The sequence below is a fragment of the Remersonia thermophila genome, chromosome 6 (assembly GCF_042764415.1).
Source record: "Remersonia thermophila strain ATCC 22073 chromosome 6, whole genome shotgun sequence".
Taxonomy (NCBI): domain Eukaryota; kingdom Fungi; phylum Ascomycota; class Sordariomycetes; order Sordariales; family Chaetomiaceae; genus Remersonia; species Remersonia thermophila.
Genome location: NC_092222.1, coordinates 503,756 through 564,703, shown reverse-complemented (window position 1 = coordinate 564,703; position 60,948 = coordinate 503,756). Strand labels below are relative to the sequence as shown.

General features: G+C 60.0%; 13 protein-coding genes across 13 annotated transcripts; 6 read left to right on the top strand and 7 right to left on the bottom strand.

Annotated features, from left to right (window-relative positions):
• Positions 1–373: 373 nt before the first annotated feature.
• On the top strand, positions 374–2,064 carry VTJ83DRAFT_6328 (uncharacterized protein; the record flags this gene model as incomplete). The annotated part of the gene is made up of 3 exons (XM_071013027.1): positions 374–838; positions 946–1,834; positions 1,925–2,064. The coding sequence occupies 3 exons, from the start codon at positions 374–376 to the stop codon at positions 2,062–2,064; spliced, it is 1,494 nt and encodes a 497-aa protein (XP_070863955.1).
• Positions 2,065–7,911: 5,847 nt separating this feature from the next.
• VTJ83DRAFT_6327 (uncharacterized protein) lies at positions 7,912–8,628 on the top strand (the record flags this gene model as incomplete). The annotated part of the gene is made up of 1 exon (XM_071013026.1): positions 7,912–8,628. The coding sequence occupies one exon, from the start codon at positions 7,912–7,914 to the stop codon at positions 8,626–8,628; it is 717 nt and encodes a 238-aa protein (XP_070863954.1).
• Positions 8,629–14,423: 5,795 nt separating this feature from the next.
• Positions 14,424–15,485, top strand: VTJ83DRAFT_6326 (uncharacterized protein; the record flags this gene model as incomplete). Its single annotated transcript, XM_071013025.1, has 1 exon — positions 14,424–15,485. One exon carries the CDS (start codon positions 14,424–14,426, stop codon positions 15,483–15,485), a length of 1,062 nt encoding a protein of 353 aa, XP_070863953.1.
• A 3,361-nt stretch (positions 15,486–18,846) lies between these two features.
• VTJ83DRAFT_6325 (uncharacterized protein) lies at positions 18,847–21,122 on the bottom strand (the record flags this gene model as incomplete). Its single annotated transcript, XM_071013024.1, has 2 exons — positions 18,847–20,833; positions 20,890–21,122. The coding sequence occupies 2 exons, from the start codon at positions 21,120–21,122 to the stop codon at positions 18,847–18,849; spliced, it is 2,220 nt and encodes a 739-aa protein (XP_070863952.1).
• An 855-nt stretch (positions 21,123–21,977) lies between these two features.
• Positions 21,978–23,320, top strand: VTJ83DRAFT_6324 (uncharacterized protein; the record flags this gene model as incomplete). The annotated part of the gene is made up of 3 exons (XM_071013023.1): positions 21,978–22,537; positions 22,613–23,042; positions 23,111–23,320. The coding sequence occupies 3 exons, from the start codon at positions 21,978–21,980 to the stop codon at positions 23,318–23,320; spliced, it is 1,200 nt and encodes a 399-aa protein (XP_070863951.1).
• Positions 23,321–25,165: 1,845 nt separating this feature from the next.
• Positions 25,166–26,878, bottom strand: VTJ83DRAFT_6323 (uncharacterized protein; the record flags this gene model as incomplete). The annotated part of the gene is made up of 2 exons (XM_071013022.1): positions 25,166–26,692; positions 26,780–26,878. 2 exons carry the CDS (start codon positions 26,876–26,878, stop codon positions 25,166–25,168), a joined length of 1,626 nt encoding a protein of 541 aa, XP_070863950.1.
• Positions 26,879–29,381: 2,503 nt separating this feature from the next.
• On the top strand, positions 29,382–31,734 carry VTJ83DRAFT_6322 (uncharacterized protein; the record flags this gene model as incomplete). The annotated part of the gene is made up of 2 exons (XM_071013021.1): positions 29,382–31,272; positions 31,391–31,734. The coding sequence occupies 2 exons, from the start codon at positions 29,382–29,384 to the stop codon at positions 31,732–31,734; spliced, it is 2,235 nt and encodes a 744-aa protein (XP_070863949.1).
• A 2,172-nt stretch (positions 31,735–33,906) lies between these two features.
• On the bottom strand, positions 33,907–35,456 carry VTJ83DRAFT_6321 (uncharacterized protein; the record flags this gene model as incomplete). Its single annotated transcript, XM_071013020.1, has 3 exons — positions 33,907–33,955; positions 34,026–35,164; positions 35,241–35,456. The coding sequence occupies 3 exons, from the start codon at positions 35,454–35,456 to the stop codon at positions 33,907–33,909; spliced, it is 1,404 nt and encodes a 467-aa protein (XP_070863948.1).
• A 1,721-nt stretch (positions 35,457–37,177) lies between these two features.
• VTJ83DRAFT_6320 (uncharacterized protein) lies at positions 37,178–40,483 on the bottom strand (the record flags this gene model as incomplete). The annotated part of the gene is made up of 5 exons (XM_071013019.1): positions 37,178–37,354; positions 37,455–39,756; positions 39,833–40,122; positions 40,197–40,254; positions 40,332–40,483. The coding sequence occupies 5 exons, from the start codon at positions 40,481–40,483 to the stop codon at positions 37,178–37,180; spliced, it is 2,979 nt and encodes a 992-aa protein (XP_070863947.1).
• Positions 40,484–41,566: 1,083 nt separating this feature from the next.
• Positions 41,567–42,766, top strand: VTJ83DRAFT_6319 (uncharacterized protein; the record flags this gene model as incomplete). Its single annotated transcript, XM_071013017.1, has 2 exons — positions 41,567–41,824; positions 41,900–42,766. 2 exons carry the CDS (start codon positions 41,567–41,569, stop codon positions 42,764–42,766), a joined length of 1,125 nt encoding a protein of 374 aa, XP_070863946.1.
• A 232-nt stretch (positions 42,767–42,998) lies between these two features.
• On the bottom strand, positions 42,999–43,730 carry VTJ83DRAFT_6318 (uncharacterized protein; the record flags this gene model as incomplete). The annotated part of the gene is made up of 2 exons (XM_071013016.1): positions 42,999–43,233; positions 43,336–43,730. The coding sequence occupies 2 exons, from the start codon at positions 43,728–43,730 to the stop codon at positions 42,999–43,001; spliced, it is 630 nt and encodes a 209-aa protein (XP_070863945.1).
• Positions 43,731–44,709: 979 nt separating this feature from the next.
• Positions 44,710–45,816, bottom strand: VTJ83DRAFT_6317 (uncharacterized protein; the record flags this gene model as incomplete). The annotated part of the gene is made up of 1 exon (XM_071013015.1): positions 44,710–45,816. One exon carries the CDS (start codon positions 45,814–45,816, stop codon positions 44,710–44,712), a length of 1,107 nt encoding a protein of 368 aa, XP_070863944.1.
• Positions 45,817–53,159: 7,343 nt separating this feature from the next.
• VTJ83DRAFT_6316 (uncharacterized protein) lies at positions 53,160–54,973 on the bottom strand (the record flags this gene model as incomplete). Its single annotated transcript, XM_071013014.1, has 5 exons — positions 53,160–53,649; positions 53,708–53,917; positions 54,016–54,338; positions 54,477–54,757; positions 54,970–54,973. The coding sequence occupies 5 exons, from the start codon at positions 54,971–54,973 to the stop codon at positions 53,160–53,162; spliced, it is 1,308 nt and encodes a 435-aa protein (XP_070863943.1).
• Between the last annotated feature and the right edge of the window lie 5,975 nt (positions 54,974–60,948).

The following is a 60,948-nucleotide window of genomic DNA, read 5'->3' as shown; positions in this document are numbered from 1 at the left end:
GCCTGCCGGTTCACGTCCCCGGACCCCGCTTCGGCATGCCACCCCTCGTCCGATGGACGAATGGACGAATGGAAGAGGGGAAGTTGGAGTATCTCGTCTCCATGCAGTTCGCATTGGGCGGGAAACGTGGTCAAGACGGGCTCCCCCGGCCCAGGACGCAGCTCCTGGCATTGACGTATCTACATGACAAATAAACAAAGCCCGGACGATCTCCCGGCGATTCGTTTAAAAGGAGAGGATCGTCCAATCGTCCTGTTTCCCCCTATCATCGCTTCACCCTACGCCTCATCCTCAACGGCAAGGCACCTCTTTCCCCTCGCTCATATCCCCCCTCCCTTCCCCTCCCCTCCAACCCCGCCAGCAAACAACAACCATGGCCGGCGTCTTTGTCGAGCTGTCCACCCCCATCACGGGCCCCTACCAGCAGCCCACCGGCCTCTTCATCAACAACGAGTTCGTCCCCGGAGTCGACGGCAGCTCCTTTGAGGTCATCAACCCGTCCACCGAGGAGGTGATCTGCAAGGTCCACGAGGCCACCGCCAAGGATGTCGACATTGCCGTCGCCGCCGCCCGCAAGGCCTTTGAGGGCCCCTGGCGCAGGGTGACGCCCTCCCAGCGCGCCGTCCTGCTCAACAAGCTGGCCGACCTGGCCGAGCAAAAGACGGACCTTTTGGCGGCGGTCGAGTCGCTCGACAATGGCAAGTCCATCACCATGGCCCGCGGCGATGTCAGCGCCGTCGTCGCCACCCTCAGGTACTACGCCGGCTGGGCCGATAAGATTGAGGGCCGTACCATCGACATCAAGCCTGACATGTTCCACTACACGCGCCGGGAGCCGGTATGCCCACACCCCCGAATCCTCCCCCCCGCCCGTGCTCGCTAGGTGTCCGGCCTCATCCTCGCTGACCTGCCCGACCCCTCCTCCTCCTTCTCCTCCACTACCAGATCGGCGTCTGCGGCCAAATCATCCCCTGGAACTTCCCCCTCCTGATGCTCGCCTGGAAGATCGGCCCGGCCCTGGCCACCGGCAACACCATCGTCCTCAAGACCGCCGAGCAGACCCCTCTCTCCGCCCTCGTCTTCGCCTCCCTCGTCAAAGAAGCCGGCTTCCTCCCCGGCGTCCTCAACATCATCTCGGGCTTCGGCAAAACCGCCGGCGCCGCCCTCTCCGCCCACCCGGACGTCGACAAGATCGCCTTCACCGGCTCCACCATCGTGGGGCGCGCCATCATGAAGGCCGCCGCCGAGTCCAACCTGAAGAAGGTCACCCTTGAGCTCGGCGGCAAGTCCCCCAACATCGTCTTTGACGACGCCGACATCGAGGACGCCATCTCCTGGGTCAACTTTGGCATCTACTACAACCACGGCCAGTGCTGCTGCGCCGGCTCCCGCATCTACGTCCAGGAGGGCATCTACGACAAGTTCGTCGAGGCCTTCAAGCGCCGGGCCGAGCAGAACAAGGTCGGCGACCCGTTCCACCCGGAGACCTTCCAGGGCCCCCAGGTCAGCCAGCTCCAGTACGAGCGCATCATGGGCTACATCCAGTCCGGCAAGGAGGAGGGCGCGAGGCTCGTGACGGGCGGCGACCGGCACGGCGACAAGGGCTACTTTATCCAGCCCACCATCTTCGCCGACGTGAAGCAGGACATGAAGATCATGCAGGAGGAGATCTTCGGGCCCGTTTGCGCGATCGCCAAGTTCAAGGACATCGACGACGCGATCCGGCTGGGCAACGACACGAGCTACGGGCTGGCGGCGTCGGTGCACACCAAGGATTTGAACACGGCGATTCGCGTGAGCAACGCCCTGAAGGCGGGCACCGTTTGGGTGAACTGTGAGTTTCTTCCCTTCTTTTTTATCTCTAATCCTTCTCCTTTCATCCTCCAACGGAATCTGGCCTTGCTGACCGTTGGCCTGCTTCCAGGCCACAACCTCCTCTTCCCCCAGGCCAGCTTCGGTGGCTTCAAGGCCAGCGGCATCGGACGCGAGCTGGGCGAGGCGGCCCTCGACAACTACACCGAGCTCAAGACGGTCGCCATCAACATGGGCGGCAACCTGTTCTAAGCCGAGACGCTCAGCAAGGACGGAAGGAAAGGACTCTGGATACCCGTGCGTTCAGGAGAAAAGGATGGGTGGATGGTCATAGGAGCCGCAGGGGGTGCTTTGGTGTCATGGCATATTTACCGAGCTACGCGTCAAGTGCATTTCAAGAAGGTTGGTCGTTGCCGCGAGGCTCCTGAACGGGAGGGTCGCAGGGCACAGCCACGGAACTTTTGTTTGCTAGGCGTAGGGGGTTGGACGGCTCACGGTTTGGCTGCAGGTATCATTTTCTAAGGGCAGCATGAAATCATGAACTCTTGATCTTGGCGCGGTGTCTATGGAGGTGAACATGACGATCACTGGCCAGTGATAGAAAAAGCATGACTGCGCCAATTCGATGCATTGTTGTTTGCTGGTTCTTCTTCCTTTTTTTCTCCGGGGTGATCATGTATATTTCGAGTGATACATATTCTTGACGTTCGTACACATCGGGCTCGGAGTCCGCACAACCTGGCGAGGCTTAAGTCCTTTTTTTCTCTTTTTTTTTTTTTTTTTTTTTTTTTTTTTTTTTTTTTTTTTTTTTTTTTTTTCAGGAAGGCTGGTCGAGAGAATAGAGTGTATCAGAGACACGAATTAGCAGCCAGATCACACTGCAGAGCTCATGAAACCGGCTTTCTCCTTCTGGGCGATGAACTCAATGGGCTCGTCCGAGTGAGAGAATGCCATTCACACCGCCTCGAATGAGCCCACACATAGCCCTCCGCTTGAGTCACACATGTTGGCCAGACGGCCTCCCAGAAGCAGTGATGCGATGCGAACGACACGGCATAGGGCCGTGATTGTGATCCCCGACTCCGTCATGTCCCCGACCAACCCGGTCAAACAGGGACGTGATTAGGACGAAGCACGGCGAGGCTGCCTTGCAACAGATACCGGGATATCACACTCAACCCCCTCGGCCATCCCACAAGAACTCCAGCGGGGCATGGATGGCGCCGGAAGAGAAGGTATTCTAGACATACACCTGGGAGAAGACAATAGAGGCGGCGTGTCAAGATGCCCTGGCGATCTTGTCTTCGACGTGTATCCCAGTTGTCCAACGGCTTCTGCAGGCAAGCCACACCCCTAATCCTTCTCTTCCTCCTCCTCTTCCTCCTCCGGCCTTCCTCTGGCACGGACGGGCATGTGAATATCCGGTTCTAGGACCTGCGCAAGAAACTCGTTACAAACCAGCACCACGCGGGATGCAGATGTTTGCGGATAGGCAGAAACGTGCTCAACCCAAGGCGGTTTCTGATCCCTTCCGGTGATACCCCTCACTTCCCCGTCCGTACGATGGCAGGGAAAGGTAGGCAGGTAGTCAATCCCCCACGCGGCACGGCTAGACGCCGGACTTTCCGCGACATTATCCTCTCGCAAGATGTTCCGCGGTCACGGCAGGATTGTCCCATCCTGCATATCGGTCCAAGACAGGCACTGATTCCGCCGCCAGAATCGCCTCACTCAAGCATCCCGCCCGGACGTGTTCTAGCCTGCAGCTCCAGGACCCTGGATAGGAAGGTCAGGAGATGCGCAGATCGGCCGGTTGGTTGAGACGACCACGCACGAGACAACGACTACCTCTGCCCAACACGGAGAAACTGAGGTACGCGGCGAGCAGGCAAGGCAAGGGAAGGCAAGGCTTCTTCATCCGCCATGGACACAAAACACGCAGCACAGCAGCAGCACCACCACCACCACTTTCACCATCCGAGGAAACGTCACATGCCTTACTAACGGGGAGAAAAACAAAACAAAGCAATCCGACCTGGCACAGGCAACCCTGTGTACAGTTACGCAAGTGACGACAAACAGTGCGGCCACGGCGCCCTTCTTGGAAGACATGATCCCCGCTCTGCTGGCTCGAAGAGCTGGAGGTTATAGCCCCGTGTCAGAGAACCGAAGGGTCTTGGTCTTGTGATGCCTATTCAGGTGGAGATACGCAGGAAACGCCGTGTCTCATCCCACACACGCGAGCGCCAACAGATCACCAACACGCATCAGGCCGCGGACGGTGGGGCGGAACCGGCGTTTCCAAGGCTGCCACTCGGAATTCAGCCAGTCTTTTCTGGCGACGGAGAGCGAAGGGGGTGCGGCCGCGAGAAGGGAGGTACGAGCGTCGGTTCGCAAAAGCAAAGTCCTCCAAGGCCATGGCTTTGTCACCCTTCCGTCAGGCAGCGAGGGGTGCGAGGATGCTAGAAGCCCTGCGGGCAAGGCAACGGGATCATTCGCTCTTGTGGGACTCGGGAGATGGAAGGAAGTCGTTGGGAGATGGCGGTGGCGGTTCGAGAGATCAGGCTCGAACTCGGATCGCGAATCTTTTCCCCCGATCCACGTACGCTCTCCCTCGCTGCCCTAGGACTTTTCCTAGGGTAAGACAGACCGCATCGCGTACAGTAGGTCCAGCTCACGCTCGGCAACCAGGAGAACACCCCCCCTCTCCGCCTCGTGATGATATGTCTCTCTTGGGGGAACCCCTCTCGGGTGTGCCCCGAGGAGTGACGCGTTCCCCCCCCACGCCAACGACGACCAACAGCTCTAGCCAAAACATGTTATGGCTCCCTCAAGCGGGGTAAGCGCGGTGGCGCACGCTCGAGAAACCGTAACGGCTCCGGCTCCGGCTCCCGAGAAGTGGACGAAGGGAGTCGAGCGAAGCGAACCTGAAGGATCGGGCAGGCTTTCGCTCCTCGCACACCTGGGGTGGGCCGCCTTGCCCACCTACACAGTAGGTGTGTGAGCTAGGTGACGAGACAGAAAGAGAGAGATGGGGGACCCCATCCGGAAAGCATGGTGTCATCAAGGCCGTTGGCCGGGGTCGCGTCCTAGGAGAACCGAGCTGTGGGGCAAAATGGACGTTGTGACGGTGAGGCTCTAGCTGGCCCGAAGGGCGTCAGCACGCACCAGCTAGGCTCGGCGGCTCCGTGCTCTGCGAAATGGCGCCGGCTGGGACGGATGTCGGGCACTCCTGGCGGTGTGTGCTTTGATCCCGGTCAGACAAGTTGGGAATTAGCAGGCAGAGAGGCAGGTATGATGATGAAAGTTCCCTCCTAGGTACTCGAAGGTACGTTGTCGGTGTTGAGCAACAGATCCGCCTTGTTCCTCGGGTGTGATCTGGGCCAGTCCGCCTTACCGAAACGAGAAGAAGGACCTCGAACAAGACCCAACACCGAACCAACGGCAAGGACAAGATGATCTGTGTGTGCCATATCTAGCGGGCTGGGGCAACGGAGGCATGGAGAAGGGGAGGGGGGGGGGGGGGTCAGAGCGCCAAGAAAAGGAGCACCGGTTGGGGAACCGGTCGGTCGATTGGTCTTTCGTCATGCTTTGGACCTCCGGCATCACGGGTGTGCCCGAGCAAGGGTATGTACATACTCAGTAGAGGAGAAATTGCAGCACGGTCCACGGCAGCCCAGAATTATGGCTGTGCATCCGCGGAGGGGCCGAGGGGGTATCGTACCCCTTGTGATGAGTGGCCAAAAGCCATCCGCCCCCTCCGTCCTGGTATCAACGTTATCTCACAAGAAGTAGAGAAACTAAGAGGCAGGGTGATGGTTGCAAAATCAAGGTTGATCACAAGGAGGCCTCTGCGGCTGGGTGTCTATCCATGCGGTTGCAGTGCAATAAGAGCTCCTGATCGATGTCACCTGGGGTCGGGAAGAAACAGGAGGTGTCTGCGCCGCTCGTAGCCTTGCATACCTGCTCGTGGTGTTGAGGGAGATCAGTTGTGGCTCCCAGCTGCGGCTGAAGGCTAAGCCACCAAGGCGCGTCGGCTAGACGGAGTCATCAAGTCAAGGGTGCGACGACGCTGCATTCCCATTGTTTCGGGTCTCAATTGACTCGCCAGGACCTACACAGCAATAACTACACAGTAGCTTTCCAAAATAAATGTGGATTGAGGAGGTATCCATCAGCATCGCAATCCTTCTACCTTATCTCGGCCTTGTGATGAGCCCTGACGGGCCGGAGAAGGGACACCGCCTTCGGTAGGTTGAGTTGTCGCACCCTCACGACCTCGCCTACACATATAGTACTACGTAGGTACACAGTGGCCCCTCATAGTACATGCTGTGCTGGCAGGCCTCGGTGCAACAGGGGCAAACTGCAGAAGGTTTGTTGAAACTTCACAGAAACAAAAAGAACATGCTGGCAAGATGAATGCATGGATGCATACGCAGTACCTAGTAATAGGTGCTGTGGTAGAAGGGGTGGATGTTGGATCGAACGGGAAACCTCCTCATTCCCGTTTGGGGGAGTAAGGCATGACATAGGTGATGAGGTTGGGGTGTTTGCCCCGGGACGCTCCGGACCCTCACCTTCAGTCGGGTGTCTGCCTGGATTTGTCCATTCCGTCCCCCCCGCGTCTTGCCTGCCCTCCCCGAGGTGACTGTCCTGCCCGAGGTGACTCCCCCTGTCTGCCCCGCTGAAAGCCAGCCCTGAGGCCTGCCTGCCGCGCACAGGGGCAGGCCTCCGCCGTGAACGGAACGGCTCCCTCGCCCACACTTCATCCCTCCGGCCCCGTCTCATACGCCAGTTTGAACTTCTCACGCTTTGGCCTCCATCGGGCTGCAGTCATACACACACACACACACACACACAGATACGCGCACACACATTGGACATCCATGAATGCAATGGCATAGTCTCTCAACAAAACATCAAACAGCTATCTCAATCCTTCTTCAAGTTTGCGCTATTGCTGACGAATAGGACTCCCATCGGCTACGCTTACCACGGGAGCATCCGACCCATCCATCCTCAAGTCCTGACTGGCGAGATTCGCCCTTGGAGGCGCTCAGCCGCGATGCATCCTCCCCGTCCAGACGTCCCGGTTACACAAGCCATTCCACCCTCAGGGCATTGCATGTCCGACCCGGCCGGCATTTCACCCTCCCCTTTGGTCTCGTTACCTCTTTTCAATATGACCAGCCAGCTTGGGCCAGTTTTGTGCCCCCCCCCCCCCCCCAAGATATCACAAGCCGAACCTAGGACGGGCTGTGTCGCCATGAGGGCTTGCTCAGTTTGCCTCCCCATCTTCCTCCGCGGCCGCCACGGCCTCCGTTTCTGTCTGACTCCGACCGACCCTGCTTAGGTCTTACGGTGGCTCTCTTTCACCCCATCCTGTATTACCCCAGCTGCCGTTGCCTCGAGCAAACCAAAAAAAAAAAAAAAAAAAAAAAAAAAGAGGCACAGGTGGTTACCCTTGGCGCTCAGGTACCAGTGTCGTGATCCGCAAAGGCCTTGTCCCATCGGCCGCCCGAGGGGGGGCTCCCATCTCGAGTTCAGGACCCAGGCCATGCCGGCTATGACTGGCTCGGTCTGGTCCGTTGGGACGACCCCCCCCCCCCCCCCCTCTCCTTCTCCTTCATAGAAGTCCTAGCCGATCGACCAAGCCAACATCCTGGGGTCGCCTGCACGTGGCGGGAACGGACTGTCTCCGTCCTTGTCATACACCACACCATCTTCTGTGTCCGTTTCTAAGCCCTCCCCCACCCTCATCCAGGGGTTTCTTTCTTGGGAAGCCCCAATGGCTCATACCTGCGCCCCCTGGCTTGACATGACCTCCGGCCGGCCCAACGTGTCTCTCAAGGGTTGCGGTGGAAGTGTCACCTGCATGTCCAAGCGCATGTAGATATTTCGTGCGTATATCTTCGATAGCTCCACGGGCCGATCCATCCTCACACGGCGTGCCACCACGTCTTCCCCATACCTACCTTCCTCTGTGTACTTAAACCCACCGGTTCCTCTCTCGCACTATCCCTCTCTCGTCCCATCCAATCTTACATCCCGCTCAGGACCACCGTCGCTACACGTTGGTCACCTCATACCCTTCTCATGACGCGACACAGCCGTCGGGTCTACTTCGAGGACGACGTACCCCAAAACACCATCCATCCCCGCCATACCCGGGGCGGTAGCCAGGCGCGGAGCCGCAGCGTGGACCGCGTCCACTCCATCTGGGACGACCACTTCACAGCAGCATCGGCCACCTCGGCGGCCACTTCGGCAGCCACCACCGGCGACATGCCCAGACGCGACCGATCCCTCGGCTACGACGCCTACGACCAGCTCGTCCGCGAGAACGAGCTCATGCGCCTCCAGCTACGGGAGCTCCAAAGCGCCCGCGACCGGGCGGCACAGCTGGAGCGCGAGCACCAGGCGTTGCAGCACGAGGTCGTGAGGCTCCGCCACCGGTCGGCTCCCTTGTCGCCCGTCTCGGACGAGGACTCTTGCCGCCGCGAGGCCAAGCTGAAGCGCAAGAACACGCGCCTCGAGGAGGAGGTCAAGGACCTCCGCGCCGAGGTGGACCGGCTCAAGGCCGAGGCGGCCGAGTGGCGCCGCAAGTACGAAAAGCTGTCTGACAAGCACGAAGGGGTCAAGGAGAAGCTCCGCAGGACCGAGAACGACACCGCCGCCGCCGCGAGGCTCGCCGCGGTCTACCGGCAGAACCTCGGGGTCTTTGAGCAGCGCAAGAACGAGCTCGAGGAGGAGAACGCCGCGCTCAAGCGGGAGCGTACCCTTGACGACATGTCCAGGCGGAGGCCGTACTAGTCGTGCGGGCTCCGCCATCAAGAGCACGACCGCGATGTCGAGGTGGAGATCTACCTATCGTAGCCCTGCATCATGACACGCATGGTACGCCGTCTGCTGCTGCGGGAGAAGCCCCGGCAACCTCTCCGCCCCCCCTCAAAAGTTTTTTTTCGACTCGCGACCGGATCACATTTACCAGCATCTCGACTCCCGACGCCGGCGGTCGTTGGCAATCTGGCCATCTGGGTCGGCCGTTTTCGCCATCCAACAAGCCGATCTTCGACGTGCCGTCGTCGCATCGCCCTGGCGCAGGTTCGGGTCAAAAGAGCATTTCCGCGATCGTTTTCAGCAGGCGCATGACCTGTGTCGATCCATCATCCATCACTCGTTTTGTTTTCTTTTCTACCGTCACTCATTTCGTCATCGGCAGGTTTGGATCACGGGCTGGATGGGAGAGACGGCGTTGTACAGATAGGAGCCAGCGGAAAAGCTGCTCCTGGATCGGCTTCTTTTGTTCTTTACGCTGGATTACGAGAATGCTTCTAGGTGGGTGGGTATGATCTGGGACCCGCAAAAGGTGATCTCAAAGATTTAAGTGGCATGTTTTTTTTTTTTTGTTTTTTTGTTTTTTTCCTTTTCTTGACTCTTCTCCTATACGTCGGCCGTTTTTCCTTGCATCCAAGGTGCTACCGAGTTATTACGTTGTTGTTGTTGTTGTTGTTGTTGTTGTTGTTGTTGTTGTTGTTGCTCACCAATCGCGGGAAGTAACGGCACCGCTTATGGATAAGCAAACACCCCCTTAGATAGGTAGTCAGTCATACACCCTGTTTGAGATCATTCAGCCCGGTGCTCCCGCATGGAGGTAACCAGAGACCAAAAGACCCTCCTCCTCGGGTCGTTTCTAAGCTCTCATTCCCAATGTCTGCTCCAGCGCTGCAGTAGGTCATGCGGTGGCGACGGTGGGACGCGTCCGTTGTGTCGTGCCGCACCCTGTCGGGACATGTCATGGAGGCAAGGAGGTAGGATAGATAAGGTAGGTCCCGTGAGAGAGGAGGGGGGAGGGGGGTTGTGTGGGGTGGAGGCACACAAGAGCCTCTTCACATTTTCGGTCAAGCGACCCCTTCTGACTGGCTCGGGGACGTCTTGTCAAACCTGCCTCGCAGGTTGCGCAACCTCCGGCCGTGCCACCTACCTTGGCTTGGCTGCACCACACCACGGGTACGGTGCGGTGCCAGCAGCCGTGGTGGCACACATCGCTTTGTGAGCTAGCTGTCTCTTCGAGCCGCCTACCTCTTGTATGCCTCCGGGCCTGCCGACGTAGCCTTGTGCCACCCCCGGCCAATGCCATGATCAAACAAAAAAGATTTTTGGTCGGAACGGTCGGATGTTTGGAACAGGAAAACGTACGCTCCGGCGCGCATAGCTCCCCCAAAGATGGCAATGCTGGATCGAGGTGAGGAATGAAAAGTCGGTGGATGATCATGCAGGACGGCCCAAAAGTGGCTCGTCGAGTTTGAGACGGGCCTGGGGTGGCTGCCTCCGGCAGCTCAATGAAGCGCCCGTCCCAGATCTCCTCCTCCTCTTGCTCTTCCTCCTCCCCCCACACTCTCTGCCTGACTCAAGTTCCCGGCATATTCTCCGACGCCGAGGGGGGCAATTATTCTCCAAGGCTCGTATAGCGCACGAGCGTTTCTGGCCAGTTCGTAGCCCGGCCGCCCATCCTCGCTCCGATCCGGGCTTGGTGACGACACCAGGCTGCCGGTTCCCTCCCTCCCTGGCTCAGGCTTTGTTTTCTGCTTTGCTTTTGGTCCACGGCAGTCCCGCGACGGCTCGGACGCCAACGCCGAAGCGTAAAAGGAAACGCTGGACCCGGTCCGTGTGTATAAGACGTATAGACGGTCTGTCTCCCCCAGTCTATCCAAACCGGGGATAAAGCAACGCCCACCATCTCGGCCCTGGTCTGCGGGGAAGATGGCTGGATGAACGCCTGCTTCCAGCTTGGGCCCGCGTTTCTGCCTGCTCGGGGTCGCCACCATGCACCCTTTCTACATGCCTACTCTATGTGTAGGGTTAGGGTTATTTTCCCCATGTCTGCCTGGGAGACGCGTTGCTGCTGGAAGGAGGGCGTGCCTGCGCTCCGTGTTCTTGGATTTTGATGGGAGTGGTTGTGAGCTATGATCCGCCCTTTTCCGTCGGCTAGTCGCCTAACGTTGGGTCCAGCGCGTTGTACAAACGTGTAAGTCGTCGCAAAAGCGAGTTGCCTGTTTTGGTCGACTTTTTACACAACAGGGTAACTACTTCGGGAGCAACCGAAGTGGGGTTCTGCGGCGACGGCGGCAGCGGGGTCGCTGATGGAGGAGCGGCCCCACCGGCGGTGCGAATGTCGTCATGCCCGGCTTCAGTTGGGTGTGAAAGCTTCATTTGCCCAGTCTCGCCTGGATTTCTTATCTCGGGCCGCGCATCAAAAGGCATTGAATGTTGATAGCGTGCGATGTTCCTCGATGGGAGCTGGACCGGCTCGTGTTGGCTGGTTGGGTCAAAGGCCGGAAGTGCACGGTTCGTTGGTTCCGATGGTCCGGTTCTCTGCTGCTGCGCATTCCGTGGATGACGTGAAGCGGCTGCAGAATATGGATCCCAGAAACAGTACAAATTGACCTTGATCAAGTCAAACAGAGTCAGCAGAAGAAACCAGCATTGTTGGATTAACTAGCTGCAAGGTTCCGAAACGGAACGTGGGCTCGTACCCCACTGGTTAGCTAAAATGACTAAGCAAGACCCCAGCCAGCCGCCATCGACGAAAGGCAACACTTGCCGGATGGTGGTATCCTGCGTTTTCACCTAGGTGAGCCAATGGCCAAGAGCGTCCACCCGCCCGACCATCGGACCAAAACCGATGCCCCTCCCCCGCATTGCACCCGCGTCGTCTCGACCGTCGAGGCCCCATCGAAGCACTGGAATCCAGCCGACATGCCGCAATGCCTTTTGTGTCTGCCCGTCAACCAAAATCGCCACCGTCAGGCTATGGCGTTCCCAGGCTGCGAGCAGCCTCGCCCCTCCAACAACGCTGGTTTCTGCACACCCTCTCTGCCCACCCCATATCCCCGGCTTCTTATCCTGCCGGCGTGTGTGTTGGGTTGTGCCGGCCGGGTTGGGACGCGGGAGGCATCTCATCTCCCTCCATCGTGATCACGCCGTGTCCTTGGCATCATCTACGCAGTACCAGACAGGCGAGAGGTATCGGAGATGGCCAGTCATGGGAACCAGGCAGCTGATGCTGCCTCCCATCCTTCACCCAGGGTGGATGCCTGGGAAATGGCGGATTTCTCTAATGCGGGCCTCAGTGCAGGTGGCAGAGTTTCGTGATTCAAGCCGGCCGTGCAGCAGTTGGTGCGGCACCTCGGCCGGACCTACACGGTATTATTGCACCAACCGTGGTCACCCCCCACCGACCGATTTTCTGGCTTGGGCAGTGTGACTCGGATTCGTCAGGAAGTGGAACCGCCGGGAGCGGACGGGTGGACGGGAGTGGAGAAGCGGGAAGACGGAAGAGGACGGGGATGATGGGTTTTTCGCGGTAGGGCTGGAGCTGGACCCGCACCGCTTCCGCAGGGCAGCGTCCCATCGCCCATCCGCACCCGTTGACGATGGATGGCTTCTCGTTGCCTGTTCCTGTTCGACCCAGCTCCACACGACCGGGAGTCGATCATGGAACTTCCCAAGGTCCACATGAACGCCATCCGGGCCAGCACCTGCAACAAGCAGCACCGACCGCGCTTCACCCACAACGGGATGCGCATCCTGCGTCGTGCACTTCCAGCTGATTGATCCATCACGACGATCGCCCGGCAGGTTTCTCTTCGCAAACCCGCGAGAAGGTGCCAGAACGATGCCCCTCACCCTCCACGGTTTTGCATGGTTTGCAGCAGCCTGCGTCGACTCCGCACCCTATCCCACATTCTTGTGCGACCCCAAAACTCTGGGCGCCCAGCAGCTCTCGAGATGATACACGGACGGCCAAGGACGTCACCAAGGTGGCTCATGGCCGCGCGGCCCGCCGACAAACAGACGGAGGCCCAAGGCTCAGGACCGCTTTCCGCAGCGCCTTGGCCGCAAGTCTGATGAAACGTCGGGCTGGGTTTGGCCGGGCTTTGCGTGGTTTGACTGGCTGTTCTCGAGCACGAGCACGATAGGCAGTCCGCACCCCTCGGGGTGTGCGCTCGAGGGTGCAGGGTGCCGGAATGACTCACCGTCCAGTGGTCGCCACAAAAGCGCTAGGTGAGCAAACAGCCGTCTTCATTCGTCTGATGCAGCCCTTCCATCACCCCTTTTTCGCGCGACTGCGGCACACGAGACACCACCCACCACCCACGGCGATGCCAGAAGGCGCGGGCAAACAACAGCAGACAGGATCCGATGGCGATGGTCAAGCCACGCCAACATGTCGCGCCTCTCCTTTGTCATTTCTTTTCGAGATGCCGGAACGACGGGAGCCGTACAAGCTCGCTCCGAAGCAAAAAGGCACTATTTCTGACCGGCAAAACTGGGACAATCTCCCGGCCGGAAAACGAGGCATTCCCGACGAGCTTCCATTGGCGCAGGACGTGGGCCCACTTCCATGCGAGAGATAGACGTAGAATGCCTCGAACAGGGGGGGTTGCGGCAGTGCCCTTTTTTGTGCGTCCAGGGAGAAGAGGGCACGGCTGGGAGGTTCCCAAGCTCTCGGTGTGCCTCGCCCCCTATCTGCCGTTTGGATGCAAGGACGTGTGTTTGTGTATGCCTCGGCGTGTATGTGTCTGTGTGTGTGTGTGTGTGCCTCTGGATGTCTGTGTGTGACTCGAATTTACTCGCCGGGTTGTCTTCGCACACACCCGGGAGCTCGATCGAGGGAATGCACTAACTAGCGCACCTCAGGTAGTGTGCTAGACCCCACCCTCTTTTAGTAACCCTCCATGTCATGCCTACCTAGTATGGGCCTCCTCCTCCGCAAGACTTCTGGCCGTTGGTGTCATGGAGCGGCCGCTTCTCACCACGTTTCCCGCGCGAGCATCCAGTCAACCTCGAAGGCAGCAGTCACATCCATCCCATCCACCCGACACTTTGCGTTTGGAGGCATACAACAACACCAAGATGGGGATGGGTTGAAAATCAGACTTTGTACTTATACCTACCTCTCTATCTTCGCATTCCAGTTCACCGACAAGCGAGATTCGAATTTTTTTCATGCTCCAGGGGTGGTGGGAATTAAAACCGCCGTAAAAAAAAAAACTCCTGGTTTTTCTCCTGCGCAAAGGCTGGTTGACGCCCGACCCGAAACGACGCCGGCTTAGCAGTTTCTTGTCTGGGCGGCGGCCGAGAGCTTTGCTTCCCGCCCTTCCGCCCCTGCTTTGTCTTGCCTCCCCGTATCTTTTTTTGCTGCCACCCCTCCCTGGCTCTTGGTTTGGTTTCCTTTGACACCCCCCCCCCCCCGGCTCGCACACAACTTTTTTTACCTTTTCCCCTTTGCCCTCCCACCATCATTCTCTCTCTCTCCCCCCCCCCGGGACCCTTATCACTTATATACTTAACTCCGCGACCGGTCGGGCACCTGTGCAGCGCTCCCACACCTTCTGTCAAATCAGCACACAACACATTGTCTTGCTGCTGCTTTAGCCTGCCTACCGACCACATTCCCGCCCCTCATCGAGGTACCACCATACCGTACCTCGAGAAACGTACCGATTTCCTCGCCAGTAGTAGCCTCGCGCTCGTGCGAGCGCGATACCGCCGCCGCCGCCACCACCGCCGCCAACCGGCCGAGACCGACCAACACCGACGCCATGAGCAGGACCGTCAAGTTCCGCCGGCCATCGCTGAGCGGCTACGATCACCAACGGAGCGACTCCGGCTTCAGCGACTGCGAGAGCCGCACCTCCAACTCGAACCCCGACAACGACTACCTTGTTCCCAGCTACGAGGATGCCGGCATCTACAGCATCCGCAAGGCCTTGGACGAGGCCCGTCAGGAAGCCGAGAGGTGGAAGGCCAAGGCCGACGACCTCGAGGAGAAGCTCAAGAACCTGCGCAACGAGCTAGAGCAAAACAAGGCCAACGTGCGCGCCCTCGACAATGAAAACCAGGTCCTCACCCAGGAACGCGACGCCCTGGCCAAGAAGAACAAGGACCTCATCGACGAGAACGCCCAGCTGCAGGAGACCATCAAGGAGCTGAAGAAGGCCAACCGCAAGAGCACCTCTGCGCCCGCCAGCAACGCCGGCACCGCATCGCCGTCCGCCTCTTCGTCCTCTGACTCGTCCGACGAGAAGAAGGTTCGCCGCAGCTCCAGCCGCCGCCCCAAGGAAAAGACCGACAAGGAGGAGAAGCGGGGCCGCGAGCGCGAGAAGGAGCGCGAAAAGGAGCGCGACACCAAGGACCGCGACACCAAGGACCGCGAGAAGGAGCGCGAGCGCCGCAAGGAGAGGGAGCTGGCCCTCCAGGAAACCGAACGCCTACGCAAGCGCTTCGACGCTTCGCGCGCCGGAGAAGAGAGCGATGCCAAGAGCAGCAGCGCCTCGACCAAGTCCCAGCGCGGCCGTCGCGACACCACCAGCTACATCGAGCCCCTCGGCCACGGCGCGCCGCGCCCCCAGGCCACCGGCACCGTGGCTCCTTCGCCGGCGACCCGCCCGGCCTTCCCGCCCGCCACCGCTGCGCCGGCTGTTTACTCGCCCCCGGCCTCGACGTATGCCAGCATTCGCGAGCCCATGGGCACGCGGGCGCTGCACTCCTCACCGGTCCACCCCAGCGTCTACGTTCCTGAGGATTACGCTGGCTATCCGGCCGTTGCGAACGAGGATGCCGCCTCGTACCACCCTCGCGCGCACTCGAGGTACGCGAGGTAATGTGGCTGGCCCCCTGGGCTTTCCCGGAGGCCGAACACAACAGGTGGCGGTGGAAGCCTGTCCGCTCGGCCCGCCCTGCATTCCCGGGAGCCTACGGGGCCGGATTGGCAGTGCCTTGCACCTGATGCTGCACATCAGCGACATCTAGTGGCTCCTGGGGTGCAGCCCTGGGGGCCAGCGGCCCATCGCCATGGTGCAAGTGCGGCCAATTCGGTTTCGCCAATTCCTTCTCCTTTTTTTTTCTTCTTACACTCGGTTACGTTCTTCGGGCCGCATTCTTGGGCTTGGGGATTTTCGCGCCGTTGCTGCCCAACGACCCATTCCAGCCTTGGCGGCACGGCCCCACCCAAGACGTCACATTCCCGCACTCTACCGTCACATCCCACGCGACACAAACACATGGAACAATCACACACCTCGTCTGACCGACCGTCCAACCGGCCAACTTCATCGCGGCAACTGACCACCTGCCGATCGAGACCGTGGCTCTGACAACATCCCGATGCGGCCTCCCACGGCCCAGCCTGTCAGGAGAGCGTTCCGGTCAACCCCAACGCCCGCGCCGCAACACCGCCTGCCTGCCACATCCGTCAGCCGCAGCACAGGACTCACCTCATCTCATCTCATCCCTACGCTGGGCCACCACATGGCATGGCAAAGTGGGTGGCCTCCGTGGCTCGGATAGCCACTTCAACAGTCCATCGGCCTCGAGACCCCACTCTGAGCCGGATCGGGCCCACTTTCACGGGACAGACGAACTGAAGGCACCGGACCCGCCCCGATCCGGAAGATCGGATCCACGCTCGGGGGTGGATTCGGCGGTGCCCATGGGGTGTGGATTCTTTTTTTGTTCCATTACGGGATGGGATAGTGGCGTTGCCGCTTATTCATCTCTCTTTTCTTTGGCGGTTTCATTCGTCCTCCACCCTGCATTGTCTTTTTCCTCCCCTTGTTGTCCGCTCATCGTTCTGACTTTTGTCATTTCCTGGATATACCCCATACACACATACCCCCTTGCGTTTGTTGTCTTGAATTTCCTTGTTTGGTACCCTCCGTTATCCTGTTACCCCCCCCCCCCCCATCACCACGTTGGATGGATGGATCAAAGAAATGTGGACTGAATTGAAGATGGATCGGTGGTGGTGGGGATGGATGGTGTGGACGAAATAAAGGGGTTTCAGCACCATGACGGGATGACAATGGGAATGGAACATGTAAAGGGCTTGTTGGCATGGCATGTACGAGAAGGGGTAACAAAGGACGGCGGGGTTTCGGCATCTATAGACCTGTAGATAGACTTTTTCCCCTTGCTGTTTCTGTTTCTTTTTCCCTGTTTGCCCCTTTTTTTCTGGTTTTTTCTCTGTTGTTTGTCTCCCGGCGACGGCTTGCAATTCTTTGCGGCTCTTTGTATGATGCGGTGTTGGGAAAAAAGCGGGATCTCATGTAATATTGCATGTCGTTGGACTGGGATAGGCTTTGGGATGCTTTTTTATGAAGGGATGAGCCTGGAATGGAAGGGAATAATAAAGGGGCAAATCAGTTCTGTTTTGTCATGTCTTTGTCGCATACCCCCTTACATAGATGCTGAAACTCGCAGGAGTCATCTGTTTTCCCAGTATCATGAAGGTTCCTGGAACCCCTGTGATCATGTTATGGCTTAGCCATGTGTCTGTGTGGTGTTCTTCCCATCGCATACCTCAACGACCAAACCTGACGGAGCAGGAGCCTCCAGCTGGGCGGATGGAACAACCAGGAAGCCCGACACACGAAACGCCCTCAGGAGGGATATCTCTCCTCCCCATGACCAGTGAACATGCATGCTCTCATAATCGGGTCTGTTATAGCCTCCTAGAGGTGGGTGCGTCTGGAGAAGCAGACAGCCCCTCCTGTCGGGGCGTAAGCAGTCGACGTGATTCCTCCGCCTTCTAGCGTCGTCGACGATCGATTCCGTCCACCCGTCCGTTCCTTTGTCCGTTCGTCCGCCCGTTTGTCCGTGCATCTCTCCTTTTGTTTTCTTTTCTCCGGGCGTAGGCATGTGTGAGGCTCGACGTCCAAGAGACGACATGAGGTGTATGGTGGGCGTGGGTGCTGTTGCTACCCGCTGACGTAACCGCCGTGAACCTCCCTCCAGGACCCGGCGCGCCTCCGCTACCACCCAACCCAATCCCCAACGCTACGCCCGGCCCCTTGAGCAGCTCAGCTCAGCTCAGCTCAGCCTCGGCGTCAGTAGGCGCGCGCAGGATAATAGAAGCCGATGGAGAAAAAAAAAGCCCTCCCCCCCCCCCCCCCCCCCTTCCCCCTTCCCCTTCTAAAACGGAATGCCACGCCTTTCCTCCTGCGGTGTTACCTTCTTGCCAGGGTCCAGCGCCTGTTTGGTAACTTGGTTCCTGGGCTTGGGTTGCGCTGAGGGAAGGGGATGAAGAATGGCTCGGTGTATGCATAGTCCCGGGATTGGTGGGGGAGGTAGGTACCTAGGTAAGAGGACAAAAGGTTCTGCAGATCTTGACGTTGAGACGTTGCTGTCATCTTGGTGGTAGGTGGCGGAGGCGAGGAGAAGGACAATCCCCATCACCTCCCGTCACCTCCCGATGGGAGGAACTAGCTCTCCGCTCACCCCCACCGCCCCCCTTTCTTCCTACTCCTACTCCCTGCTCCCACTCCTCTTCTTCCCCTTCCTTTCCTCCGTGGAGTATGAGCACGGAAGAGTTAAGCTCTCCGGCTCTGCATCGGCCAGCAACATGAAACCTGAGCCATGGATAAGCAGAAGGAGAAGGAGAAGAGAGGGAGGGGGGGGTGGGAAATGGAAGTGGGAAGCAAACCGTCACATGCCCGGAAATCAATGTTCTTTGTCCATGCATGAGCTTTGGCGATGTTCCTACGACTCATCCCCGTCATCGCTCCTCCTCCTCAAGAATTCCCAGGTCGGATAAACCCACCAACCCACCATCCAGAAGCATGGGAGGTGGCAGAGATATTCAGCCAGACTCCTGTTGGTCACTATCAGCTTAGCTCCTGATCCTGCAAGGATAGAATCCGTGGATCCATGGCTGAACAACGCTGCAGAAAGGCGCCAAGTTGGTAAAAGGATGGTGGAACAAAAGTCCTGCCCAATCTTGGCATCGTCTGAAGGAGCTTCTTTGCGGATGCGTCTTGATACACCACGGTGCTTCGAGTCAAAGGGACCGGAGGGTGAGCGGGACGATCTCGAGACGTCGAAAACTGCATTGTCAAGCGTCTCGGCGTAAAGAAACCACCAGCCTCTGGCTCTATCTGGACTGTCCTAGGTAGAGAGCCCACAAGGATGTCTACTCCACCCTGCCCACCGTCAATAACACTCCCCGTCCTTTTCATCACAGCCAGCTTAACTAGTAGCAGGCGTTGCAGCCGACCCGCCAGATGAACCTCCCTTCTTCCCACCTCCTCCTCCTCCACCACCACCACCACCACCCTCCTTGCCTTCCTTGGGTTCCTTCGCCTCCTTATCCCCCCTCCCCCTACCGCCACGCCGCCTGCCACCTCTCTTGCTCTGCGACTCACCACCCGCCTTCTCCTTCTCAGCAGGCGTGGCAGAGGCAGAAGCAGAAGCAGAAGCAGCGGGTGTCGACGGGGTGGAACTCTTCTCCTTCGCTGCAGAGGTCTGCTGCTGTTGCTGCTGCTGAGCTTTCGCCTGCGCCGGCGCCGATGACGGCGTGGCGGCGGCGTTGTTGCTATTGTTTCCCTTGCCCTGGCCCGACCCTGAATTGCTACCGCCGCCGCCGCCGCCGCCGCCAGATTTCTTGGTCATATCCTTGCGCTCGAGCACTTGCACCATGGCCTGCGCAACCGAGATGGGGCTCGCAGCCATGGCCTTGGCCAAGCCGCTTGGCTCGGCAAAGTCGACGTACGCAAAGCCCTTCTTGCGCTCGATTTCGACCGAGGTGACGGTGCCGAAGGCCGACAGGGCTTCGCGGAGGAGGGCATCGGTGACGCCCTGGGAGTGGCTGACGTGCTTGACGAAGGCGCGAGTCGCACCTGGGCTTGGGGTTGGCGTGGAGGCGGCTTTCTTGGAGCCTCCTCCTTGCTTTTGAGAGGACGACTTGCCCCCTGAGGGAGGAGTCGCAGTCGCCGACTGAGCGGCGGTGGCTTTGGAGGATGCCGCCGGCTGAGCAGCAGGGGTCTTGGAGGATGCGGCGGCTGGAGCAGCAGAGCCCTTGGATGCCCCGGAAGAGGGAGGCTGCGGCTGTGGGGAGGAGTTCTTCTGGTGATCCTTCTTCTTCAAAATGACCGGCGGTGGAGGCGGCGTAGGCGTAGGCGTTGACGTCTCGGCGGCCTTGTCGCTGTTGGCTTCTCCCTTCGCCTTCGCTCCCTCTTCACCGCCGCCGCGTTTCCTGTTGCGAGACCGGCCAGAGGCCGGCGCTTGCGGCTTGGCGGGCGTAGACGATGATGCCGATGGCTCAGGAGCCGGGGCCGGGGTTGGCGTTCGTTCGGGAGCAAGAGGCGCAGCCGTGTTCGTGCTCTCCTTGCCCGCCGATGCCTTGCTCTCAGCGGCGGCTTTAGCGGCATCCTGGCGCGCCTTGCGAGCAGCGTTGGCAGGACTGAGGCCGAGGTCCCGCTGTAGGATGCGTGCTGCTGCTGCGATGCCCGCCTTGCGGCTCTTGGCGGCATCCTGAGCTCCAGACTGAGAGCTCGATTGCGAGTTGGACTGAGCGTTGGTCTTCCCCTGCGCCGCTGCGGCTTTGACGGCTTCGGCGGCTTCGGCAGCAGCAGCAGCAGCGGCGGCGGCGGCGGCCTTTTTTGTAAGAATCTTTACCGAGTCCTTGGATTTCTCGGATTGCCTCTCGGATCCCCTCTCTGCTCCCTTCTCCTTCTCGGCCCTGCTCTCCCTGGATCTCTTCTTAGGTTCCTCGGATGTCGAGGCAGCGGCTTTGCCCTTCGCCCCCTGAGAATCCTGCCGCGCATGCTTGGCGCTCTTAAGGGCAGCGGCCTCTTTGGCCTTGGCGGCTTTCTTCTCTCTGAGGTACTCGACCAGCGGAGTTGTGGTGATTTCCGGCTTGGCGGGTTCCTCGGGGGCCTGCTCCGGCTCGGTAGTCTCCTTCTGGATGTCAGGGTTCGCCAGGGCCTCGAGGAACGCCATAAACTCTGGGTCTTGGTCAATGGTTCCTTGCCGAGTATCCACGCGCTTCTTATCGCTGGGAATCCTCTTGTAGGTAGCAAACTCGACGGTGGGCGCCGAGATCAAGGCAGGGTCGTTGAACGTCTCCTTGGCATCCTCCCACCTGGCGGCCTGGACGGCCTGGAGGAGGGCAGTCAAGTCGTCACGACGGATGACATGGAGATAGGCGCGTGATGGGCGTGACGGCTTGGAAGGACTGGAGTTTTCAGTCAGCGGCGTACTGACAGGTAGAAAAAAGGGGGGGGAACGAACTGTTGGGACACCTTGCCCGGCCAATAGGAGAACCAGTCCACCTTTCCAGCACCCAGCTTCCATTCATCTCCCAAAATCGTGGTGAATTCATTCTCGGTCAGACCTGGCGGCAGTCGACGAACCACCACCTTTTCACCCTGCAACGGGACCTTGGCCCGCGAGGATTTTTGGGTGTCTGCCGAGGTTTCGGCCGTGGCCCCGTTTGGCTTTTTCAACAGTTGAGGAGTGCCCATCACGGGTTTCTTGAAGAGAGATCAAGTCGGCCGAGAAAGCGTTGACAGATATGCTGAACAAATGACAGGCACTGGTCCCTCTGAGGTTGGAGAGCGGGTGATGATGAGTGAGTGAAGCCAGGCGGGTCGTCAACAGGCAAAGGTGAGGGCTGGACGTATCGGGAGGGGAGGGATTTGGAGACAGTCTGGTGGGTTAGTATGGAGGTATGGTGCATGGAGAGTTGAAGAAATCATGGGAGATGACGCATGAGCCCCGATAGGGAAGAAGAGAGGCTCTTGGTTGATCATGGAATTGCATCATATGGATGGAGCTCATATGGGCAGAATGCAATGCCCGATAAAAGCTTCTGTGGGGCAACCTGGTTCCCTCAGGGCGGGCCGGGCCCCACCCTCTGCCCTCAACAACCCACGCATAACCTACCCGTATCCGACCACGCGTAACATACCGTACTCAGTACGGCGCCAAGCGTAATGGCCGGTTGAAGTCCGGGGTGAACAGCCCCTCCCTCCTTCAGGCGTTGAGCGACCTTCCTGAGGCTGTGAACATCAACTCGACTTGAATGCGGAAAAAAAAAAAAACACAACCAACACACCCAACACCTCGCCGAATCGCTGGCACCGGAACGCGCATTGTTGGTCCGTTGCAGGAAACAGAAAGACACAGCGCAGCCCTGTTCTTTGCTGGTACCTCACAACCCTCGAAATATCCATCGCTGAGAGAACCCCCCCGCTTCGACCTTATCCTCGAATCTCGATCTCCTCGCTCCCTCCCGCGCTCGGCCCTGTCCTCTCCGTCTTACCCTCCATCTCTCCTCGAACCATCCCTTCACGATCGTGGTCCCAGAACCCCCCAACATGACGAGCATACCGAAACCCGGACCGGCCAACCTCCGTCCTGGCGCCGGCCTCGACGAGTGGCTCGAGGAGGCCAAGCAATGCCACTACCTGCCCGAAAACGTCATGAAACAGCTCTGCGAGATGGTGAAGGAGGTCCTTATGGAGGAATCCAACATCCAGCCCGTGGTCACCCCGGTCACAATATGCGGCGATATCCACGGCCAGTTCTACGATCTGCTCGAGCTGTTCCGCGTTGCCGGCGGCATGCCGGGCGAGTCCAACGTCCAGGCCCCCATGACCGCCACCACCGTCATCGACGCCGACGACATCAACCCGTTGTTTCCGGACTTTAGCCACCTCAAGGAGCTTAAGAAGGGGAAACCCTCGGGCGCGATTCGCGAGGGGGATGCCGCCGCGGACCCGGCCGCCGATGACGAGGAGGGCAGCACCCACAAACCGCCGCCCGCCGACGGCGCCGCCCAGTCGGTGGATACCCGCTTCGTCTTTCTCGGCGACTTTGTCGACCGCGGCTACTTTAGTCTCGAAACCTTTACCCTGCTCATGTGTCTAAAAGCCAAGTGAGTCCAGCCTCTGTCTCTCTCTCTCTCTCTCCAGTTGCACCTCTTCTTGTCCACCAACACAGACCCCCCTAGATATCCCGACAGGATCGTCCTCGTCCGTGGCAACCACGAATCCCGCCAAATCACGCAGGTCTACGGCTTCTACGAAGAATGCCAGCAAAAGTACGGTAACGCCTCCGTCTGGAAGGCCTGCTGCCAGGTGTTTGACTTTCTCGTGCTGGCCGCCATTGTCGACGGCAGCGTGCTGTGCGTCCACGGCGGCTTGAGCCCCGAGATCCGCACCATCGACCAGGTCCGCGTCGTCGCCCGCGCCCAGGAGATCCCCCACGAGGGCGCCTTTTGCGATCTGGTCTGGAGCGACCCGGATGATATCGAGACCTGGGCGGTCAGCCCGCGCGGCGCTGGCTGGTTGTTCGGCCATAAGGTGGCGACCGAATTTAACCACGTCAACGGGCTGACGACGATTGCGCGGGCTCATCAGCTTGTAAACGAGGGGTATAAGGTGCGTTCGCTTCCCCACATCTCACCTCGTCTTCGCTCAGCAGCACGCCTGACTCTCTCTGCCTCTAGTATCACTTTGCCGAAAAATCCGTCGTCACCGTCTGGTCGGCTCCCAACTATTGCTACCGCTGCGGCAACGTCGCCTCCATCATGACCGTCTCGGGCACTTCATCAAACAACCCGAAAGCCAACACCAAGTTCTCCATCTTCTCGGCCGTGCCGGATGATCAGCGGCACATTCCTGGCGGGCGGCGCGGCGCGGGAGATTACTTCCTCTGAGCGGGCCCGGAGCGGAGGCTTGGTGGAGGCAGGCCAGCCAGCCATCCAGAGCTGCGGCAGGCCGCGGCCGGGGTCCGAGACGGAGGTGCCACGTTGAGGTTGAGGCCTGGGATCGGCTGGCTTGGGGGGCTCTGCAGCGGTTTCTATCCCAGGCGTATGGGAGAGGAGGCGGTGTTCAACCGTCTCCGAGCAACAACGTCGGCGAGAAAGACGCTGGCGACGATGGCGATGTTCCTCCCCCAACCAGCAAGTCGCGCAGGTGACCCCAACTCCACCGCAACAAGTGACGCGGCCATCCGATCGACAAGGAGCATGGCGGTTCATGGATGGGAAACAGCCACCAGCCTGTCGCACCAAGGTAGCCCGGCACCTCACTACGGCGTCGGGGGCTGCGCGCCACTCGCCATCATCAGCCGCCGTTATCCATCCCGGCTGCACCGCCGGTCCTGTCCTCTCCTGTCCTGTCCTGTCCCGTTCATCCGACCTTGGATATGTCTTGACATGTTGTGAGGCAACGCACGAGATGAGATGAGATGGGAGTCAGACCCGGCCGATACGCCAATTCATCGATCCAGCCAACACGAGTGTTCAAACGACAGGCCAAAGCCGAGTGGCAGCGACGCCATGCCCCCACATCTCGGAGATGGCAGCGCAGCATAGCAACATCGCAACCTGGCAGCGGAAGAGAGAGAGAGAGAGAGACAGAGAGAGAGAAAGGTGGGGGCAGACGGAGCTGTTGGGCCAGGCCAGGTCAGATCAATGATCAATGCAAGAAGTCGAACATGGGAGGAGGGCGTAGGAAGGAAGGGCCGATCCCAATGTCCGGGCATGTTTTTCTCCCATGAGCGGTCGTCAAGGCCTTCTCCTTTCGTCGTGTTCTCTCCCCTTTGAGCAGGGCCGTCCAAGTCGAAGGAGAGAAGACCGGCATGGTTTGATCCGGGGAGAGAGGGAGAGAAAGGGGGGGGGGGGGGGGCATGGCAGGAGGAGGCCAAGATTGGATGGATGCCGGTCGGTTCCAGGTGGGTTTCCGTTGGAGGCCGGAATGAATAGACATACACAGAGACGGACGGACGTACGCAAGAGCCAAAGGGTGTGCGCATGTACGACGAAGACAGAGAGCAGAGCGGTGGGGGGGAGGGGGAAGAGGGGATGATACCCAGGGTGCTGAGGCCGGGTTAGGCGCCCGTTGAAATTCCGCATCGGCTTGTTTTTTTTCTCTCTCTTTTCCCGCTCTCCGTCGTTGGGTCTGCTTGTCACTTTTGCTATGTATACGCTACGATGGACTGAAACCTGAGCCCGAACCTGGTGGCAATGATGATGGTGATGATGATGCCCTGCATCCTACCTTTTGCTAGCTACTTAGCTTTCTGCACCCGAGAACGAGGTCGTCCGGTTCCAGCTGGTCCTGGCTTCTGTCTCACCTTTCTTGTTGTTTCTGTTGCTGTTGCTGTCTTGCTTGGCTACCTTGCTATCGAAAGAGCGTCGCCGAGGCTAGTCGGTAGTTGAGTTGCCGAATGACGGATGGAATGATGGATATGATGGATGTCTTGCTCTCTCTCTCTCTCATATATATGAAGCAAAAGAAGCGATCAAGGAAGTGAACAGCCACAAAACGTCCCATGGTTTTTCTTTTATGTATCCCGCTCTTCTTCTGACCGTCCGTCTATCTGAACGAACCAAGCAACTACCGGAAACCGCTCCGATCCTCCCTCCTTCTGTGCATATCTACCGAGTCCGACGCATTTTTTTTTCTCCTTGTCTCATCAGGGATCCCATAGTTGCAACCGACCAATTATCGCGCCCGCGCCTGTCGCCTTTCTTTTTCCCACGACTGCTTCCGCCTTTTCACCTCTTCCCCTGAAGCTCGGCCTCCACCTCCTCCCGGACGATATCCCTCACGGCCTTCCAGTCGTTGGCCACCTCCCTCACCCTCTTCTCCTTCTTGTCGAGCCCGACGAACTGCTCCGGCAGCACCTTGTTCTCAAAGTCGAACCCATCCTCCTTGTCGAGGGCCAGGGTGACGGCGCCGGCAAACTTGGCCGGGTGCGCCGTCGAGAGCGAGATGATGGGCACGCCCTGCGGGGCGCGCTCGGCGGAGCGGCGGGCGGCCTCGACGCCGACGGCGGTGTGGGGGTCCAGGACGTAGCCCGTGCCGCGGTAAAAGGCGCGGATGGCGTCGAGGGTCTCGGGGTCGCTGACGCGCTCGCTCTCAAAGGTGCGGCGGGCCGAGGCGAGGACGTCGGGGTAGACGGGGCCGAAGCCGCCCTTGGTCTTGAGGTCCGAGAGCCAGGCGGCGACCTCCTGGCCGGCCTGGCGCTTGTTCCACTCGTCGTCCATGCCGGCGGCCGCGGCGAACTCGTAGGCGAGGAACCAGAGGAGGCGCTCAAAGTTGGACGAGACGAGGATGTCCATGGCCGGGGACAGGGTCTCCTTGACGCCGTCCGCCTCGGCGGCGGCCTGCGCGTCGGCGGCCTTCTTCTCGTAGCGGCCCGTCTTCCAGAAGCGGTCGAGGATGTCGTTCTCGTTGGTGGCGATGACGAACTTGTCGACGGGCAGGCCCATGCGGAAGGCGAAGTAGCCGGCCAGGATGTCGCCAAAGTTGCCCGAGGGGACGCTGAAGCGGACCTTGTCGCCCATCTTGAAGGCGTCGGGCCGCTGGCGGGCGAGCTGGAAGTACGAGTAGAAGTAGTAGACGGTCTGGGCGAGGATGCGGGCCCAGTTGATGGAGTTGACGGCGCCGAGCTTGTGGGTGGCGTTGATGTCCGGGTCGGCGAACAGGGCCTTGACGATGTCCTGGCAGTTGTCAAAGTTGCCCGTCACGGCGAGGTTGTGGACGTTGGCGTCGAGGACGGTGGTCATCTGAAGCTCCTGGATGGGGCTGACGCGGCCCTTGGGGTGCAGCATGAAGACGGACACGTCCTGCTTGCCGCGCAGGCCGTAGATGGCGGCGGAGCCCGTGTCGCCGCTGGTGGCGCCGACGACGGTCAGGTGGTAGCGGTCGCGGCCCTCCTTGCCGGCGTTGCGGCGCACGAGAAAGTACTCAAAGAGGTTGCCGAGGAACTGCAGGGCGACATCCTTGAAGGCGAAGGTGGGGCCGTGGAAGAGCTCGAGCAGATGGATGTTGTCCTTGAGATGGATGAGCGGGGTGACGTGTTCGGAGCGGAACGTGGAGTAGCTGCGGCGGATGATGTCGCGGAGGTCGTCGGCGGGGATCTCGGCGGGGGAAATGTAGAGCGAGAGGATGTTGAAGGCGAGGTCGGTGAAGGAGAGGTCCTTCCAGGACTGCCACTCCGAGGCCTGGGGGATCTCCTCGGGGATGTAAAGGCCGCCATCGGTGGCGAGGCCCTTCAAGACGACGTCCTCGAAAGAGAGCTGGAGGCAGAGACGTTAGCGACGAAGGAGTCATCATTTTGGGTGCCGGGAAAGTCGCCGAGGGGGGGGGGGGGGTTGGAAGCATACGCCGCTGTCCTCACCGCGCGTGCTCAGGTAGCGCTGGGAGGGGGTGTGAGTTGCGTCGACCGCGGGGCCGTTGCCGTTGACAGCGTCGCCGTTGGACATTTTGACGGGAGGGGGGAGGGGTTGGTATTTTATTTTTATTTATTTTCTTTTTCTTTCCAAAATAAAAGGAAATTGCGAAAAAAAAAAGGCTCAATGGTTTGGTCTCGGACCCGGACTGAGGCTGCTCAGGCTGGGTGGCTCGGAGGTTTTGTCAGGGAGGACAGAGGACGGAGGGCGAAGAATCGAGATGGCGAAGAGTCAGGCACAAGACGGAACAACGGCCGGGAGACGGCGCCGATGCTCGGCGGCGGGGCCGAGAAAAGCAGCCATTTTGGTGGAGCAGAGTTTTGGTGGAGCAGAGTTTTGCCCGTTTGCCCCGCGCCCCACACTGGATGGACAGGGGACAGCGGGTCGGAGGGTCCGAATGGATAACAAGCCGAAGCACTGGACACGGGGCATGCCAGATGCCAGAGCGCCACAAGGCATTCCGATGAACATGGTCATGATGAACATGGTCACCGGTGGACACGAGACGTGGGAAGCGGAAGGCAGGGTGTTGGTGTAGAGCAAAGACTGTTGTTTTGTGACTTGATGACGGGAGAACGGCTCCGGACGTATGAACCCCGAACAAGACTTGCGGCTTTGAATGAACGAGACTCGGTCGTTGAAGCGACAGATGAGCCAGCCATCCTCTGTCGACTTTCCCAAGGAGATGTGAACCTGGAGACAAGAGGCCTGCTGTTGTACACAGTAGACCCGTTCTATGTCCCATGAGAGCGAGCGATCATTCCCATGGCAGCCCCCCCCCCCCAAAAAAAAAAAAAAAAAAAAAAAAAAAAAAAAAAACTTGTTTCCAACCTCACCTCGGCCAACGATCAACACGAAGCCGGTGACGTTGACTGGGGGGGTTCACGATCCACAGCAGACCGGCTCGATCTACCCCGTAGACGCATGCGGTTGGTCCGGCTAGCCCAACTTGCAGCAGCAGGTCGGCGGCTGTTCAGCATCCTGATTTGGGGGTTCGCCGCCCGAGGTGGATGGAAGCCGGATGAAACGGCACCCGCAGACACGGCTGCACCGGCCTGCTCTGGACCGCAGATGCCCTGCCAGAGAGGCCGATGGGAAATAGATGCAGTTGCGTCTGCTGTGTAGGAGGGTTGGAGAACGATGCATCGCATCTTGCGTGGTGGGCCTGTCAGCCCGATGCCCTGGCAAGGGTGGAAACTGGGGGGCGATGCGGGAGGGGTGGGTCGGGTTCTGCCAAGAGAATGTGCCAGCCAATCCAAAGCTCAGCCCACGCCAACCCCCCTGCTGGGCCGACGCAGGAAGGCAAAGAAAGTGGAGCGGCGACCGGTGGAGAGAGCTCCCCGTCCTCTTGGGCGGGCGGGGGGGGGGGCGGCCTATCCACCACGAGATTTCTTGTCGTCCCATGTGTAAGACATGAAGACGTTATCTTGATCTCATCGATGTATCTCTGATCGGAAGAAGAAACCGAGTCGCAACGCAATTGTCATGACCACGAGTTTTTGGATATCGATAGTCTGAGGAGCCGTGAATCACTATCGGGCGGCTTGCAATCTGCCCAGAGATTGCACACGTCCACAGTACGGTACAGTACGCAGTATTATGGTACCAAAGACGGAATGGGCCGAGAGCGTGTTGGGTCAGAGGTGTGAATCAGGTCGGGAAGTGGCCACACCGGGTCACGCTCTCCCGGTCTTTGTCGCATCGCCCTCGATCAGACAGGCCATCCTTGCTCAACACGGTCTCGAGCATCAGGCAATTCAAGGCCATCATCGTCTTCTCCTTTGGTGCCCTTGCGCTGAAGCTCCGTCTCCTTTTTGCACCCACCCCGGGCACACGACCTGACGTCGTCGAGTTTCATCCTTCTTCATCCCTTGGTTCCTAGTCCCCCTCCTCGGTCGCCCATGGTGCGTCCTCTCGCATTCTACCCATTCCCTTTTATTTGTTTCGTCTCTGTACCGCTCCCACGGCATCACCCACCCGACGCCCCGGCTGGCGCCATTGCCGTTCCATCGCTGTCTTATCGGCTGCCGCGCTGCAGGTGGTGGTGCAGTGTTGCAGCGCTGCGGTAGCAGTGCGGTCGCCGAGGTGCACACAGTGCAGCCTCCAGGGATCCAGCCTTGTGATAAGCGCTTCCCCCCTCACCCGTCCCCGACTCGCCGACCCGAGACAAACAGACGAGACAGAGCAGTCCGTCACCACGCTGCCCTATCCGTGCTCTCCCATCTCCTCTCCCGCAAAAGCTATCCGTCCGTGCCCAAGTGAGGCAGCTTCAACAGCTCGCCGCATCCTTGACCATCCTCCCATTCCATCCATCCATCCCTCCATCCATCCCTCCATCCATCTCCATCGCTATTATCCTGTACAGCCGTACACACTTGTGACTCTACAGCTCCCTCATAGCATCATTGCCGAAGCCAACCAGGGCCTGCTTTGTCGTGTCGATGCTGGTTCATGACCCCATCGGAACAAGCAAGACACGTCAACGACATCACCCACGGCAGCAGCGCTATCATCCATAGCAAGCCCATCGGAAATCATGGCTACCATTGCCCTCTCTCGGCCGGTCGCGCCACATCGCGCCTCGTCCGTGGCCTCGTCGGCCACCAGCTCACCCGCTGCCGGTGCCGCGGCCACCACCACCACCACCACCACCACCATTACGCTTGACACTCACCCCACGCCCGCTTCGCGACCCGTACCCGTCCCCAACAAGCACATTCCCGTATGCCCCCCGGGGCCCATCCCCCAGCAGGAGCCCACCACCCCGCCGCCGTCTCCCCAGAAGGAAGACGAGGCCCAGGTGCTCTCCTCGCTGCTCTTCCCTCCCGATAAGTACCCGTGCGAGGAGATGGGCCACCTCCGCATCTACAAGATCGACGCCGACGACGTCGCTGCCGCCGTCGACCATCTCGCCCGCCAGCCCATGCCCGACCCGTCCCTCGTCTTCCCCTGGCTTCACGGCCTCCATCCTGCCAACCCCATCCAGCAGGCCTTCTTCGTGGCGCGCAAGCGCTCCCTTCGCCGCACCCCTCCCTGCCTGCGCGGCATCACCCTCGTCAAGGCCGACGGCGACCTCAACGTCTCGCGCCTCAAGGGTGCCATCGCCCCGCAGGAGTTCCTGCAGCCGGCCTCCGCCAGATCCTCCTCGGTCCCGGAGTTCCTCGACGTCGACCCCAAAGAGGGCTTCTCGGTGCGCAACTTCCACATCCAGCCCGCCAAGTCGGCCATGACCTCCGACATTGTCGTCTACGGCACCGGCAACCCCGCCGACGACGAGGCCGCGCGCACCCTGGCCTGGGACATCGCCGCCGCCCAGCAGCGCTGGCGCGACCGCCACGAGGCGATGCGCCATCCCCTCCCGCGCTACAACACCTTCCTCTGCACCAGCCGCTTTTCCGACTTCGAGGACCGCCACCCGCACCTTGTGTCGGTCAACTCGGCCGGCCTCCTCACCGGCCAGGTGGTCGACTTCTTCCACCAAGAGCGCCGCGAGATGTACGAGATGACTCGTGCCTCCGAGATCTCGCACAACGTCTGGCTCGGCCCGACCCCGGAGGCCGGCTCGGCAGAAGAGCAGGCCTACGACGTGCTCATCGAGTGCAGCGACGCCGGCCGCCTCAACCCGGCCGCCGTGCGCGCCGTCGCCGAGCTCCCCGACGACGAGTCCAAGCAATACCACATCGAGTTCCCCTCCTCGGGCAGCATCCTGCCCCCCTCCTGGCCGCGCGCCGCCGAAGCCGACGCCATCGTCGACGCCTGCCGCTGGATCTACAACCTCGCCCATGGCACCCGCCCGGCGGGCCCGTCCCCAGGGGCGTTGCACGCCGATCCGAACGCCCAGTATCCCGGCACGGAATCGGATCCCAACGATACCACCCTCAGCGCCCGCCCTCGAAAGGTTCTTCTCCACTGCTCCGATGGGTACACCGAGACGACCATGCTCGCCGTGGCCTACCACGCCTTCGCCACCGGCCAGCCGATCCCCGACGCATGGCTCGACCTGCACGTCAACCACCGGAGGAACATGTTCGCCTACCCCAGCGACGTGGCTCTCCTCACCACGCTCGCGCCGGGCTTGTTACGGGCATCGCCGCGCTGCCCCGACGCCATCCTCTCCCTCTCCTCGGACGAAGCCGTCGCGTCCGCCCTCCAAGCGGCGGAGCCGAGGTGGTTCGCCGCCTTTGACGGGTCGTTTCCCTCGAGGGTGCTGGATCACCTGTATCTGGGGAATCTGGGGCACGCAAACAATCCGGATTTGCTGCGCGCGCTGGGGATCGGACAGATGCTGAGCGTGGGCGAAACGGCCATGTGGAGGGAAGGAGACCTCGAGGACTGGGGAGAGGACAACCTCTTGACGGTGAGGGGGGTGCAGGATAACGGCATTGACGAGCTGGGAGGCGAGTTTGAGAGGTGTTTGGGCTTCCTGGGTGCGTTTCCTTCTTTCCATATATCCATCCCTTTTCATCTTCGCACCCGATCCCAAAGAGGCCCGGGCATTTTTGCTGATGAGGATGGCGTACTGACATGAGCATGATGGCACAACAGAACGAGGACTTGCCCGCAACACGGCAACCCTCGTCCACTGCCGCGTAGGCGTCTCCCGCTCCGCCACCATCTGCATCGCAGAGGTGATGCGACGGAAGCGCATGTCGTTTCCGAGGGCCTACTGCTTCGTCCGAGCCAGGCGGTTGAATGTCATCATCCAGCCGCATTTGAGGTTCGTGTACGAGCTGCTCAAGTGGGAGGAGCGAGAGCTCAACCGCCCCCTGAGCCAAGGCGGCTACGATGGTGACGACGGTTGCGATGGCGTGGGTCGATGGAAGAGGGAGCTCGAGTGGGCAGAGATTGCCCGCGAGATTGCCCTCATGAACAGGCCCTACGCGAGATGAAAGCCGGTTGTCCTGAGGCTGGTTTTCTTTGGGGAGGAGTAGCGGGGAGAGAGTTCCTCTACCCTCCTCCTCCCCCGCGACGCTTCCATCACCCCTCCCTTCCCGAGGGTGGAGGAGTCTGAAAGCTTGGGAGATACAGGGGGGAGACATGAATAGCGCCCGACGACCCTCCGGCCGAGACAACAGGACAACGGGGTGCCCATCCAACGTTATACCCTCCACACACCGTCGACAACGACCGTCACCTCGAGGTCACTCCCTCCCTTCTTACTACCTATCGTCTTACCTACCTGCGCACCTACCTCCCCACCTGGCAGGGGAGGGGAGGGGGGGGAGGGTATACACATGATACCTACCGCCCCTGCGCGACTCCGACGCGCCACCTCGATGATCGCCTCTCTCTCTCAACTTTTACCGCAGCCTCTGCGATGACGTTGACGACCTTTTTCTTCTTGCCTTGTCTGCTTCTTTTTGTTTGTCTTTTTAGCTTGCCCCTTCGCTTCGTCTTTCTACGCCAGGCCAGCTCCGGGTGGATGTTTATGTATTGCTTCGTATTCATCGTTAATATGTTCCTCTCGCAGATGCTTTCGTTGCCTTTTTTTCTCTCATGCTGATGGATGCGTTGTTCTTTTGGGCGGGCGGGTGTTCTTTTGCTGTTTCTCTGCGATCTTTTCTGGGTTGGGTTGGGTTGAGCGGCCTCCTTTTTTTTCGGATGATGCTACGGAAGGTGTACCGATGATGTTACGGGGGGGGATGGAGATGGAGAAAGAGCTAGCAGGCTATCAGCCGCGTACGGGACTGGCTCGGAGGGTTTCTTGAGTTTTCTTTTCTTTTTTTTTTCTCTTTTTTTTTTGGGTTGGCGGCTGGCCGGGAAAGGGTGTTTTGCTGCTTGGGCTTTCTTTTGGAGATGGGGATACGGGGAATCGGGTGGGCAGGCCTGTGCGATGACGGTTATGATGGGGCTTGGGCTGGTTTTGTGTTCCCTTTCCTTCTTTCTTGGATCAATGGGCTGGTCCGTTGCTGGCCAGGGTTGATGATGCTTTGCTGGACCCGAGACATTGGTCCGTCCACCAGCTAGGGAGTGATTTGATGATAACAAAGTCTTGAATCTCTTGCTCGGCCCGTAAACTCAAAAACAAATGAACAAATGCATGAACGATCCTCTTAGAATCGACCGAGGCCGTTGCGGACCTGTCGTAAACCTCAGTCAAAAAAACAGCGTGGATGACGGCGTACCTAGGCGTTTGGGTAAGCTCCAGGGGATGATGTTTGCTCGCTAGCCGCTGCTCTTTTTTTTTTTTCTTCTTTTCTTTTTTTCCGAAGCACACGCTCCTCTCCTCTGCGTTGTCTGTACAGCATAGCACATCATCAGAAATAAGGAGAGCCCCGAAAAAACCAACAAGCGGGAAAGAAACGACACAGAAAAACACCGGTAACCCTCAAAACGCCAACCGTCGCTGTGCCCGCTACCCGCCCCACGCCCTCTGAAGAATAACGCCCGAGTGTGGAAGAAGACAGTCCGTTCCCTAGAACCTTCCCCCCCCCCTCCTCCTCCCCTTTCCAGACCAAGCTTGATATTAGTAGATGATTGTTTCAAAGAGAACCCAACCCGACCAACCTTCCCACGGCACAGAACCATCTCGACCCGTCCGCCACCACTCAGCCTTGCTCTTCTCCTCCCCGACACCCACTTGACTCTTCTCCCATTTTCTCCTCTGCTGCATGCAGGCCAATAACGCGCACCTCCTTCCCAACCCCAGAGCCGCTGTGCCCGCCTGCCTGTGCCTGTTTTGCCTGGGTCGACGCACAGGACGGCCCAAACATTTCCTCGCTACCCAAGTACCCCTCCGCCACCCTCGCGGCGCGTCGCAGATCCTCGGAGGCAGGCGTGCGCCGGAGCTTCCACGGCACGAGGCTCGCCCTCCAAGCGTCGGCGATGGCGGCGGCAAGGATCCTCCTGCTCGCGGGGACGGGGCGTGGTTCGATTTGTGCCGCTGGTGCCGATGATGACGACAATGACGAGGAGGATGATGCCCACGGGCCGACGCTGGTTGGAAACCATCCTGCTCCTCCTCTTCCTTCCTTCGCCTCGGCCAGCACAGGCAGAGCCGGGGGAAGGGCAGCGATGATTTGTGGTGGGCACGAGTCGCTGGAAGCGGAAGCGGTCGAGGCCTAGGAGCCGTACCCGGAGGCTTCCATCTTATCGTTCCGGTCCAGGAGGCTGGTGGCATCGTTAACAAGCCTGGCCCCCCGCAGCAGACATGGGGGATTACGAGGGAAGAGAGACATACGAATACTGCCTCACCAAGACCCCCTCCCCACCGTGCGTCAAATCAATGTGAAAGACGTAAAAGTTGCCGTCGCTGGCCGCCACCATCAGGTTCGGCGAGCTGTTGGACATGGCCACCACGCTCCTGAGCGGCGCTCCGCTAGCAGCAGCAGCAGCAGCGCCGCCGCCGCCGCCGCCGCCGAGCGCCGCAGACGCCAGCTTCCCCGCGGCGCCGCTGTTCGGCTTGGGAATTTTTATGCTGGCGAAATCGCGCTGGGGCTCCCACATCTCCGTGACCGACTGCGGGAGATACGAGCCCACGGCTCCGGCGACGCTGCGGCCGACCATCTGCGACGAGCGGCGGATCAGGCCGCCGAGCGTGCCGCTCAGGCGCCGACCCGCGGCGGCGGGTTCGGGACGCTCCTCGCGGCGCGGGGAGGAATCGGTGTTGCTGCTGGGGGAGTCCTGGGCGCTGTCGAAGCTGCGGGAGCGGGACCAGCGGTTGGAGCGGGAGGCGTCGAGGGAGGGCCGGCCGTCCGGTTCGGGCAGGGCGGGGGCGGCGGGGGACGAATCCTGGGCGCCGGCGAGGCGGAAGATGTGGACGGTCTCGGTGGCGGAGGAGACGCACAGCAGGGTGCCGCTCATGTTGAAGGACATGCAGCTGATGGAGGAGGGGATGGTGCCGCGGCGGAACTGGAAGAGCTTGCGGCCGCCGGGGACGGAGAAGACGCGGATGATGGTGCCGGTCTCGGAGGCGGTGGCGACCATGGTGCCGTCCTTGTTGAGAGCGACGTGGGAGAGGGGCGAGCGGTGGGCCTCGATGATGTTGACGGCCTTGCCCGTGTCGGTGTCGAAGATGACGACCTCGCCCGAGGTGGGAGGGACGTACAAGGGCGGGGGCGGGGCGTGCGAGGGACGGCGGTCGTTCTGGTCGTCGCGGGCCTTGGGCATGGGGTAGGCCATGTAGCAGCGTTCCGAGGAGGGGGACAGGGAGAAGATGGCGTTGGGGTTGGGCGAGGTGGCGATGGTGTGGAGGAGGCCCATGTTGGAGATGTCGTAGAGGTAGATCTCCTCCTCGAGCACGACGGCCATGCGCTTCCTGTTCAGGCGGACGGCGAGCACGGCAGTGGGGAAGGTGAGCTCGCAGATGATGGAGCCGCGCTGGCGCAGGGGCTGGTCAGTCTGGGCACGGGCGAGAGAGCCGGAGAGGGCTGCGACGACGAAGGCGACGACGAACCTTTGTGTTTTGGACGACGAGATGTCGCGGGGTGCGGACAAAGGCAACCAGCGAGGTCGAGAAGAGCATCTCGACGCTCGAGATGTTGCCCTCATCGCTGTTGAAGATCTTGGAGAAGGGGTCGGTGTGGTAGATGCGGAAGCCTTTGCTCGAGGCCACCGCCATGCACGTGTGGTCCTGGTTGAAGGTGACGAAATTGAGGGATGCGGCCGACATGGTGGGCGGCGGCGGCGGCGGCTCGTCGGCCTCGGCTCGACTGTTTGGCAGTGCACTGCTCAAGCGGTTGTTGCAGCTGGCCGTCGGCGGCCCGATGTTTGGCGGGTGGGCGGTGATGGGGCGGGCTGCAGAGGACCGGAGATCTCGAGGGGTTTGGAGGAGGGGAATGGAATGGGCCCCGAGGAACACCGATTGGAAATGCGAGGGGGGAAGAGAGAAGACAGCAGCGGTGCTTGTGGTGGCGGTCCAGCAAAGGAGACGGCAAGCAAGGCGGCCGGATAGGGCGGAAGACGACGAGGAATAATTTGCCGTGAAGTGGAGAGAGAGAGAGGGAGGGAGGGAGGGAGGAAGAGAAAGACGAGTTTGGGGGAGGGAGGAGGAGGAGGAGCCCTCTAGGAGGAAACGGTTGGAGGTAAGTGAATGGAGGTTTTGTTGGAGAGAGTTGAAGCTTCTGGCGGCCTTGGGGATAAGGTTAGGTACGTACACAGTGGGTCAGGTACCTTAGGTAGGAGGCCCACAGAAGCAACAAGAGATACCGAACCAACGACAGAAGGGCAGCACCTAAAAGCTGCCCGCCCGGTCCGGATTTTGGGGGGGGGGGAGAGGCGGGGACCGGGAGCGGGGGGATGCAGCGGAAGCTCAGGCCACACTTTAACTAGCTCTAAGTGGAAACCGTGCATGGACCACCTGCACTGCGTAATACTGCGTCATTCAGTGCCGGGGGGGGGGGGGGGGGGGCTGCCAGGTACCTTAGTTAGGTACCCTCCACTGACTAGGTCCCTCACTTCACCTAATGTAGGCCCGTCCTTGAGTCAAGATCTCACCAAAGGAAGAAAAACGAGGGGGGAGAAAGGCATGAAAATAAAAAAATAAAAAAAAATAATACCTACGAAAGGCGACTAATTTGGTGTTTCTTTCTTTTTTTCAACAAAAAAAGAGCCTGTTGTGTCCATCCTCCCATGGCCACCTCAAGTAACCAAGTCAAAATGAGCGAGCCGCTCTCCCATCTACAACTAGGTGCAAAACCACCGGAAGCTCCGTCAGTCACAATACGGCGGCATAGACCCAAGTACGTACGCGACGGCAGAGAGCCTTACGACAGCCGCGTCACCAAGTAATACCGCAGGGTAGGCAGGCAGCTGGCTGGTCAAGGTCAGGTACCTACTGCGTAGGTAGACAAGGTACCGGTAGGTCGTCTGTCTTGACAGGCTCACAATCCACCACGAGCAAGACCCCGATCGGATCGAGTGAACAAACAGACGAGCAACAAAACAAATCACCCGATGCCTGAGGCGCCTCCGTGACACAAACACGAGGATGACCGACATGCTGGTAGTATTAGATATCCCCCCTGCTGGATATGAAGATGCATAACGACATGTTTGTTGCCTTTCCCCTCCATCCTCCATGCTACCTGGTGTAGATGCCCCGATCCCGACGCCTCCTGGCCCAACGTCATGGAGGAGAAAGGCTTTCCCCCCCCCCCCCCCCCTCCTTTCTCTTAAGCCTCCGAGTCCGTTCTGCGCAACCACGTCACGTCCTGTTACCTCTGACCCCAACAATACAAACCCGGCAGCGGCAGCAGAAACCAGCCCGACGATAGGAGGGTCAAACATGGGTCGGATATCATTCCCTCCTCCGGCGCCCCTCCTCCACTCCCCGTCGCAAAGACATCGTTCTATCTTTGCTCACTCAGTCTTCTTTTTTTTTTCTCCTCCCTCTCACCGGCTGCTCGTCGTAACCATCACGTTCCGAAACGCATCCGAGATCTCCTGCACCGTCGGCGGCGGCGGCCTCTCCTGGGTCGTCGCCACCCCCCTCTCGAGCTGCTTCTGCATCAGGCTCAGCAGCACCGGCGGCAGCGCCTCGTCCGTCGCGCGAATCGTCAAGCGGAGCATCTACACAAAGCACGCAACTCGTCAGCAAAAAAAAGGCAGAAATAAAAAAAATAAAGAAAAAGAAAGGAAGAGAAAGAGAGAGAAAGAAAGAGAAACTCACCTGGCTCGCATAGTTTGGCTCCAGCCGCATCAAGCACCCAAACTTGCCCCCCTCGCTGGTATGCACCACGCTGGCGCCGACAAAGTTCCTCGGGTTGGGATCCACCCCGTTGAGCACCCCCCAGCGGAACCCTTCCACCACGGCGCGGACGAACCCTTCCGTCAGCTCCCGCTCGGCGTGCTTGGCGGCGGCGGCCAGGCCAAAGATGGCCTGGGCCTCGCGCGGCGCGCCGCCGATCTGCTTCCAGCGCTTGAAAAAGTCGTCGGCCGACAGCTCGGCCGGGTCCATAAACTTGTGCAGCGCGACGGGCAGCATCAGCGTCAGCGCCTGCAGGGCGCCCGCGATGTACGACACCCGGATGGTCGGCGACTTGGCAAAGACGCGCTTCGCCTCGAAGAGCACCACCTGCTGCGTCTGCCCGCCCTGGCTCAGCGTCGGGTCCGGCAGGCCCTTGATGTCCCACCCCAGGTTCGGCCGCTCCGCCTCGTCCAGGTCGAGCGTCGTCGTGACCGACGTGATGAGCGCCGGCGTCTTGTTGGTGAGGTACAGGATCAGGCACGCCATCTGCCCGCGGTACTCGGACCGCACGCCCACCTGGATCTGCCCGTCCTCGTAGAGCACGCCGTCGGCGCGGAGCATGAGCCGGTTGTAGCCGCGCTCCCAGCCGGGAGACAAGTGGGCGGCGCTGGCGAGGTTGGGGGGCTTGGACGGCTTGGCCGCGTCGGCGGCGGCGGCGGCGCCGCCGCCGCTCATGTCGAGGCCGGCGAGGTCGTTGGCCGCCGAGCTGCTTCCGTTGGCGGGGGCTCCCGGCACCGGGCCCTGGGTCGTAAACGCGCGCTTGAGGCCGCCGGGCTTGATGGCCATGGAGAGCTCGGCCGCGTCGGCGTTGGCGTCCTTGCCGCCGACGACCCAGGTGCGCTTGTCGCTCGTCTTGGCGTGCTTTTGGTGCAGGCGGGAGAGCAGGGCCGACTCGCGCTCCGGGAAGGGGGGCATCTCGTCGCAGACGGTCCGCAGCAGGTCGTCGGTGGGCATGGTGGCCAGGGCCAGGTACTCGCAGGCGCGCTGCTGCAGCTCCGGGTCCAGCGCGTGGCTGTAGACGCTGAACGTGTTGAGCAGCTGCGGCTTGATCTCGGGGAAGAGGTTGACGAATTTGACAAAGGCCGACAGCACCATGCCGCGGGTGCTCGACGAGCAGGCGGGCAGCTTGTTTTGCAGCGCCAAAAACTGCTCGATGGGGCTGCACCCGCGCTCCTCGGCGATGAGGTGGCCGAACTCGCCCAGGATGTAGGCGCCGATCTTGACGAGCGTCTCGTGGCAGTGGTCCTGCTTGCAGTACTGCAGCGTGTTGCGGGCGGCGTAGACCTGGAGCTCCTCGTTGTTGGAGATGATCTGGATGACGCGCTGCCAGACCTCGTCGCTAACGTGGTCGCCGGCCATGGCGATCAGGCGCAGCGAAATGTCCACGTACCACTGCACGTCGGTGGCGTACTTTTCCGTCAGGATGGCGATCTTGAGCACCATTTCCTCGCGGATGGCAAAGTCGGCGTTTTGCAGGTAGTGCAGCAGCTCGGCCACGATGGTGCGCGCGTTGGACGCGTCGCACATGCTGTACAGGAGATCGAGGCCCTTGCGCCGCACGCTGATGTCGCGGTCCTTGAGCGACCCGATGATGATGTCCTGGTGCTGCTTGATGGGGTCCAGCGTGTCGGCCCGCGCCGCCAGGTGCGTCATGGCCTCGAGGCCCAGGTACCGCACGTTGGTCTCGCGCGACTGGATGAAGCGGCCGAGCCGCGACGAGATCTGCTTCATGAGGTCGTGCTCCGTGTCGAGGTGGATGATGAGGTTGATGGCCTCGAACAGCACCGCGTTGAGCGCGTTGTTCTGCTGCACGTTCTTGTTGGTCTCGAGGGCGAGGTCCAGAATCTTTTGCAGCGACTCGCGGATCATGCCGCGGACGTGGCCATCCTCGGACGGGGGGAAGTACTGCAGCAGGCGCAGCAGCTTGACCTGGATCCACGGGCACGGCACCTTGTAGTACAGGTAGTCGGGCGTGAACTCGCCGTCGATGACGATGCGCTTGAGGCGAGAGGCGGCCTTGACGTAGGCGCCCTTGTACGCCTCGAGGTCGTCCTGGGCGAGGGCCATGACCAGGGACGTCACCGAGAGGGCGACGCCCAGGTCCGGTTCGTCCATGAGCGAGACGATGCGCTCGGCCCATTGCGGCTGGACGATGGCGGGGTGCTTTCGGTAGAGGCGGAGCAGGGTGAGGGCGGCCTTTTTCTTGACGAAGGATTTGGAGGTTCTAGGCACGCGTTCGGTCAGTCGAGGTCTCTAGCCGCCCCAACAAGTCCTGGCGCCGGGTGGCCCTGCCAACGTACGGTGAGATCAACAGGCTGTGCACGTCGCCGCTGAGCACCTCTCCCATTTCCCGGCCGCCAATGTTGGCAATGGCGTGCAGCGCGAGGCAGTTGAACAGCTCGTTGTGGTCGACCAGGTCTTTCCGGATGCTGTTGAAGACGAGGTGCAGGAGCTCGTGTTTCTCGTGGAGGAACAGCGTCATGGCGAGGTAGCCGATCTGCTTCTCCGAGTACTTGGTGGCCGAAATAAGCTTGACGGCCTCGAGGTGCCCAAAGTCGACGTTCCACCCGAGGATGTAGATGTACAAGAGCTTGAGCCGGGAGAGGTCAGCTGGCCTGCCATGGGCACGAGAAGGAGGCGGAGCGCTCGGCCGACAAGACGCACCTTGCAAACGTATTTCTTCTTGTGGTAACCGCTGAGGTTGCCGTCTTTGAACTTTTGCCTGGACGCAGCGTTTAGCGTCACGGTTCCCTTGCAGCAGCAGCAGCAACAGCAGCAGCGTCGCAGCGTCGGACGTACCGAATGTTGGCCAGCTCCTTGTTGATGCGCTTTTCTTCGAGCTCGCGGGCGCGGGCGTTCCTCAGGTCGGCGATGAACTGGACCAGGCCGCGCATGTTGGCATTGCTGCTGCTGGAGCGGCCGAGGAAGCCGGTGCCCACGGAAGACGACATGGTGGCGATGATGATGAGGAGGAGGAGAAGGAGGAGGAGGATGGGCGTGGGAGACGGGCGATGATGGGAACGCGGTCTAGGCTAGGAAAGGAGGGCGTTGCGCTGGCTATGTGGGAGTGTGTGCCTTGTGGGCTCTCGGCCCAGCCTTTTGTTGGTCCGTCGATGGGTCGAACAGGGTCGGCGACGCGATTCAGGGCTTCAGCAACGATGCATGTTCGGAGATGGCGGAGCTCGGGCGGGAAAACGACCCGACGATGTCGAGCATGCGAGGTCACCGTGGTCGGGTCGCCCGGCTTGTCTGCATCTCTCGGCGGGGAACCTGGGGGTGTGTGGGAGGGCGCCGCAGGTGTCGAGAAGGGTCGTTGGGATCGCAATCGGGGCCGGCGAGCCGGGAAATCGAGACGCGGTGGTCGAGACGATGCTTGACGTGGTTGACGTTCAGGGGCTGGCGGTGCTTGAAAGATACGGTACGGGTCTTGTTGCATGCACAAGGAAATCAAGAACAACGTTACAGTATGTACATACATGGTACGCGATAATAACGTACGGCAATGATAGGGCCCGATAATTTTCCAGCGCCCAGAAGCCCCAGAGGCCCCAGAAGCCCCAGAAGCCCTGAAGCGCCGGCTGGGAAGGTCGCTAGCCCAGACCCCTTCAGCGCAGAGCCCCGCTGGAGTCGACGCGGATCCCATGCCCGGTTCGAGCTTTCCGCCGTCAAGAACCTAAGCTCGGGTCAACGGCCCAAACCGTTTCGGGCTAGGTACGTACCGTACCTAGGTACATCTACTGCGTACTAGAGGTATAGTAGAACCCTTAGGGGCCCCGCCGTCGCAGCAGCATGTCGGATAACTACATACCTACTTCAGGTACATACAGCCCCACCACAAAAGTCTTGCTTGGCATCTTCGATGAGAGCTCAAAAAAAAAGATCAAAAGCTTAGGTCTGATCCGTGACATCACTTCCCCGAGGTAACGTTATACTTGGACCGGAAGTGGTGTTACGGGACCCGTCTTCCCACCCCCTCCCCCCCCGGTCGGTCCCGGAATGCCAGGCCATTGTCGCCTGCCAGCAGCACTCCGAGGATGCGGCTGACGCTGGCCCGCGTAGGCCGGCCCCCGAGCCTGCTGCACCATCACGCCCCGTTCCCGCGACGGCGCTCACCACCACGACAACAAGTCCGATGCTACGCCTCCTTCCAGACCGGCGGCACCACGTTCCGCGTCTTCAACTCGCGCACCAAATGGCTCCAAAAGGAGCGGGCCGCCTCCGATCCCGCGCTGAGCCGCGAGGCCGACTACCTCAAGGACGAGGTGGCCATGCGCGTGTGCGAGCGGCTCCTTGTACTTCTCCCCTCCCCCGCCTTCTCTTCGTTTCTTGCCTCCTCTTTTGCGGCTCTTGTCTAACCGCCCTCGCAGGACATCAAACGCCACTTCCCCCGCGCCCTCGACCTCGGCGCCAACTCGTGCAACATCGCCCGGGCTCTGACGCGAGACAACCCCGACCCCGAGCTCCCCTCCTCCCCGCCCCTCGCCTCGCGCATCACCTCGCTCGTGGCCGCCGAGTCGTCCCCCGCCCTCCTCCACCGCGACGCCGACCTCCCCTTCAACGCCCAGCTCCGCCTCGAGCGGCACGTCCTCCCCGCCCCTTCGCCCTCCCCGGCCGACGGCGGCGTCAGCGGCGGCAGCGACGACGCCGAGGTTCCGCTCCCCTTCGAGACGGACTCGTTCGACCTCGTCCTCAGCAGCCTCTCGCTGCACTGGATCAACGACCTCCCCGGCATGCTGGGCGAGATCAACCGCGTCCTCAAGCCGGACGCGCCCTTCATCGGCGCCATGCTGGGCGGCGACACGCTGTTTGAGCTGCGCACGTCGCTCCAGCTGGCGGAGCAGGAGCGGCGCGGCGGCATCTCGCCCCACGTGTCGCCCCTCGCGGACGTGCGCGACGTCGGCGGGCTGCTGGGGCGGGCCGGGTTCCAGATGCTGACGGTGGACGTGGAGGACATTGTGGTCGACTACCCGGACTCGTTCGCGCTGATGCAGGACTTGCAGGCCATGGGGGAGGGGAACGCCGTGCTGGGACGGGAGATGGGCGGCCTGGGGAGGGATGTGCTGCTCGCCGCCGATGCCATCTACCGCGCCATGCATGGGAACGAGGACGGGTCCGTGCCCGCCACGTTTCGCATCATTCACATGATCGGTTGGAAGGAGAGCGAGAACCAGCCCAAGCCGTTGCCCCGCGGCAGCGGCGAGGTGAACCTGAAGGATATCTTGGAGAAGAAATAGGGGGGGAAAAAAAGTCTTGTTTTTGTAATTGTCCGGGACTTTCGTCCTGCGCGTGCCACCAATCACAAAGCAGCAGCAGCAGCAGCAGCACGTCTATAACACTCCTTTGTATGCATCAAGATACGATGGCCGAAGCCCGCCCGTCCAAGAACCCCCCAAAACCGCAAAAGTCTCCCAACGCCGTACAAGTGTCGCTTCTCTGGTCCCTTGCCCCTTCCCTCTCAATCTTTGCTCACACCCTCCGCCAGTCCGTCATGACGCGGCCTATGCACCCCAGCCCGGCCACCTCCACCACCTTTTCGTGCCAGCTGAGCAGCACGCTCATCGCGGCGCCCGTCGACTCGGACGAGGCGCCGGGGCGCGGTCCCATCTGGCTGAAGCCCGTCGGCTGCGGGGTGACGCGGGTGGGGGTGCGCGGCGCGCTGCCGCCCGGAGGCACGGTCGAGGCGGCGGCCATGCCCTTGTACCTGACGCATCGGGACGACCCTGGTCAGCTCAACCCATCGAGAACAGGAGCCTATCCATCGGGGTGGGGGGGGGGGGGGGGGGGAGAAGGGGCAACAACGCACAGGTACTTCATCAAGACATCCAGGGCCTCGCTCCCGCCCTCGCTCGCGTAGATCCCCCTCAGCACGGGCGTCATGTCGCTCGCCTTGATGCTCTGCAACACCTCGACCACGGTCTGCAGCGCCGCCTCCTTGGCCGCCTCGGTGTTGCTTCCGCCGTTCTCGTAGACGGGCGACTCGAGGCAGGCGCGCAGGGCGCCCTCGGCGTCGCCGCCCCGCAGGAGCTGGCGCACGCGGGACGTCAGGGCGCGCACATCGGCCTCGGAGATCTCGGGCACGGGCGGGCGGAGGGCCGAGGTGTCGAAGTTGACCGAGGAATCCTCCTGCAGGGCGTCGATGTTGATGGTCCGCCAGACGTCGGTGAGGGTGTGCTGCGTGTGTTCGCGGATGATGGACATGGCGGGCGAGCTGGACGGGGTGGTGCGGGCGGCGGCGGCTTCGGTGGGATAGGGGGGGTGTTGGCGATGGGTTCCGGGAAGGGAGAGGGGGTTGGTCTATTGGTAGGATTGGTTTGTTGGAGAGGTCGGCGACGGGTCGGGATGACGTCGTTGCCGACGTTGCTCTGACGCTGGCGGTTGCAAAGGGAAGCGTCAGCGGCGAGATGGAGAGCAAAGAGGTGGTAGATTCAAAGAAGCGGCGACAATTGCCCGACGTCAGGTTCCAGCGCTGAGGTGGTTGTTACAGCAAGGAGCTCAGCCCCGCACCCGCTGCAGCTGCCTCGCGGAACTGTGGGGCCCGGCACGGTCCCCCCTGTCAAAGCCATCCCGGATCTGCGAACCACCGTTCATACCTGAATTACCGCCACAATCCAGGTAAATACGTATCAGCGGTTGTGTGTTCTGAAGTGTACAGTATTATTGTACGAAGAACCGAAGCAGAAATGAGACAAAATAGAAATGTTGAAAAGTAAGAGCTCAGCAGTGTTTTTTTTTTTTTTTCAAAAAAATTCAAAAAGGAGAGGAAGAATGAAGAACCAGATTTCCCCCAGAGAATGAATGACAAGGACTTGAAGTAATAGAGCACAAAAGGCACTGCCTCGCTTGTTTACTCACCCCCTGAAGGTCTCGGGGTCACCATTCAATTCCTGTCCCTTGAAGTAACAACACCATCAGTACACAGGGTAGGAGGGAACAAGCTCGGTGTCTGATCCAGACGTCATCACGCAAGTTCCCAAGCTCAGGTCTTCGATCCGGTCTCGATTGTCAGCGTGTACGATGTCTGAAGATAGGTAGTTACAGCTACCGTAGGTACACAGTACTCGGGGCGCCGTCATGAACAAGCGCGAACGAACCCCCTTCGGGCTTCCTACCCGCCATATCCGCCATCCCCTCCATCTCTTGCACCCACCTGGGTCCGCCCTCCCCCCTAGACCGGAACCTAGAAACACACCGTCTCCGTCACCACCCTCCCCGTCCCCGTGATCGTCGTATACTTGACCCTCGTCGTCGGAAACACCTGCGTCAGGACGTCCACCACCGCCGTGCCCGTCAGCGTATGCACCGTGTTGTCAACGACCGTCACGGTCGTGTACACCACCGTCAGCACCTCGCGCGGCGGCAGGTCGTCGAACCAGGTGCTCTTCTGCCGCCCCTCCAGCTTCCCTCCCCGCGCGCGGCGCTGGAGCCCCGGCGGCGGCGTCGGCGTCGGCGTCGCGCACCCGGCCGCCTGGCTCGTCACCGTCTGCGTGCGCGTCGTCGTCTGCGTCACCGCCGTCCACGTCGACGTGACCACGGGCCGCGGGTTGAGGCTGTTGCACACGGTGAACACCCCCCCGTCGCCGCTGCCGAGCTCCACGGACGTGTCCGTCCAGATGGCCACCGTCTTCTTGGTGACGCGCGTCACCCCGGGCTCCGTGAACCACTCCCAGTCGGCCGGCTCCGCGGTTCCCGACGGCGCCGCGAAGCCGGGGATGGTGGTCGACCGCGTCACCGTGGTCAGGCACACGTCGGTGGTGGTGGGCCGGCCGGGGTGCGCGACGCTCCAGGTCCAGGTCAGGTGCTCCCAGTCGGCGTACGAGACGACCATGGTGTTGGTGCAGTGGTAGCGGTGGTACGTGTTCGCCTGGGTCGTGATCGTCACGGCGGGGGTGGACGTGGTGGTGTAGGTGGTGAGGGGCTGGCGGTTGGCGTCGGTCACGGTCAGCGTCGTGCCGTACGTCCTGGTGACGGTCGTCGTCGTCGTCGTCGTGTCCGGGCCCGGCGGCGGGAGGACGTGCTCGTACGTGATGCAGTCCGTCGTGATGGTCTGGGTGGTGATGGACGAGGGCACGACGGTTGACCATGTCCATGTGGCGGTCGACGTGACGGTCGGGTCGAGCGGGTTGACCGTGGCGGTGTAAGTCACAAAGGACGTTGCTTCTTCGGTGACGGTGACGGTCTTGTCCCGACGCACGATGGCCGGGTTATCGGCCTTGACGGGCGTGGCCGCTGCGAGCTGTAGCAGGCATGCCGCAGCGACGACGAGCCCCAGACCTGGAATCCCCATGTCTGCGTGATCAAGTTGAGAAGGTGAGGTTCGGGCGGAGGTAGGCGGTGACCGGTCTGGCCAAAGGTGTGCTGCTCGTGGAAGTCCATCGTGACGCCGAGGTTACTTATACCAACGGAGCGCACCCATCTGCCCTCTCGCTTCCCCAAGAGCCATCTCCTTCTCGTACAACCCCCCCGCCGGCCCGCGCCATGTCTCATCCCCGGATGACAGACTGCTTACCGCTGAACGAGTCAAGGCGGGTTGTGGGCACACCGTCCAGCAACTACGATAGGATCCCACGCCCAGCTGCACGGGTCTTCTTGTTGGTACCAGCTTGGTCAAGGTGCAGGAACGGGTAGACCACGCGAGAAAACACCAAAGAGGAATCGCGGAGTCATGGATGGGTCTGTGGGTGGGAGTGGCATTGAGCTCTAAGCGGGCGGCATCTTGCCCAAGGCGGAGAAGAGATCTCCACACGAGGTGTCGTCGTCCCAGGTCCAGCGTCTCAAGCTGAGAAGGGCAATGCTGCGGTCGCTGTGTCGAGTAGTATCTGCAACCCGACGGAGGCACGATGCGCTATGCAAGAATGTGTCCCATGACTACCTACGTACTTGCAAGCCCCCCCCCCTCCGCGCGCGCTCGTCGATACTTGCGCGGGCCGTGGGCGCCACATCCCGCTTCCGTCTCCACGATGCTGTTTTCTGACAAAGATGCAGCCTGACGCGTCACCGCCCACGGCCCATCGATCGACCGGCGGATATGTGGATGTATGACTTACAAGAACGTAGGAGAAGAGGGCATGGCCGTCAATCTCGCCGATTGGTGAAAGACAAGACCGTACCGGTCTCATTGGCGGGTTCGTATAAGCCCACCCCAGGTAACCCGCGGATCAGGAATAGGCTTGCGGGATTCCGCTGACCTTGGTACCTCGACTTCTATCATGTGCCCGGCGACTTTGTCGATGCATACGAAGGAAAGGCAGGCCTTCAGCGGCCATGCCTTCTTCCCCCGCAAGAAACCCTGCTTGCGGAGCCCGCGAACATGCAGCGCTGACGGTAACTTTGATACCCCCCCCCCCCCCCCCCCTGCACAGCGGTCGTCATCACCACACCATATCCTCGAAGCTGGATCGTCGTACGTAGGTAATACCCAGAACCCGTGGTCTCTCGGATCCTCGGATCACAAACGCACGAACCGAGTGGATGCTCCGTGGCTTTGTTGGCTGGAAGGAGTAGACGTGATGAAGTCGGTCCCTTCCTTTGACATCAATATTGCGGGATTTGAGCTCAAACCCACTCGATAGAGGTTCTGGAGATATCGTTATCCGGTGGCTTGACGAGCTCTCTTCCCCCCAGCGTTACCTTAGGATCGAGCTTGTTTGCCTCACTCGCTACGTCCGCGGCGCAACACCTTTCTGTCAGGTACTTGTTGAATGAATCGGACAAGACTCGGGGGTTGTGTTTTGTCCTCGGAGTGTGGAAAGCTAGATGCCTGGCCCTCGGTAAACAACATCGGGGGGGTATAACCAACCCCTCCCCATCTTTCAACCGTGTTTTGTCGGGGTAGCATACAAGCGCATCCCTAGGTGATTCGGCTGGTATTGTATGTTCCAGTGTGGACCAGTCGAGGCTGGCGGTTGTAGAAGAGAATGATGTTGTTCCCATCGAGCCATCTCCTTCCACCGCCGATGTAGCACACTCCTCGTCCAACCCTTCTCCAGGACCCAGCGACCTATCCTTCTTGTCCACACAAGCGATGCGGTGGGGACGTTCAAGATCAACCAAGGATGGGACTGGCCATCGATCTCGCACGTTCTGCACAAAACGCCCCTGAAATGCTTCCCGGGTTGCGAGGTGTATGCAGTGACGACACTCTCTAATAGGGCCTCACATACAGAATATGTTGATGCGTTCGTCATGGTGAGGTGTTGTCTGATCGCCGCTACGTCCTACAGGGTTTGATTTCACCTACCGTCGAACCATAATGCAAGGACATGATACAGACATGACACGCACGATGGCACGTTTTTGTGAACATAACGATCAATGTCCCCTTGGGAACGGGCGCCCTGTTTCTTTGCCACGCCAGAGAGAGCAGAGGAGAGGGAGGGAGGGTGCGTCAGCGTCTCGCTGCTCTCTTCTCGTGAGAGCAACGATTCCACGCTCTCTCCCCACACGCACAAGACAAACCCCCGACCCCTCACCGGCCCCCTCAAACGGGGAGGAGATGCTATACATACAGGAGGTACCTCCACAGCGCACAGCACTGATGCCCAAGTTGGCCAAGTGCTGACGCTCAGCGGCACGTCCCGGCGGCGGTCATCTCAAGCGAAGCGTTCGCAGATAGGCGAGCCTCGCCAGTTTCTCCGCGGCCGGGATAGAAAAGCCCAAGCGAGCCCGACTCCTTGGTGCAGGGAACCTCTAGGCCCGGCCTGGTCCTGCGGGAGGCGCATTACGCTAGTTAGCGTCAATATGCACATACTAGTTATACTATACAGCATTAGGGTATGTAGAGTAGAAACGGAGCAAGCCCCCCCCCCCCCCCCTTCTTCTCAAGAAGAAGACATGGAGGTCAAACGGTGAAGCGAAAGGGAACATTCAGAGCCTTACGTCCTTACGTCCCGCCTGCCCCTGATCAATCCTGATCAAGCAAGGTTCCTCGACGTCGGCCTACGTATACTAGTTAGCACGGGTTCCGTGCGAACAGCCACGGGAGCTACTGCGCTAGCGCACTGCTGTGTGCAGCAGAACGGTGGACGGAAGGGTTGGAGAACGAGCTCCCTCCTCAAAGAGGAAGCGACAGGACAAGGTGTGAGGATTCTAGAACCCCGATCCAGCTGAATCGGGAACTCGATAGCTAGGAAACGCTAGGCGGGGCGGAAGCGATGCCATGGTGTTCATTGATCATGGTCCCGGAAGGGGGCCGCCAACCGGGGGGGGGTTTTCTTAAATGGAGGCTCCACTCTGGAAAGTTAGCTTGGCTTGGGGCCGAGACATGCCGCCGCGGTGTTCCATGCTCGAGATGGCTGCTTCATTTCGATTTGTGACATGATCGGGGTCTGTTTTCCAAGTACGATGGTCTCATCGTCTTGGTTCGCATCGTTCATTCCATTGAAACACATGGCGAGATCTGCCGCGGGTGGCGTTTGGGGACAGCAACGCCGCCGCCGCCGCCGCCGAGATGCGCGCGTGGGAGAGGTTCATTTCACCGCTTGGCCATGGCGGGTAGGTGGGGAGGGATGCTTCATGGCGTTCATGAAGAGTCATTTGACGATGATCCAAACCCACGGTTCTGCCCACCGTTGTCAGGCCCTGGTCTTCCAACGTTGTTTTTTGTCAACACTTCAAGAGCGTCAAAGTCACGTCGCCATGTTCTGGCCAGGTACCATGAAAGCCGGACCGAATGAGATGACCCCAGCGCGAAATGTTAGCGACCCGGGGGAGGGGGGGGGGGGAGGAGAGAGAGGGGCTTGCAGGGTGACCCATCTTGCCGGGACCGCTCCGCGGGCCTGGGCAGGCCTGACCCTGGTGGGTCTCTAATGTCGATCGCGTGGAAGCGTTCCATGGTGCGGGACACATAGTATTTATGATCGCTCAGGGGGCAGTGGAGATCAGTGCGTTAGTGGGTGGGCCTGATGTTGGGTTGGGTTCGTTCGATGCCATGTTCGAGGTTGACTAGGGCATCGTCTCAGCTTGTCCGGCGGCAACAAGGCACCTTAAGCTAGCATTGTCAAGAGATAAACGGCCGTTCCGAGGCTTCAAGGCGCTTCCCTGGTAGAACCAGCAGGCGGCCGACCCGTTCTTGAAGCAATTGGCACGAGCATCAAGATTCTTCCTGTGTCTGGAATGTGCATTGTGTACATGTGCAGGTAGGTAGGTACCTGTGTGCTGGCGTGGGAACGTCATCTCAAACGGAGCCACCCGCTCGTCAAACCCCGCCCAAGGCCCAAGCGTCAAGTTCGAAACGGAGGCGGGCAGGTGAGGGTGGTGGTGGGCAGGATGCGAGGCGCTTCATTCAGCCTCGCCGAGACGTTTGCACAGGGCCGAAGGGGGTGGGTGGGCGGTTCAGCCGAAACGTTCCCTGAGGGCGGTTCGGTGACTCGAAACAACAGCTGCGGGTCGGGCAATGGCAGCAAGGCAACGCAACGCAACGCAATGCAGCAGCGTCGCAGCGAAACCTTCGAGAATATCTCGGAACACGCATCGCAGCGACGGATGTGCATGAGCTTGTCTGGGCGCGATGCAACCCGCCGCGACCCATTCTCGGGACCTCCGCCCGAGGCCTCACTCTCACGTTTTCTGTGCGGAGAGAAGCGGCGCGGCGCAGATACGACAAGCAGCGCATCAACGGGTGGCCCCAGATGACACAAGCGTGCTGTAGTGTGGCGGAGCATCATGACTGCAGGCAACATGGAATGTGGCCCTTTGTTGTGATGGGTTGTTCATTACTTCGACACGCTCTCCCCACGCACCGAGATCCCAACCGTCGCATCTCCCTTCTTCCTTTGCACCGTGAGAAAAAAAATCGCTCGGAGGATCGAACATTAATATCAGCCGCCGACTATGGTCACTTGGCGTGGGAAACGAGTATGTACCTAGGGGGGGCTGAGCCATTGCGCCAGATGAGGTCGAGCAAATGTTGGGGAGGTGATGGAAGTCGTGGGGGTCATGACGACGCGGAAAGGGTATCCGTTGCCCAGAATGGACGATTGGGGGGGACCGGTGGCTGGTGATTGAGGCTTTTCGGGCTGGCCTCCCATTTCATTATTCCCAGAAAACCACATGCGGGATGGATGTGGGATGTTGCGTCTGATATCAGAGGAGTCCCTGCAGCTGCAACCTCAGCTGTGCCTGCAGGTGGGAGATCGGTGGGACATGGAGGTTCCCATCGTCAACCGTCCTGTGTGTGGACCGGAGATGCTCTTGTTCTTGTTCTTTTCTTTTTTGTGAGGGGGGAGGTCCTCTTCATGTAACGTTAGTGGATAGTAGTGGAAATAGGTTCTGTTTTCCATGGCTGAAGAGGAAGCCCTGGAACGCTGCAGGAAGAAGCCCCGGAGGCATGGAAGGACGGGACGGAGAAGCAAATGGGGACGCACGGGGACCCACAACCCGGCGACGCGGAACCCGCCCGGCGGTCGTTCCCGGCGCGGCCCCTTTTTGGGATCCACGTGCGGCAGGGAGCCTTGGCACTTCCGGTTTGGGGAAATGGGACGTGTCGATTGGTCATTTCTCTGGCCTCGCCGCCTGCCACTCTTCCCTTTCTTTTCCCAGTCTTGTGAGCCCAGGCCAGAGCACGCCAAACGACTGGATTCAGTAAACGTGCATTAGCGTCCGCCACTCGCTTGTTGGCCTGCGCGCTGAACGGATCCATGCGCTTGGGACTGGAACATGTGCGCGTGGAGGCTGAACCGGACAGTCTTGCCATCCCTTCGACCAAGACGGCCAACGAGAGCCGAAAGCAGCCCTTTCCGTCAGGATGGCCTCCCCCCCCGCCCCAGCGTCGCGATGGGAAGGGATCGACTGCCTGCCGGTCCCTGAAGGCAAGGGAGTAACTATCTGGAAAGACAGCCCACCACACTTCCAAGGTTGCCTGGACAGCTTGTCCGTTTTCTGGCATCCCAGGGACGGGAGGTCGGGACCTCGATTCCTTGCCCCCCTCTGTCGAGCTGGTCCGAGGCGCAATCCACGGCACCACGATGTATTGCTCACACCAAATCCCAACCACCAAAACCCCGTCTGCTTTGGGTTCATCCGAAATCCGACCGGCCCAACCTGCACTGCCGCTCTTTTGTGTAACGACGCTTGCTTTCGAACGGGCCAATGGAACAAAAAAGTTCCCCAGGCCACAGCCCGTAACTTGCGTACCTAGGTGTAGTAGGTAGTTGCTTCCTGCCTAGGGAGATGACGTGATGACGCTGGACCATCTGCCTCATCCGCTTTGGCCTGGTCAAACCCCCCATCCTTTGGCTCACAACCACACATCCGTTCCGGCTTCGGCCCAGTCAGCGGCGCGGGACGGGCTCCAGGTTCCCAGGTCCCGGCTGACTCCCCGGCAAGAATACAACCGCAGTACGGTACGTCCGTAAGACGGGACACGGGTGCCAAAATGAACAAACCTGTCAAGTTTGATTGAAGGCACCGAACCATGTCCACTTGGGATTCTAGAACTGCCACCGAACAGAATGCCGTGTCAAGCCACAGGCTCCATGCATACCTACATAGAACGGCCAGGCCGCTCTCCAGACATGTATCAGGAACCGCAGAATCTCATGCGTGCGAACTGCCGACAGATTTCGGTGCCCTTCTATTCTGCCCCGTGCTTTTTTGCTTTTTTTTTTTTTTTTTTGCTTATCCAACCCCTCCATCTCTGAGCTAATGGCGATGCCGGCGTTTGGGACACACCATAGGGGACGGACGGGAGAGGCGCACCTATAGTAAGCGCCGCCCACCCTCAGCTTACTCAGTACCTCACCACGCCTTCAGCGCCCCGCCATCAACGTTACACTACAGAAGGCTCGATGTCCTGTGGTGAGGGGTTGCTTGCATGGTCGGCGCTACATAGTTGGAGATGCACAGCGCCGTCGAGTCCCTGCTATGAACATTGCTGTTGTGTATGTAGCTCGGTTTCCGCCGCTGCTATGCCTTCTGGGGCCATCACCACGACGTGTGGGGGACCTTTGATATGCGTGACGTCGAGCGTGCGTCCCGTCCCAGAGTTCCATTGTACACCCGCGTATGTGTCATGGTCGCACCGGGTTCGACATGACCTCGCGTGTCCGTTCCAGGGAGATTCCCTACATGGCGGGGTGATAGCATGGTATTACCACCGTGATGACGCCGTGACATGGACCGGGAGGGCATGATGACAGCAAAAGAAGGGCAGTCTGGTTTGGGTGCAAAGCCCGGATAGCTGTTGTTTTTTTTTTCTGAGGCGGGATATTGCTTCATCTGATCCGGCCGGCATGGTTCTGAAGTGTGGTTCAGCATCTTCCATGTTGGGCGCTGGTTGTTGCTTTGTATCATCAGCCGTCATTCCCCGAACTGTTTCTTGTTTCGAGGTTTTTTTTTTTTTTTTTCCATCCAACCCCCCGTTCTCCTCGAGTCACACGACCTTTTTCGTTGCTATGCTCACTCCCGCAGCTGCATGACCGTCACGAACCACGAACGAACCGGTTCCACGGGTCCACGCTGCCGTACCGCAAAAACTGTGGCTGCCATGATGGCTCAGAAACGATGCCCCTGGCGCATATATGCGAGCATGTATCCTCCATGAACAAACCTAAGATTTCACATTATGGTGCGAGAGCAAGAGGTGAATTAAAGGTTGCTTTCAATTTCCAAAGCTGCGAAGCCACCTCCGTCTTAGATGATGTAGCGGTTGTGTTGTACACATCTTAGTAGTCTAAACCAAAGCGGGTATCTTCGTACAACCTGGATCCAGCCCGGCGCCCTTTCGTGGCCTTTTGCAAACGAAACAAAAAAATCCTCCGCTTCCACCCAGCTTAGTGGGATACAGGAAGAATGAAACATGGTGTTGTGACAAAAGAAAAGGGGAGTCATTGTCGTGGTGGTTTGGATGGTCTGTCCCCGCGAGGTAGACGACCATCGAACAGAAAATAGTACAGGAGTAAAACGCAAATCTCTATATGCAAAAAAGGAAATCAGTTCTTTTCCCGCCCTCCTGTTCTTAACACACTTCAAAAACCAAATCCCATAGCCGTTAAACAGAGAGAAAAAAGGAAAAGTTGGTTGCGCGATCGAGCTGATGCTCAAGAGCTCCGTTCCCCGCCGTTGGGGGACCAACGCGCCATGGACCGTGATGCCCGAAGACATGGATCGGGCTGGTTTGAAGCTCCGAGTCTGGTCGGGTTGCCGGTCGTGATCGATGGACGAAGGGTGTGGGGGGCCACGGGGAATCGGATCCGATATGTCGGCGCAAGGTTTCGTGGATGTGGTGCGTAGAAAGGAAAACAAGTGACCGAGTCACGCCGCCGAAATAAACAAAAAGCCCGTCCAGTCTATGTCTTTGAACGCCGTGTGCCGCCGAAAAAAAACAGAATACCCGACTAGTGTCGGCCTTGCTGCTGGGAAGCAAAGGCCCACGCGAGCCGACGCAGCGACTCGCAAGCTGTGATTAAAATTGGTGTATCCAAAGTGGTACGTCTCTGCCGGCAGGAGAAACGTCGAATGGTGAAGAGACACGGGACATGATTAAAACCGGATTATCGAAAAGGGCTGGAGAGGAAGTCGGAGAAGGTTGTGGGGATGCGGATTGGGCGGTCGGGGCAGTTGGACTGCATGCTGCACGCACAGCGCCATGCTATGCATCGGATGTCGCATGTGGATTGACCGGCGATCCGTGCCGGCACAGACCACGAGACTGCGCAATGGCAATGCTCCCGAAGGCGAGTGGCCCGCTAATTGGTCTTGGGCGGCGGCGGCTTGGGAAGACCCGATGTGTCGTAGGCGCCGCGGCCGTGGTTGATAAGCTCGGATGGTGATGCGATCATTGTGATTGCGTGAGAGAACCCAGAAATGGAGCTGCGCCGAGAAATGTCAGCAACTGCGTCGTGATCGAGCACGAGTCACCGGCATGGAGAAGCCAAGGGAGCGCAAGACCGAGCTGGCAAATTCCAGGCCCAAAGAACCGCGCTGTCTGACACGGCTGACGTGACTCACATTGAAAGCCACTCGTTGATGTGACGAGTGTTGATCGAACCGAGCGGGTTGGGGTGGTGCGCTGTTGGTGCAAGCAACACGACAGCTGGTGGGATCGCAACGTTGGGCGTAAGAAAGTCTCAGAGACTGCTGGGTCGTCGATGGTCGAACTTCGATGCGTGGCCTTCGAGTGGACGCTTTCTCAAAAGGTCTATGAGGTGACTGGTTGGTTGTTCGGGGCGGCTTGGGATAGGGGGCAAGGGCCGAGGCGAAGGTGAGAGTATTATTAGGTCTTGTTAAGTCTAGAGAGGTGCCGAAGGATCGGAAAGACAGATCTCTGTCAGAGAAGGCCCGGTGGAATGGATGGGAGAAGTGAAGATGGGAATCCAAAGAAGAAGGCCGGATGGGAACGGGCGAGTTGTCCGGCTTATAAGAAAGGACAGCAGCCAGGGAGGTTGATTAGACACTGCTTTTTCCAAGGTGCCCCCTGGTCGACATCCATGCACCCCAGAACCCATGTCCGAAGTGAATGAGCTCAGCTCGTTACCCCTGGCCGCCTCCGTTTCGAGTCTGGTCGCGGCAATACCGTTTGCCAACGATGAGGTGTGGGTACCACAAAACGGGACCCAATTTGGCAATTGCTTTTCGGCGCGGGTCTGCTTGTAGTTTCATCTGCCCCCAGGAGGTCTCCGCTCCTGGGCCCAGCGGCCACCCTCCACGAGACGTAGCGTACGGGCGGCCTGGGCTTGCGTCCCCACGACCACCCGGCAGACAAACGCAGGCCACCGAAGGCCTCATGGCTCTCCCGGTCGGTACCTGCATCTCCATGAGCTCTCCCTTTGTGGGTGCCGATATGATCTGCGCAGTGAGCAGCGCACATACATGCCCAGTTCGTGCCAAAGCCCCCCTCTTCTCTGTCGGCGATGCGAGCGGCCCAGGACAGAAGAAATAATGAAGGCGATGATTTTCATCCGTCGTGTCCCATCCAGGGCATGCATGGGCCCCGGGGTGACCTCTGGTGGGTCCCGCCCAGCTGTCAAGGTCAAGGAGGGCGAGGGCAACCGGGCTGTTGGGTCAAGCGTCCTTTCTTTCGGAAGCATTGCCCAGGCCCAACGAGCTCCGCGGATGGCGATGCTGGCGCCCTTGGCAACCTGGAAGCGCAGGCCGGTTTTCAGCGCGCGATCCTCGTCATGGAGAGGAGAGCTCTGCATGGGCGGATCGGACGGGACGGGAGTCGCCGGGAGGGATGGGCGAAAAGTCACACAGCTGTCATGGTGACGAAGAAGAAAACAACCCAGAACCTGCACCGGATCGAACTTCCAAGACGCCCGGCGAGGATGCAAAGGCAACGGGACGGGACCCGGACCCAAGAAGCAGGGCCCATGGGAGGCCCTCGGCACCAACCAATTCGGGGGCTGGCGGTCCCCCCCCCAACATTGCCCGAATGGGGGTGTCTGCTGGAGAAAAAGGAAAGGAACTAAAGCCCAGGCGGGCATCACCAGCACACCCTCTCATGCAAGATGGCAATCGCTCGATGAGACAAGCAACAATCATTTTCGCCGCCCGACTGCACCCACTGCAGGAATCAGCTGGAGTCGGAGCCGGCGAGAGGTCAAACCCGCCTGATACCAGCCACACCTGCATTGCATTCGGCGACGAAATCCCTTTTTTTTTCTTTCCCGGCAACCTAGGCACCTGAACCAGGAACCTGGAAATCAGCCTGACAACGATCGGTGATGATTCTCCTTGTGAACGCGAGCAAACAGAAAGAAGAACAAGTCCGCGTGGTTGAAATCCAACGATGTAATTACTCCGTACAAATCACAGCATCCATCGTATGAAGAGGGCGGTCCGGGGACGGACCGATGCATCCCGGGTTCGGGTGGATGCCTTGTGGTCTGGCGTCTGCTCCTCCGTACCTTGCCTAGAAGCGTCTGTCTACCTTGCGGCGTGCTGCGTACCTACATACCTAGCTACTCAGGTACCTGGGCCTGTCTGCTCTTTTCGCAAACACGGGCCTCTCGTGATGATGCTGAGCTTGGGACGCCTCGAAGACACAGTTTCGGATCACACCATCAACGTCCACCGCTTGTATCCCAGCGTTGCATGATAGGCCCGCTGCGAGGTGTCGTGGCACTGCGTCGCGTCCACTCCTATTCTTGGGTTTGGTTTTGGATAGCACAAAGGCCTACCCGCCCGCCGTGCTGGTTGGACTGACAACCCGCCATTCGCACCGCGGGCTGCGCCCCGCGGCCCTCTGGGGGGGCTTGGGCCGGTGCTCGGAACGGTGCCCCCGGGTGACAGCACAGAACATTCCAAGGTCCCGGTCGCCGATGGCGCCCCGGCCGTGGGCATGACGACGCTGTGTGCTCCGTTGCCTGCATGGTGCAACGGGCACCCATACAGCGATTCGTGCGCTCGAACGTGCGTTTGTTCCGCCTGCAAGTTCCATCTGAAGGGCACAACCCCTTCACCGGTCTGCGACGCCGGAATTTGGTGCAACCATCCGCGATCAAACCCAACGGGGAACAGGTGCTGAGGCAATACACAGCACAGCGGCTCGACAGAGGCAATGTATGTGATCTTTGCCACTTGGGCCAAGGCGTCTGCCAATGCTTGGGCTCCGAGTCGCACAACCACGCCGCAGCAGGGGACGGACCGGACAGCAGACGCCAGGCCCGGTGCGTGTTGACACACTTAGACACGAGATCCTGAATAACAACCAGACCGGTCCGGCAGTGTTTTCGTCCCGCCCCGCGTCGATTCCTACGCAGTACACGCCATCAGGCCGGCCCGCTCCGTTTTTCCCTCGCTAGACCACAGGCGTATGAACAGCATCGACAGCAAACGGACAACGGGTCTTCTTGCCATGACATTTGCCAGCCCCGTATGGACTCGTGCCATGCCATCATCTCAAGTCTAACAAAGCAGCTTCCGTCCGGCAGATCCACTCCGATGTGGGGAAGCCTTCCGGAGCCCGGGCAGGCTGGCTCCATGCGCCCACCGACACGAAGGCGGTGAAGCAACGCAACCAAGTGTCGCCATGCATGGGACCGATTTGCTGGCTCCTCCCAACCAAGGTGAACAAAGACACTGGCACCTCAGATCGACGCACTAAGGTGACAGGAGCCATGCGATGGTGCCTAACACATGTCTTGCATGCAGACTGGCAGCGTAGCGCACCACCGGCCGCGTCGTTTCGAATCCCACATGGTCAGCGAGCCGGCCGGGTGGCCAGCCAACGGTGGGCTATTGGACCTCTGGGAAGGCGTCTCTCTGCTCTCTTTGTTTTGAACGACGGAGCATCACGTGGCTCCTCCGGACGTGGCCGTCGAGTCGCTCACCTAACGGTACTGGCACCTGGGACGGAGCTTTCTCCAACCACCGCAACGGAGCTGGCTCGCAGCTCGCTCGCCGAGGCCGTCGTGATGACGCGAGGGCCGAGGCGAGCTGAAGGCTGTCCCGCCCGCCTAGTAGTATGTTTGCTTGGACACCAGGCTGGCCTTGCCCGAATCCCCCGTGTTGATGGAGAACGTGTGGAACGGTGAGTTTCACGGCTTGGTCTTACGGAGCTGTGCTGCCAGCTTCATGCCACGGACGACGCCAAGGCATCCAGAAGGATAACTACACAGTAAACTAAGGGAGAGCGCAATGACTCTAACCAAGGGCCCTTCACGAATGCATTGGGCGCAGCGCAGGGCGCTTCCCTCCCCCCCCCCCCCCCCCCCTCCCCTGAACTTTTACCAAGCTGCCGGTACCCGCGACCCCAGGAATCGGGGCGCGAATGGGCGCTAGCGACGCCTCGCGCGAACAGACCATGGTCACGACAGCAAAAACCTATTACGTTGGGGATGCCCAATATCCCCTCATTCACTTCTCTGAAGGTTGGTTTCCCGTCCTGGGCGAAGCGAGCGAGCTTGCTGTCGATAACATGACTACATGCGCCAGGACCCCCGTCGTGGCTGCGTGTAGCGAGCGAAGGCTCCTGGAAGCATGCAACCCTCCTCCGCCCCGGTCCAAGTCGTTCCGGCCGGGACGAGCCCTCATCGCGCGCCCAGCACGAACCGCATGGCTGGGACCGCCGCGTTGGTAACGCTTCCACTCCCCTCCCTCGCACGAGAGAACAGGTCGGGGCGGTTTAATCTGGTGGCCTTCTGCGGATGGTACATTACCCCAAATAGTGTACACTACATACGTATGTACATACATGGGGTCACACTGGCCGTAATTCCTGCAATCATTTGCGAAGCCGGAAATAAACACACGGGTTGCACCATGGCTCCCCCAGGTCCAGGTCTCGTTTTCCTTTGGCAGGGTTGGGCAAACCCGTGCTTCGCTCTGCCAGGCGCAGAGAGGCACACAGCAACGCCGAGCTGACCATGTATCACACTACGCACAGGGAGAATCGGTCGGCCGGTTGGGCGTTGTGCCATCACGTCCCGCGCAGACCCTGGACATTGGGAGGTCTAATGTCGGCTGCATGCGGATCGCCCCGGCCGTATCCCGCGGCATGTGGCGTCGGCGCTGCGTCCGCCGCCCAGCTCTCCCTGCGAAACGACGCGGCTTGCCCAGTGAAAGTGTGATGTGTCGCCGCTAGCCTCGATGTGCAAAATCCCGCCTTTGGCAAGTCGGCCGGCAACAGACATGTCCCTCCGTCTTTGCAGGTTGAACGTTGGCGTTAACTAGTTGACGTAGTTCTCCAGCAAGCGAGCCCGGCATTTCTGACTGGCGAACCTATGTACATAGGTCCCCCGACCAAGCAGTCGAAATTAAGGGCGTGGCCACATGGGAAACGTGACTTGGACCCCCCCCCCCCCACCACCACCACCACCCAACGGATCCCCAACGCTCCAGATCACTTTCCCGGTCCCGGCCAGCCCAGCAAGGCCCACGTGCCTGCGCTGCCGTGGTGCCACCTTCAAGCGGTCGTGCGGCGGCACGGATTCGAGGCGAGGAGCGCCATGATTTGAGCAAGCCCCCAACAGGGCCAATGAGGCCACGCCCCAGCCCTGGAATCCTTCTGGACGACGACAAACGAGACAGACCCCCCTCCCTTGCCCCCTTCCACTCAATGACGCTGCTTGCTTTTTGTGGCGAGTCCCAGCCGCGATACGGCGCCATCGCTTGCGCTGAGAACCAGCGACACGGCCCTCTCCGTTTGGCCCTGGGGAAAACGGTCCGATTGGAGAGGTACGTACTGGTGGTTACTCGAACACGCTGCGCAACGCACATGGCTGCAGGACGGGGCTGATCTGGCCGGATTCCGTCCGGTACCTTGCAGGCGGAGGAGCCATGGCATTGCCGATCAAGAACGTACCTGCATTAGCCTCAAAGCACGCCGTGGGCCGTGGCGCGTTTGATCTGAAGCGCCGTCAACCTGACGCTCGCAGCAAGCTCCTTGGCTTGAATTACGGAGAGGCCCATATCACTTATCACATCCGCGCGCATCTGATGAGGGTCCTTTTCCCTGCCTAGGTTGTCCGTTTGCTTCTGGTGGAAGAGGAAAAGGGGACGCGCTTACAAAGAACGCGACAGCCCACCCAGGCGGGTTGGGAGAGGGGGGAGGGGGGCTGGCTGGTGGGCAATCCGTTCGCTCTTCTCAACATGCGGCACATTTGGTCCGGAGCTTTTATTTCTTGAAACACAGGACCGGCGCACCCTGCGTGGATCATGCGGGCGAGGCACAGCCAACGACAAGCCGTGACGGAGCGGGCGGGTGCAAGGAAAATCACCCAGTGGATCAACGTCAACGCCTGGCATCCACCCCAGGATTCCAGCGCGCTTTGCTGCCCTGCCATCCAGCATCACAAGAGGCCACGTCGGTGACACTCTGTCCTCCGTATCCAGTAACCATCCCTCGCGCATCCCCGTCACGTCATGTGACAAGACACCCGATCCGACCATTGGCTGCAGGATTTTCTTTTGGTTGGCTGCTAAACTGCACCGCACTGCGTCGCAGGCGACTCAGGACTCCAGCTTACACCAGCCCGTGGACGGCAAACAGCCTGAGCCTTGGCGATCCAGGGACGGTTCGTTTGGCAGCGCATGTCTGAGACATTTTCCCTGTACCTCAGCCAAAAAGCGACAGGCAGGCCCGAACATGATCGATCGCGCAGTTCATCAGATCGCGCATGCTTTTGTTGCCACTTCGGGAAGGGATGGGCAGAAAAGAAAGAATGCGAAGATGCCGGATGGATCACGACCGTTTGCCAACCCCCCCAACCGAAACCGGGAACCCCAAGGCCAACCCACGGACCGGCTCGCATCTCCGGGCTGCCGGTCGCGGCCAACGGAGCTGGACACCCCTTGGTGAGAAAACGGAGGCAGAATGAGACGGGACCTGCGTGCTTCGTACTGTATAACTAGTACTGCGTACATGGGATCGCCTCCACCGCAGCCCCAAAAAAGCAATCGGTCTGCTTTCGAAGGCTCAGATCCAAAATTTCCAGAAGACCCGACAGAAACGTCTTGGGCGATGAGGCTAGGCTGTTTT